This window comes from Homalodisca vitripennis, chromosome 7 (genome assembly GCF_021130785.1).
Source record: "Homalodisca vitripennis isolate AUS2020 chromosome 7, UT_GWSS_2.1, whole genome shotgun sequence".
NCBI classification, from domain to species: domain Eukaryota; kingdom Metazoa; phylum Arthropoda; class Insecta; order Hemiptera; family Cicadellidae; genus Homalodisca; species Homalodisca vitripennis.
In genome coordinates, this window is record NC_060213.1 from 136004962 (window position 1) to 136067675 (window position 62714).

The 62714-nt window shown below is 34.5% G+C and overlaps 3 protein-coding genes across 4 annotated transcripts; all 3 read right to left on the reverse strand.

The window, feature by feature from the left end:
- Window positions 1–18582: 18582 nt before the first annotated feature.
- On the reverse strand, window positions 18583–26612 carry LOC124366381 (glutathione S-transferase-like). Its single transcript, XM_046822896.1, has 4 exons — window positions 26362–26612; window positions 22733–22900; window positions 20694–20836; window positions 18583–19544 (listed from the first exon to the last, which is right to left on the reverse strand). Exons 1-4 carry the CDS (start codon window positions 26495–26497, stop codon window positions 19359–19361), a joined length of 633 nt encoding a protein of 210 aa, XP_046678852.1. The 5' UTR covers window positions 26498–26612; the 3' UTR covers window positions 18583–19358.
- Window positions 26613–29291: 2679 nt separating this feature from the next.
- LOC124366382 (glutathione S-transferase-like) lies at window positions 29292–38161 on the reverse strand. Its single transcript, XM_046822897.1, has 5 exons — window positions 37991–38161; window positions 36083–36261; window positions 35074–35253; window positions 31184–31317; window positions 29292–30278 (listed from the first exon to the last, which is right to left on the reverse strand). The coding sequence occupies exons 2-5, from the start codon at window positions 36240–36242 to the stop codon at window positions 30081–30083; spliced, it is 672 nt and encodes a 223-aa protein (XP_046678853.1). The 5' UTR covers window positions 36243–36261; window positions 37991–38161; the 3' UTR covers window positions 29292–30080.
- Window positions 38162–42518: 4357 nt separating this feature from the next.
- LOC124366383 lies at window positions 42519–49716 on the reverse strand. 2 transcript variants are annotated; one of them, XM_046822899.1, is made up of 2 exons: window positions 48550–49716; window positions 42519–42858 (listed from the first exon to the last, which is right to left on the reverse strand). In XM_046822899.1, exons 1-2 carry the CDS (start codon window positions 48559–48561, stop codon window positions 42622–42624), a joined length of 249 nt encoding a protein of 82 aa, XP_046678855.1. In that variant the 5' UTR covers window positions 48562–49716; the 3' UTR covers window positions 42519–42621. The 2 variants fall into 2 exon arrangements, with proteins under 2 accessions (XP_046678855.1, XP_046678854.1); XM_046822898.1 differs by lacking the exon at window positions 48550–49716 and adding an exon at window positions 47327–47764.
- Window positions 49717–62714: the final 12998 nt, after the last annotated feature.

The window sequence follows — 62714 nt, forward strand, 5'->3', positions numbered from 1 at the left end:
TTTGAATAAAGCTGAATTGTAAGATAAATAAAGCCTATATTTAGGGTTTTCTAAGTTTTATTGCAACCAAACTTAGTAGTTTCATCGTACATTTTTTGCAACATTACTACTCAAATAACACATGAAAGGGCAGACGCCAAATCTACCAACTGCCAATATATACGTTAAAAATATCTTTCATAAAAACTTTTAAAACTGTCCTCGAGCGCTTACGCATCATACTGTTTAAACTTATCTCTTTTTATGTATTACGTAATTTTTACAAATAATAAATATAATTAGATTGGACGCCAAGATGTCAAACTCACAGTGGTTTAAGTGTTTTTTTTCGTTCCAATAATTGATATGTTATAAAAAGTCATTTCGGCCGCCAGTAATATGTACTCGCTTGGAAGATCTCCGTGCAGGCCCTCGATCAGTCAACAGTTGGTGACTTGGCAGATGCAGGGGTTTAAATGTCTGGTGACAACAATGTGTCCAGAAAGTGGCACTGCACAAGTAGTTATGTTTTGTCCCCCATGAATAAAATTAGAATATAGTAATTATTTTTGAATACAGGGCTCAGAAATTTATTTTTTTAATCAATATCTCAAGTTGCGACCCTTATTCTTTTTCCTTCGATCCAAACGTGACTAACTTTGTTTATTCTCCACAACAAATTCCTAACTAATTTTACGTATGATTTCCTTTTGTAATATATATATATATATATATATATATATATATATATATATATATATAAAGATGATCTGACTGACTGACTCATCAACACTTAGCAAAAATGATTAAAGATAGACATTACATTTTCTGCATAGGTTTATTTTGTGCCCTAAAGACTCACTAAGGATGGATTTTTCCCTCCGACCTCAGGCCTCGCCCCACTGGCCTCTAAAGTGTGAACATTCCTGTAAGAAATTCATCGATACAATCACATGTGATGATTAACTGAAAGGACCAGTTAAATGTAAACATTGTATTACGACAAAACTGTCATCACTTTAATTACAATTGTAAATGTGTGTACTCTTATTAAGCCACAGAGTAAGCTTGAAAGTTACAACTCTTCTTATAAATTCAACCTGTACTCGAAATAATAAAATTGAAAGTTGTAGTAAAACTATTTTTAATCGTACATTTTAGCAAACATTAATAGTGTAGCACTTGGTCAGTAGTGTAATGAAGATATAAAAGACAAAGTTACCGTCCAATTTTACTGTAGTTTTTAAGACCAGTATACTTATATTAGTTTGTGTTTTTGACATATTGTTCGTCTAATATGATTCAACTTACTTAAACCGTTGTAGCTTAGAATGACATTTCAGAGCAATATATCCACAATGTCCCAGTGTTTCAGTAGGAAATAGCGTGCTAAGCCACGGGTAACTGCTAGTAAACTATATTTTTTGGAGGGGCAAAAACTGAAAAGGAACGAAAATGTGTGATTGTATATAGTTTTATGTAGTAATTGATTGATAATATCAAGGCTGTTGTTTTGATTCTTTGCAATTGTCATTATTTATATTTAAGTTCAAATTTTATAATCAGAATTTTTAAGTTTATATATTCACTATTTTTTACAAAACTGGTGGTTGCTTATATATTTAGAGAACAACATATAAATTAATTTATACAGTTTGTATTCCGCAGTTATTTCAACTGTCATTGTTGGCTCACCTGGCTTTTCCGCTCTCTTCCATTTTGTTAGATCGTGGGCTTAGAGATGTGCACGTTGTGGTTCTGATTCTCGAAGTTGCATTGTATTAGTAATTGTAATAAGTATTTTGTTTGATTATAGAATTATTTTATAAAGTTTCAACTGTTTAAGAATGTCCAAACGAGGACGTGGTGGTTCTGCGGAGCCAAGTTCCGTATATCTCTTGGTCTCCCTGTCGGTGCAGTCATAAATTGTGCTGATAATACTGGAGCGAAAAATCTATATGTAATCGCTGTTCAGGGAATTAAAGGTCGCCTAAATAGGCTTCCAGCTGCAGGGTCCGGTGATATGATTGTTGCAACTGTCAAGAAGGGAAAGCCTGAGCTCAGGAAAAAGGTAAGTGTCCTATGCTTAACCTAGAAACTATCCTGTGTGTCACATGGTTAAACTTTTGAACATGTGTAGTATTCCAGATTGAAAGGCCAAATTTTGACAATTTAATCTTATTAGCCTAGTTTATAGACTGGATAGATAGCCTTGTGCTTTACTAAATTTATTAATTTGTCTCGCAAGTCCGGTTTTCGGGAAATAGACTATCATATTAGCCATAACCCTTGAACTGGCAGAAACATCATTTGAGTTTCAGGGTGGTTAACAGCCGCAATAGCCAAACAAAATTTCAACCTTATTAATATTCTGCTCACCCTCCTGAATAAATATATATATGGCAGCATGGAGTGGAAATGACAAGTAACTTAGGCCTAGTTTTAATAGGCCATTGAAATATAAATTTGTGGTTACATTTATCTATGTTGTTTGTTATTTACGATTTTTAATATTATCTGCTCCCCATAGCTTATCTGAGTGTTCTGTGGTCGTAACAGTTTAAATTAAGCACCATCTACTCTTCTATGCAGTCTTACCTATTAGGTTAAATCGCATAACTTTCCTAGTACTGTGCTAGTTTCTAAAACGTACTTGACCTTAATTTTCCAAATGGAAAGTGCTTAACAAGTAGGCCTAACTAGTGTAGTTATACTGGTAATTTGGTGTTATCCACGAGGAAGGGGGCACTATTTTTGGAACAGTTTTTTTTTACCATAGACTTCAAAGGGGTAGGGTATGATAAGCGGGCCCGGTTTTTATATCGAAATTGGCAAACGATATTACTTAATCAAACCATCGATATAATCAATCGATACCGATAAATTATTTTGAACAATTAACTTTTAATAATCTCTATCAACAGCTGTAAACACTTTCAAATAATACTCGTAATGTAATATTTCAATTTTATATAAGTAACATTTGATTATTAAAAACGGCAGTCAATTTTAGAAAACTACACGACATTGCTTTGAAAGATGATAATACATTTTTTTGGTACCTTGGGATTATACCGACCACACCCAGACATGAATCGTTATTTGACATTTTGCTTCTACTGATTACTAGATTAGCGTAGAACAATATTTCGTCAATATAAAACAGGAATTGTTTTATCGCAAACCCCTCCCCATCCTCAGACAGAGGTCAAAGTCGAGCGGTCTAGTAGATAACGTGATTGCAGAGTCTCGCCGCCCGTTCAGCTGGTGCGTCGCTTTGTTGTACTACCGTACGTTTTACCCCTACATTTCTTCAAAAACAAACATTACCAAACTAAAACTAAACTCTTTACTGAAAAAAAACACTCAAAACTTGTTTTTATTCTTGATCACACTCTGCCACCCAAAATGCGAGTGCCTCCGGCCATCAGCGTGGGCTTCGGCAGCACCTTTGGTGCTGCGCCGCGCTGATGTCAACGAAAGAAACACATCCCTCGAGATAGTACCTATCAGTAAAATATCAAATTCTAGAGGGTCTGATCAGTAATATAAAATTGAATTGTAATGGAAAGGCAATTATGTACCGTGCAAAAAACTTAAATAATCATGTGATGCCACGGGGCCTGCCGTGATTGGGATTCTCGAGAAAGATAAGATAACAGCAACAACAATACTGATCACAATACCTGGAAATGCTTGTAATTTTGTAATTTATTTAAAGAGTTGTTTTTTTCGTTCTGTCATGTTTGTTTCTATAAATTTATATTATTTTGTTCTTCATACTGGTGTGGTCGGTATAATCCCAAAGTACCCATTTTTTCGTGATTTCAACATGTGGGACTCGTACCGAAAAACCCATTATGTGAAATTTGTGGGAAAGAAACAACTGTAACTGTGAAAGGAGCAAATATGGCCGTCTTCAGTTTTCCTAATTTTGGTTATAATAATTTGTTTGATCACTGTAAATATTAAATTCGTATTTTAATTTAAAATATATGATTGTTATTGAGGACTGAAGATACTTTTATATCGATTGATAGTCTAGGATTTGAGATGCAAATATTAGGTATCAATGATTACATTCTTTGATATAAAAAACCGGGTCCGCTTATCGTACCCTACCCCTTCAAAGAACTACATTACTAGAAATAACAGACTATTTGATTTACTGTGAAAATGACGTCATGATTATCGGTTATTGTTTTCTGCCTCTCGGAAGTAAGCAATGTCGGCAAAAGTACTCTGTTCCTATTTTTTGTTGTTATTACTTAGATAAGTAGGTTTAGATTACGTTACTAGTACACTAATATCATGTGATTGCCTTTACTAGTGCTCACATGATATGAACTTGAATTTTGGTATTTATCTCAAGGGATCTTTTTTTAAGAAACGTGGATGGTACTTTCCCAACCTCAGATCATGCCCAGACGTCTGTACCATCCCACACTTCTGGTGAAAACAGAAAAACATCCTTTGAGATAGTACCTAAATTCATGCTGAAATCATATCAGCACTCGTAAATGTCATCTTGGAACTTTTTAATATTTTATAATATGTATGTATACATAGCCTAATAATTAATAGTAGATAGGGACAGAGTTGCCTACAGGAGGCAGAAAACAAGAACCAGTTGTCAAAATGACTTGTAATTTTCATAATAATTCAGTCTGTTCTTTACAAAGACATTATTAAAATAATAAAGTATTTTTAAGTCTTCAGTAAGAGAAACTGCTCTTAAAATAGTGGCCTCCAGATTTAAAAAAATTACTGTAATACTAATAAAACAAAAGTGAATAAAGGCCTAAAAAGCTAAAAGTATACATTCACCCCTCAAGGGAGAAAAATTCCTCTTTAATAGGCTGGTAAGCTCTCTTGTAGGGCTAATGGCTCTTGAGTAGTGTTTGGCTTTTGGACATAGTTGTAAGGTAAGGTGTTTGATTTTCAAGTAGAGCGGTAGGGTAATAGGCTGTTGGGTAGGACGGTTTACCAAATTTTGTTCACTAAATTTCACACAAGTTGGATTTTTGAAACATCTTGTAGACTATTATGTTTCTGTGCGTATCCTACTAGTCATGTTTGTTTTTTATCCCATTATTTTATAATTAATAATTATATTGATTTCATTATTTAGTAATTAACCCTTTTAAGGCCAATGACCAATTGAGTTGCACTAGTCTCAAAGGCCAGCTCCTGATATTGTACCTATGCCTCAGGTACCTTGAAGGCCAGGCTATTTTAGTTCCTTTTTGCATAGTTTTAGTAAATAAGCTGTAACTTCCACATTGCTTAGTAAAAACTGATAATTCTTTTTTTAATTTGTTTGTAAAATTATAGGCTTAGACAGGAAACTATAAGGTTGGTCATGTAAAATTAAAAATATTTTTTACATACATGTTTGTATGTAAAATTTGGAAGCGTAATTTACTTTTTTTTTGTTTTAACACCTCATAAAAAATACAAAAGATTGTTTTGCACCCAAGGAACATATTTTCTAAAACTACATATTATTTACAACAAACATGCCAATTTTCAAGTGCTTTCCAATAACATAAATGAAGTAGGCACAAATTATTCAAAATCTGCAACTGCGGCTTATTTGTGAAAATTGTAGAAAAGCTAGTCGAGTCTTCAGTTTATATAATTTTTCTTCACAGAACTCTCAGGAATCCATACAAAATAAACACAAAACATTGTTAGTAATTAAAAAGTTTTAAAATTATTATTATTAGGCATATTTACATTTTTTGGTCAATAAATTCCCAAATCCTAAATCTCCAACACCGTCAACAAACTGAACACCTGTACCACTAGCAAGTAAATTGTTTACTAAAGTGTTTTCACTTGTAGGTGATTTGCCTCTCATTCTTTTGTACATATTATTTACACTTAATAGTTCACTGCAAATACTCAGAAATACCTATAACATTGCACATAATTACTGAATTACATCAACAAAATATAACCACAACAACTTTAACCTATGCACTACAACGCCGTTGTAGTAAGACAGACGATTTCATCGAAATGCATAGATGTATAATAATAGAAATTATGTAAGAAACTGCAGTGTTTGTGTTTACTCATGAAGCCCATCTAACCCCAAACAAGAAAATATCATGGTTGGTGGCATTTGGAAAGTTTACTGGGCAGTAAACCGGAAATAATGGACGGCTACCTATTGTAGCCGTCGGCCTTATAAGGGTTAAATAAAATTTGTTTTATGACTAAAAAATAAAATAATTGTATAACAAAAGTTTACGGTATGATTTTATATTGTTTGACTTTTTTCTCTGAGAGACAAATTAGCTGAAGAGCAAGTCCAATTTCAAGAAAATATTATGTATAGAGTTTTAGATTTTTAAGTAAAACACTCCCTAAGTCAATTTGAGCTGAACATTTTAGATAAGAAAAATTTTTTTGTGAACAGTGCAAGTTTTTGTTACTATCAGTTCAAATATAAAAAAATTAAATATATATGTTATGATTAATATAATACAAGGTCCGACAATAAAGTAATGAGAATTATGTGAAAAAAAATTGATTACAGTTTTAATCAAGTTCAGTGTGTTCCCCTTCAAAGTAGTTCCCCTCTGATTGCACACACTTTTTCCAGTGCTTCTGCCACTGATAGTAACATTTCTGGAACTCATCTTCTGTAATATCCTCCAAGACCCTCGTCACATATTTTTGAACATCTTGCGTTGTTTGAAAATGGTGTCCCTTGACCAACGTTTTGACTGTTGGAAACAATAAAACTACTAACCCGTGGCGATCAAGGTACACCATACACCTTGTCACTATGGCTCATTGCGGTCAATGAGTTAATGTTCATCAAAGTTCAATCATTCATCTGAAGATTCTAAACTTTATATTAGCCTAATGTATTCACTTTTACAGGAATATATATTGAAATATAATTCTTTTAACCGAAGAAGCTGATGACTATATGATCTTGGTGTGAACTCAACAGCTGTCATCTTTCAAAACAGCTTTTTTAATTCATTCATTCATCACTATGTCAAGATTCTGGGTTGCAAGGGTAGTTTGATAGGTCTAGTCTACTGTGGGAGATGACTCTTGGAGTTGGTGGTGTTCGTTCTGTAAGTGCAAGATCCTTAGTAAACTGCCACTCCCTGTCTGCTTTGACTGGAGAGACTGGTTCAGAACATGCTCCCCATTCTTCCGCCTTAAGATTAGTGCCATAAATTGTTCCTCATGGATCTCGACAGGAGGCGGCCTGTACCCCCAACTTTAATCCATCCAGAATATTCTGTCACTCGGAAACAACGCAAAGATCCTTAAAGGGCTAGGAGTAATTTTCTAAGTTTCTTGTTCAAACAGAATATAAAATACATTTATAGTAACCTTCAGCATTTCTGGAGGATGGGACTAAAGAGCTCATGATAATTAACTGTTTGGTAACAGAGTTATTGTTATGAGGCTCTAACAATAGGTTTGTAATAATAGATTTTCTTGTAATTGTTAATAATCTCCTTTTTTCGTTATAAATTCTTAACAGCTCCATAAAGACACATATACCATGTGAAAGTACACAACATACAGTATAAATTAATATATACAGTAGAGTCCCGCCGATCCGAACCCCGCCAATCCGAAAATCCGCCTAATCCGAACACGGCTAGGAGAAAATATAAAATTGCTAAAAAGGCAGGAAAATAAATTAAAACCAGTTATTATAGTAAAACGTAAGTTTTATTTCTCAAAGCATTTACTTACTGACATATAGAAACTGAAATTACATTTGAAACGTTAGATGATACATACATTGTACGGAAATTTATACTGTTAATAAATGAAACATAGTACTGTACTGTACTGTATTTTATAATGTACAAACCCCTACGCAAGGCTTAGCAAATAATTTGTACTTTAACTTGGACACAATAAGGGATAAAAACGTAAAACAAAACACTGCAAAAACCCAACACTTTCTTAAGACCTAAAGTCAGTGATCTTCTTTTGACGCAACACACTAAAACGACTGGGACGATGCAATGTTTCGCCAAACGCCGAAATGAACATTACGTCATTGGGAGTAGCAGCGGCATGTTGCTCGACGTAGCGTAGAGCGAGGTCAAAGGCACTTGCAGCTGCGCTGTGTGGAACAATATCTGTAGTTTGGGCGTCTCCCTCATCCTCACTGCTACATGAGTCATCAGCTGGGACTCCTTGCACCTGTGCCACGATGTCTTCGTCTGTGTACTCCTCGAAGCCTTTGTCATCTACAGCCGTCCACTCATCAACACACTCCTTCCTCTACATTTTCGCATCCCGGTATTTTTTTTACAAGAGGAAGAAGTTCGCATTCATTTACCGGTGGAACAACCTCTTCAACAAACTGCAGATCAGGCCAAAGATTTTTCCAAGATTTCTGCAGAGCTCCTACGCTTGTGTTCTCCCAAGCCTCTGCCACCCAGAAAATTACATCTTTGATCGTGATTTTCTTAAGCTTTTGGAGAATTGTGAGGTCTTCATTTTTCTCAAGCAGGCTTCGGAGCAGCTTTTTTCCCGATAATTTTGCTTCAACGCTTGTAGAACTCCTTGGTCCATTGGTTGTATGATCGAAGTAACGTTCGGTGGTAGAAAAATGGCTTTTATATCACCAATAACCAGCTCTAAGTCATCCGGATGGGACGGAGCGTTATCTATGAGTAAACAACGCTCTATCAGGCAGTCCATTTTCCTTCATTGTAGGCTCTCACGTTGGGCACAAATTGTTTCTCAAACCATTCTTGAAACAAAGCACGATCCATCCAAGCTTTCTTTTGGTTTTTATAGTAAACCGGCAGAGCGTTCATATTCATGTTTTTAAAACATCGAGGTTTTTTGGATTTACCGATAACCATCAAAGGTATCTTATTGGTGGCGGAAGCGTTGCTGCATGCTAATACGGTTAGTCGTTGCTTATCCACTTTAAATCCTGGAGCGGACTTTTCTTCTCTTGAAGCTAGGCTCTTTTGTTGGCAACGCTTTGAAATTTAGCCCCGTTTCATCAGCATTGTACACTTGCTGGGGTGAGTAGGAGGATGTAATTTCTTTGAACTCCTGAAGATACTCTGCGGCTGCGTTGCTGTCTGCAGACATCTTTTTGCCAGTTACAGTCAGTTGCCTGATACCGTGCCTTTTTTTTCCACCGATCTAAAAAACCGCAACTAGCCGAAAATGACGGATCGCCTCCCATAAGGATGTTTAGTAGAAGCGCCTTTTCTTTAATAAGAGGGCCGGTAATGGGAATGCCTTTTTGTCTCTCTTGAGAAAACCACAAGTAAAGTGCTTCATCGAGTTTGTCATACGATGACACAGTAGTAGTTTGAACGTTTTTCTAGAGTGTTTTCACTTGTAACAGAGCAAAATTGTTCGATTTTTGCCCGCTTCTTTTTTCCAGTCACTGATCGTCGCTTTAACCGACACCAAATTCAATTGAAAGTTGAGTAGCACTTTCACCATTGTCTAGTCTTTTGAGAACTTCGAGTTTTTCTTTTAACGTACACGAGTTGTGTTTACGTTTACTAGCCATAATGATATCGGATATACGCACAGAGCAGAGCAAAGAAACAAAACTGCAAACCACAAACTACAGAATACACAGTAAGAGCACGTGCTGCGCGTAATGGAAGATTGCACTAAACTGTCGTCTCGCCACTCCGTCACCGGGGTGGGTGGTGGAGGGGATAGGGGTGAGGTAGTGGCAGTCCAATAGTTTTGCGCGCCACACTGTTTTCAAGGTCACCGACCAACTCGCCCCGCCCACCGCAGACAGGTGGCTTCTACTAGATTCATTACGCACAAACAATGGCACTCAGTTTTCGACCCACGCGATGTTTACCGTACAAAGACAGGAAGCTGTAATATTATTATTACGTTTAATACGTACTTACTATTGTTTATTGCATTTGATTATTGTATGCATTTAATTGTTTTAAAACCACGTAAATTGCGACTTGAAAGTTGATAAATGGTACTATTTAACAAAAATCCGCCTAGTCCGAATTTCCCGTCAATCCGAACAAGGTTCGGTCCCAATTAGTTCGGATTGGGACCGCTGAGCTCTTTGTTATGAAGCTCCTTTGAATTAGTCATATCTACAATATGCTTGTAACTGGTACACTTATTTTTGTCAAAGAAACAGAACGGCTCCATAAAGCAATACAAAAAAGTATACACACTACAAAATAATAATGGTTCCCCCCCCCCCACCCCCCCCCCCCCCCACCCCCCCCCCCCCCCACCCCCCCCCCCCCCCACCCCCCCCCCCCCCCACCCCCCCCCCCCCCCACCCCCCCAAACATTATGTTGTAATATGAGAAAGATCGAGGTTGACCCATATATTTGCTTAGAATTACCGTTTTTCTTTCAGCACTGTTCCTGAAAAAGTTTCAATAATAAATTACTAATTTTAAATTTAGATGTTCTCTTTTTTTATTTAACCTCTTCATGCATGAATTTATTAAATAATTAAAAGAAAAATTTTTTTACTTGTTTTTTCTTGTTAAATAGGCTTGCTTGATAACAAAAATAATTTTTTCAGATTTTTTTGCGTCTTAGTTAAAAAATGGCTGACCTGACGTCATATGACACCACCATGCAATAAGGAAACAAAAAATGGAATGTTACCTTTTTTTATAATTTGTTTTATTTTCTGTTACATGTACATGGAACAAGTACTATGTTTAAGTTATAAATGTATAAAAACGTATTTAATCTCTTAACATTAAATATTGTCAAATTTTGTAAAATAAAAAAATATTTATTTTTTCAAATATTAAATTTTAAAACTAAAAATCAATTTATTTTTTTTTAATATCCATATAAGAACATCCTATTTACTATGGAAAGCTTCCATACAGTCTGGGACATACATGTAAACCACATTTTTTACACTGGAATCTGGTTTTTTTTCCTGCAGAGTTCAAAGCGGCATCGCTGCTCCCTGGCGTTTTTCGACTTTCGATGGCCAGTGGTCAACTTTGTCGTATCTCAGTTCCGGTATTATGTTTACTGGTAACTTTTTTTTTCTTAAGAGTTGGAGTGTTGTTAGGAGACATTGAAGAGGGCCTTCCTCTCTTCTTCATGTCACATAACCCTTTTGCAATGAGGGTGTTGGCTACAGATGATTTTGAAAGACAACAAATCTATTTTTCCATCAACTGAATTTCCTGTAGCACAACCAGGCATTCACTAGGGACACATTTAAGAGGTGAAAGAATACTCTAAGATACCACTTCTTAGACTTTATGCCATGAGGGTAATGTGCTATCATTCTGTCCGCCATGTCAACTCCTCCCATGAAGGTGTTATACTCGGATACAGCATGAGGACGAGTGATCGTTATAACTTCTTTGGTTTTCCTGTCCATAACGTTTTGCAGTATCTTCTGGGATTGCTCCAGCATAAGTAGAGGCAATATGAACTTCCTTGTTATCCAACCACCTAACAATAGTTATATTGTCACTTGATGTGGTTATTGATGAATTACCTCGCTTTAGTAATTTGCCTGACACTAAATGTCTTTGCAGCATCCTTGATCCGGTTAAGCCTCACTGTACCCAATACATATATGCCCTTTTCTGTTAACTGTCCTCAGCAGAGGTAGTGTCCACAAAATAATTATCCATAAAAAGTTTATGGTTTTTGTTAGTGATGTCGTGGCACAATCTTACAACCATGTCCTGCAACTGGACCTAAGGCTGTAACAGCATGTTTTCTTTCCTCCGTAGAGCTCCAAAGCAATGAAACATAGCCATTTCTGCTTGCCCTTACCCACATTTTAAATCCCATTTTTTTGGGCTTATTCTTTAATATACTGCTTAGATGTATGGCGACCTTTGAAGGGAATCATCATCTCTCATCTATTGCAACATGTTTCTCCCTCACTTTGTGCTTTGTGAAATGATTCATGTAGACTTTCTACAACTGATTGTAACTTCCAAAATCTGTTACCATCATCTACCCTGGGTTCTTCATTATTTACAAAGTGTAAATATCTTCTAATTTCTTCAAATCTGTTCACTTGTCATGGAATCAGCAACTAATGAAAATCGAAGAGCTGACAACGAGGACCAGTACATTCTCAACCTCGGGTAATGAATGTAAGTCATGGACTATGTTGATTCCCAAAAATATCCTTAGCTCTTTAGTTGTGAGTTTGAAGTGCTCTTTACTATGTTGAAGAGCATATCTATTCGTTTCAAAAGCTATTTTTTCAATAAGCTCATCAGTGAAGAGATGTTGAAAAAACTCATAAGGAGTTGCAACCAGTTTATATTTTACAAACCTGTTGTCCCAGAAAGGAGGGAGCACAATTTTTATCCTCTACCACAAATCGGTTGTCCTTGCCAGCTTCCCAAGTAACATCTGCAAGTGGAATAGGCCCATTGTCATTATTCTCAGTGATCGCATCAGGGGGAGGTAAGCGTAGCATAGGTGCTGCCACTGGCTGAGGTGCTGAAGACGGCTCCGGTTTGATCGTTAAAATTAGCTAGCTCATCATTTTCCGGAAAATTTTGAAAATCTGTGCAAATTTTCAGAAAGGTCTTTCTGGTATTTCAATACCTTCTAAAATATTCTGTGAGGTAGCATCAAGTTCAAATAGTTCGTCACCTGAATAAACTTACACTCGTCATCCTCTGACCCAGATGGAATAAAATTCTCACTAGGTAATTCCAAGTATTCGGCAATATCACTATCATCCAAGACAGAAGTATCCATTTTTTCTTACACCTAAAAAGAAGAAAAAAATAAAATAAGTGGAAACTATACCAATCAGTAATGGGCATCGGGATAGTTTCACTTATCGCATGGTGGCGTCATTTGCCACTCATCAATAATTTGTGGCTAATTTTGATTGTATTAACAATTTCGAAAATATATATTAGTATATATGTTTACTATATAATACCTAAAAACAGAAAATAATTTTTCTTACCTGATAAAATTTCGTCATTAATCCAGGAAAAAAATGATAAAACTTCCAAAATAACCTCTCACTAATACCATCAATGCTGGGACTGAATAAAAATGGAGGGAGAAATGAACTGTTTGCTTTCTCTGTGCTGTAGGGTGGCTTGTACTGCTAACCTATGAGCCCTTGAGTGAACTAGATGAGATAGAGGACAGTTTGGAGTACATCTTATATTTTATATATATTTTATTTATTGAGTGGTGTCAAATGACATCGTCATGCATGAAGAGGTTAAATGATAAAATAAATAACAATTGGCCATTAGATAACAACTTTACAACTTTTTACAATAATCTTGAGCGAATTTCTGAAACTATATTTGGATAATATCTATAAAAAAACCTTTGGGACTTCTACTGGTTTAAGGCTTTTTGTTAAATACAATACAATAAATATTGAATTTAAATCATTAAAACTGTATAAATAGTACTAATATATTACTCACCAAGTAACTGTGAGATGTTGTTCTCTTTCCTACTAATGTACAGTACTGTACTTTGTACTATAAAGAGAAAGTAAACATGCTACAACTGTGTATTAACTGTAAATAAAGAAGAATAGTAGTAGTTACTCACCAACTACTACGTTGTTCACTTAGGAGGCTTTATCAGACAACAAATAAACCTGTTCTCAAGGTCACTTCAATAACATTTAGACTGGAGCATGATGGGAACTGCATTGTCATTCTAGCATTGATAAACACTTTTATTGCTCTGCTAAACTTACAGTAAAACAGTTCCTTTTAATCTTATAAAAAAATGTATTGTTTATTTGAACATTACTACATTATATTTATAAAAATATTTTAAAATCTTATAATATAGTAATTATAACACATTAGTAAGTAAATAAGAGAACTTAATTAGAAAACAAATATGGGACACTGTATTTTTAAATGGCTATGTTTCTTTCGATAATATGACATGTTGGTAAAATTAAATTATATTAATTCAAATAAAACGTGTATTACTCAAGTGAAGTAAAGTCATGTTTAAAATATTTACACATAGTGGGTAAGGTTTTAATGAAAAAAAAATAATTACTCCCTTACTGTAACCACAAATAATTACTTATTTGAACTAACTAAACTTTAGGTAAAAGTAAATTTATTTCTAAACATTTCATACTTTTGTTGTATTAAAATTTAAAATTACCTGTTACAATAAGGGTAATGTAAAAACTAAAAGTGCCCTCCTCCCCTCTATAATAAGACGAAAATCAGTTTTAGATCCCCACTTGATTTTGCAAACGTTAATATTATGCCAAACACTATTTTAGTTAAAGTACAATTAATATTTCATCATAGCATATAAGTTTTACATTATTTTTCTTAACACATTGACAATGGTGCTAAGGGCAACCTTATTCTCCGTAGGACTGACTATGTGGACTTTTTGTTTCAATAATTCTACAGGGTGGGCCGAAAGTCACTTTACACTACTAGTCACTCAGTATCAATAATTCAACTCTAGTTGTAATCTGTCAGCTGTTACAACAAAACAACTTACAGTAATTAGGTTGTATTTGAGTTATTTTGAAGTTAGCATCTTGTTAGAAGTCGTTTTGGTAGATTAAGTTTTCTAAATAAATAATTAAGTTAATCATGAATAATAAGCTCCCAATAAGAGAACGTGTTAATGCTGTTAATTACAATGGCATGTTACATGAGGTAACAGTTGAATTGGAAAATAGTCCTGCATTCAAACAACTACAACCTATTCATGAAAAATTGATTTGGCAGCAAGATGGTGCAACTCCTGTCTACGGAAACAATGTGAGAGATTTCTTGAATGAGACCTTTGCAGAATTGATAGGAAGACGAGGTACAACTGAATGGCCTGCGTGTTCACTCGCTATCACCCCAATGGACTATTCATTTTGGGGAATTGTAATAGACAAAGTTTATTCAGAGAAACCAAGGGATCTGCTACAATTAAGACGACATATTGAATCAGTATTTGATGAATTACCTACCAAAGCCATCACTGATACCATATGCGCTTCTGTGCTCAAAAGATGTTACATTTGTATAGAAAATAATGGAGGAAACTTTGAAAAATTTACTTTAGGTATGTCTCTGTTATTTGGTATGACAATAACAATTATAAACATTTATATTTAACAGATACTTTATAATAAATTAATACTCTTACTATCACAATGCATTTTTGTCAAGTGACTTATGGCCCACCCTGTAGAATGTTATAAATATGAATAATAATTGCAAATTTAAAAAGATGATTAACAATTAAATTTTATGAATATTCATCGTTACAAAACTGAGAAAATAATTTAATTTAAAATTGTTTGTTGCTTAAAAGTTGCATCTTTTGGGTTATAAGCCCAAAGATCTTTCATTGTAATTTACTTTCATATTGTATTTAATAAACACTAAGTTTTATTGAACGATGTGCGATTCAAGTTTATTCTTTGTGTAACGGAATGAATATGAGACAGCCTTTCACTTTATGGCTATTTGCTCTATTCTAGTAACAATTCAAAGAAAGTGGTTTGGGAATAGCATATTAAGCATATTATTATTAAGAAGAATTTTTCATGGAAAGGATTGACTTCAATTTGAAAATATGAGAGATGCGTAGAAAATGCGATGGATCTATGAATTTAATTTCTACAATTAAAAATATAGTCTAAATTTTAAAAAGTTGAGCATAACATTTGTAGGAATCCAAAACTAAACTAAATTCAAACAAATATTATATTACTGAATATAAGTATACAGGGGTGCTGAAAAGTCCCGGGACGGTCTAATAACTTTTGAACTAATTACAATATAAGAACCAAAATTTACATCAAGCTTTTGCTCATATAAAACTATTATTTTATGTATTTCACCATGATATCCTGCTTATGGGGGACGTCCCGCTAGGGGTTGGTGAAGATTCTTAAATAGAAGCATAGGTCGAGTCGTACATCAAATTAAAGCTCTTTTAATTAGAAACATTTTGGCGAAAATCTGGCGTAAAACAGTTGACGCATTACAAAATGGCAGACACTCAAAGATTATAAAATACAGAATTTTTCAAATGCAAACATTCTGGTTGTTAGAGAAAACTGAGACACTTAATCTTTTATTTTACTTCTTTTACTTCAAATCACTTACCAAAACAGTTATAACAAATGTTCAAAGTGTTTGCCTTCAGTTTGCTGACAATATCCCAATCGATTGTAGAACGCTGATATCGCATTGTTTAAAGCTTGGACAGGAACACCCTGAGCTTCTCTTACAATACGGTTTCTCAACTCATCCAAATTTTGAGGTTTTGTTTTAAACACTTTTTCTTTGAGGTAGCCCCAAAAGAATTAGTCTAAAGGGGACAAATCTGGAGAACGGGCAGGCCATTCTATTGTTCCCCTTCTACCAATCCACTTATGTGGAAAGACATTGTCTACAAAATGTCTTACATGTACGCCATAATGTGGAGGGGCTCCATCTTGCTGAAACCAGATATTTTCATTAAACAGATGCCTTAGCTCATCACATGATCTAATACGGTCACCAAACCCGCGCATCATTAATAAAGTTATTCTTTCTCTCTCGGAAAGCGCCATAGCAAAATAAACTAGCACTACTGAAACTACTTGCAAAATTAGGGCTTAAAGACTTCTAAGTGACTGAGTTGATAAAACTACTGTATCTGTCAGCTGGCAATTTCATTGTTGTCTTTTTGGTCTTGTTTGCTGATTACCTTCCAGATAAGGAAGGTAATAACCTTACCTGCTGATAAGGAATTTCCAGATAAACAATGCGATATCAGCGTTCAGCGTTCTACAATCGATTGGGATATTGTCAGCAAACTGAAGGCAAACACTTTGAACATTTGTTATAACTGTTTTGGTAAGTGATTTGAAGTAAAAGAAGTAAAATAAAAGATTAAGTGTCTCAGTTTTCTCTAACAACCAGAATGTTTGCATTTGATAAATTCTGTATTTTATAATCTTTGAGTGTCCGCCATTTTGTAATGCGTCAACTGTTTTACGTCAGATTTTCGCCAAAATGTTTCTAATTAAAAGAGCTTTAATTTGATGTACGACTCGACCTATGCTTCTATTTAAGAATCTTCACCAACCCCTAGCGGGACGTCCCCCATAAGCAGGATATCATGGTGAAATACATAAAATAATAGTTTTATATGAGCAAAAGCTTGATGTAAATTTTGGTTCTTATATTGTAATTAGTTCAAAAGTTATTAGACCTTCCCGGGACTTCTCAGCACCCCTGTATGTGTATAGTGGATGTATGTATGTATTGTATGTGTCTGGGTTTATATGTATTGGCTTTACACAATATTACATTTTCCTTTAATTTCTTATAATTTCAAGTAGTATTTGAATTGCCAAAGTTAAAACTACTATAGTGTTTGTACAAAACTACTTTTTGTATTAACTGAAGTTGTAGAAAGTGTTCAGAAGTGCCAACCAGACAGACGGTTGAAATGACCATTGTATTTAGTGCTTAATGTTTGTTCCATAACTTGGACGAATTAAATACAACTTTACTAGTCTAAAGAGCCAAAAGATCATTTCCTATTAAGTTAGTGAGTGTATTTTGTTTTATTTCCACTACATAAATAAAGCACTTTTTCTTCTTCTTAAAAATTTAATCTTCTGCATCGTAAGTCCATAAAACTTTTATTGTAATTGATTTACATATTTTATTTAATAAATCAACTCTTAAGTTTTATCTAGTGACATGCGATTGTGAGAGATTCCAATTGAAACGTTTCAATTGACACGTTGAATACATTCATTGCATTCGATTGGCCATTATAATGTAATTCAAATGATCAATTTGCATTTGAAATATTGAAATTAATACACATTATTTTGTTATCACGTAATTGGTTCAATGCAATCACTGAATTAATGCATTTACTTGCAAACTAAACACAGTTATTTTATTGTAAAAGTAAAAAATATAATAATTACTACATAAATACTTTTACACAACTGAAAAAAATAAATTTTTTACAGAATATTCATAAAACAAGAACCTTTATTTCTACTAGTAGCTTACAAAGTTATAGTGAAATATTTTAATCTAAAAATTTATAGAAATTGATTGCAATAACATTGCGTTTGAGAAAATATAAACTCATCTTGTAAAAACAAATGTTCAATATGCAAATGATATTTTCTGAAATATATTTTGAAAAATATAATAAATTCTAGGGTGTGTTATAGTTTTAAACAAAACAATGTGTCCTCATTTTCTTTTCTCTAAAACGAGTAATTTTTAACAACAATATTTTCGTTGATTTAATACCTTATTGAAAAAATATTGTATTAAAAATTAATATCCTTAAAGGAAACCACCTGTCAAAATCAGCCATAAATGACACCAAAATTACTGCAGTTAAGATATAATCTACTTGTTTCTTCGCCAGTTTGGTGACAAATAAAAATTACCAGCTAGTGCTAAATTATAAACGGTTGAACAGCTCACACTGGTAAATGTTTAATTTTTAATGTATAATTCCATATTCAGGTAGAAAATAAAATACTTCATGCAGAAGTAAAAATAATCTAGTCTAAATATTTGTATTACTTTTAAAATGAGAATCTTTAAGAGTGGTGATTGGTATAGTAATTGCCTACAAACAAAGTTTTTGGACATTTTTTTATTACATAGGATCCAAGAAACATGCAGTTATTTTTGAACAGTAACACTTTCTATGTCACTGAAATTACTAATAAAATGTGAAGTACTCAGATTCAGATTCTTTATTGTACATATTTATGGAGAACAGAACAAAAGTAAAAAATATGTTTGTTACAGGAAGAGTGTAAAAGTCAATGTTTGTAAATTATACTTTCTCTTTTCTAGTTAGAACCCTCCAGAAAAGTCTTTCTCCGTGGAGAAAGGTCTGTCCTCCAGCCATTACTAAAGGCACAAACAACACAACAAGAACAAGGACAAGGTCTGTCTTGTTTTCTACTAAAGTGCTGTCCATTTACTTTCTTGAGGTGGTCAGGCACATTTTTATAAAGCAAAGCTCCTTTATAGTTAGGTTTTTTTACATAAAAACATAAATGAGTTGGAAACTCAATTTAAGTTGGCATTCAATGAATTTGTGTCAGAAGAAGAGGGATCAATACATTATACTTATATATATATATATAGTAAGTATAATGTGAACAGGAGAGATAGGAATAGTTTATTTGTATAAAAGAAATTTACCTGTGTACTTAAATTTTAGAGTACACATCATCCATACAACTTTCAAAATAAACGTTCAAAATTACGTTTTATATACATTGTATAATATAATACACAATAACAAATAAAATGTAGTATATGGTGTGATAAATACGGATATAAATCAAAAGCCAAACCAGAATTGTCAAACAACAAAACATCAATCCCTTTCAATAGAGTTCAAAGGTTGGGGTAGGTTGGGTAGATGTTAGCGGGTCTTCTATCAATCCACGCTTTGATCGCTGGCAGAGCGTAGATCCTCATCTTCAGATCTTTGACGTTCGGATAGCCGTCCGTAATATCTGAGCGGAACATATAACTCAAGTATTCACTGATGGCGGAGAAGTAAAAGTCTGCCCAAGACAACTGAAAACAAATTTTTGTTATTCAGTAATATGATAAATTTACACTTTCAACACTAACTTCCTTACAAGATTAGGATTTTGGTTAGCCTATTCACAATTTTTTACAAATTGTAATACAGTAGTCCGCTGGTTCTTTGTTCCCAGATTATCCGGACTTCTGGATTATCCCGCTTAATTGGTTCTGGCACGATCGTAACATTATATGAATAAGAACAGAAACTATAAGAGCTAAATAGTGTTATTGGCCAGACTTAATGTTAACTTAACCAAAATTAGGCGTTAGTTTTACCATTAACCAATCACATATTTGTCATTTGATGATGTACTATTACTTCTACAATACCATATTTGTAATGCGTGTTTACATTACAATGATTCAATAAATATGATAATACACTGCTCAATTGAGTTTTATGCGTTTTACTCAACCTTATATCCTTACGAGTTGTTTCACCTATAAACAGTCATTGCACAAGAATTAGATTACATTATTTAAAAATTGAATAAAGATTCCTTATATCCAACGTGTCAACTTAAGCATATACCTGAGGTTCCACTACTAGGGCCAAGAACGTAGCCAGAAAAAATTTACCAATACATTTAAAATACATCAATGCAAGATATAATAGGGAAGAGATATATAAGAGAAGAAAAATGGGAAAGAACATTTAGAATTGTTATTATAATAAATAATACAAGAGTAACTCAGTAACGTACGCATGTGCAAAATAATAGTGGAATTATAGATACATTTTGATTTGGAGAATAATGTCATTTAGTTTAGATGAAAAGTAAAAACTTCTACTTATGCAAGTTGGCTCTGAGGGGCGAAATGGAAATTGCAATAAAAACATGATATGAGGATAAATAACAATAAATTATGTATAAATGAAAACTCAGTTTGAAGATGAAAAAGCACCTTTGTGATAAATTGAAGAATGATTCCTGTGGGCTGAAAATGAGAGATACAAACCGTTTTTTGTGTAAAGAAATTTTATTGTGACCTTTCAACTATAATTCTGAAATGTTTCACATCGGTTCTCGCAAATTTAAAATCGCAAATTTAACACTGTTCGAACAAAACTCAAGACCAATTCAAAACAACCAGATCTTATAGTATAAGAACAAAATACGTTGAATTTAATTTTACCTTTCCGTTAGCCAAAAATCCATTATTTTCTTTAACATGAGCATCCAGTTTCTTCATGTAAAACGGCACAATCTCGTTGACAAGTGGCACTAGTTTACCTGCCTTTCTGACTTCATCCGGATCGTAGTGGAAATTGGCGATTTCTGAAATGGTGAATTGAGAATCTGTTCATTATAGATCACTATGTTACCACTGTTCACTATAAAGTGACAGTACCAATCAATAAACTTATTGTTTTAAGGCTTTTTACAAGTATTAACATCAGTATTGCAGCAAAACGCCAATTCTAGATATACTTGTAACAATAAATTACAAATAAACTATTACATTTCAAATTTATACTTTTTTATAATTTGATAATTTTTGAATGTAAAGGTGCAAAAAGAGTTGTTAAAATAATGCCACCAATTAGTTAAAATAAATTACTTCAATTAAATGACAATTAAAAGATTGAAAACAATGGAATTAATCGACTAAACTAAAATTCAACAATTAATAAAATATTTATAATAATAAACTAACAATAACAACAAATAAATATCAACAAGAGGTCATAGACTAATATAAAATAACAATAAAAAAGTAACTGTAAAGAGTTGAGACCAGCAATGTTAAAGAGTAAACTCCAAAAAACTTGTGAAGGCTGTAAAAAGGATTAACCAGTAACCACCTATAAAGCTTCTTTCTGAAAATTTAGTCAGGATACCAATCAAATACAATCTTTTATCACTATGCAACTTCACTGTATTAACTCTAAGTAGTCAAGAATTATCTGAGCAATCAGCTAATATCATTTGTTTAGTTGTTTCATCTCCAGTTAGTTAAAAACACTATTATATGATATTCACATTGGTTGCATATTCAATTGACAGTTTTTTTTTAAATTCTGTCTAGCTCAATTACTTATTTTCAGTAATTTTTCTATAACAATTTAAGTAGTTTCTTGGTAATCTGGGGTTTTTTCCTAAACTTTTTTTGAATTTTTAACCCTCTTCTAGTCATTTTTAATGGTATAAAAATTAAGTAACGTAACTACCTATTATTATTATTATTAGTTAATTTGTATACTATCTGAGACATTTCCATTAGATACTTGGACAGTGATCTTTTGCTGAATAAAAAATTTAGGGAGTAAGAAAGTTATCATGCTTTAATAAATTAGATGAGTTACTTCTAAACAAAACTGCCATTTAGTGGCATTTATCCATTTGAAGATAAATTGAGACTAAAAATTGACTCATTAACATGTTCATGATGACGTGTACCCCATCGGGTATGCTCGAACTTTTGCAACTGCCACCATGTACCAAATCTGGTACATACCAGGCTTTCGTAAAACGTGTTATGCGCCCAATACCGTTGATATGAATTTCATTATTGTATTTTTATTGTTTGTCTGTTTTTGTGGTTTGTTAAATGTGATCCCATACTTAAATAAGTACCTTAGACTATCGGGTGTATGATTGCTTAATTTTTAGGGAAACTAATTTTTTAGGTACCACTAGGGGTACTCGAAAACACATTGAAAAAAACATACTGAAATAAATTTTTTATGCAAAATTCCGAAGCCTACATACATTTCTTGTTACACTTAGATGTTTAACGTAAAAAAAAACAACTACAGTTTTTCGCCAATTATTATTGAAAACTTCTATGGCAAATAAAAAAAATCTGGAAATAAGCCGTCATCGTGAGCGTGTTAACATAAATAATTGCATTATTATTATGTAATAACATTAAATAATAATAAATTCACATAATTGATGTGATACTTTTCATGTACATCACTAATGTACATATACTTCGTGTAAACAGATCGGATCACTTAAAAGTATCGCAAATTATTAACATCTCAATTGCTCTTTGCAAATTATTAAGGCTGAATAAAAAACTGCAAACTGATTTAACCTCTACTGTCCAACTTTATTCTTGAGTTTTGGTCGCTCTTATTGTTATTTTAATCATATCTATTATTAAAATGTTGTTATTGAAGTAAAAATTGTTGATTTGCGTTTAACCAACAGTGCTTAACTTCTCACCTGCACGCATATCATCAATGACACCAACAATCTCATCGATCCGCATGTCCTCCCAGCTGTCTTTGCCCGCCAGCCCCGCCTCTTTCCCTAGGTAGCGGGTTATTGCGATGGATTGAGTCACCTTTTGCCCGCCTATTTCCAGCACAGGGCTCTTCCCCCAGGGAGTTCCTAGAAAGTTGCCAGTAATAGTGTAAAAAGCAATAAAATAGTATCAAATGTAAGTAAACTCAAAATAATTTATTTTAATATACAAGTCTTTAAAAATATACAATCCTGGAACGGAGAGCCAATTCACATTGCGCAAGTACAGAACAAAGACATTGTAACAGAGAATCAATACAATTAATTACTATAATTCAGATGACAAACATAATAATATTAGTCTATATATTTATTTCTGTTCGTGATTTACAAGATCACATTTTCATTGTAGATCTTATAAGCTTAAATGACCATAAACAACCTGTTACTATGGCCAATTAAACTAAATTTGACTTACAGTCTTCCATAACATACAATTGTTACTAAAATGCAAACAGTAATGACAATAACACAACAGTATAATCAAACAATAATTCAAATAGAAAAAACAAACCTTTTTACTTTTTAAAATTAATTTTAGAAATGATTAAAATTTCTATATACCTGCCCACTAATATAAACCAAATCAAATTGTTATTAACCATTAAGGTAGGTACAAAAGCAATAGTTGCCATCAACACAGTATAATAAACACTGCTAATATAAGATAATGTAAAACAACTTACATAATATTACCTACTTGCATATTTACAGTAATGATTAAAAATATAGTTAATCTTGTCTTTAACTCAGACAGTTGCAGTTCTTTTATATATATTTGGAAACCAGATTGTGATGACATTTATTACCACGATTGGGTTGAAAATTAGCAAGATAAACATTACAAGATTTTAAATACAATTTTCATTCAAGCTTTTTACTACCTATTTATCAAAAAATCTACAATAAAATCAGTAGCAATGATCATCAAATTGCTAAAGCTATCGTTGGTGCTAAAAAATAAAAAAATTAAAATTATATGAATCCCAGGAGTCCTATGTACGAAAATGAACACTAAATTATCCATTTTAAGAGCTGCAGCAATAAGTACAGAAGGAATGCTAAAATGTTGAATATTCACTACCCTAAAACAGAGCAGTATTCCAGCTCCAACACATCCATTCTGTCGACAGTAAATGGAAGTCCACTCCAAACCATCAGGTAGAGCTGTTCTCAGTTTTGGCGGACCCAGAAAAGATATTCGGGCAGGCCCATCATGCCCCACCTGATGCCCCCGTACAAATATGGCGGGGCCCCTGAGGGCCAGGGCCCCGGTAAAATTATCTGAAAAAAACCGGTCTGAATACGGTACATAGCGATTTACTTATTCAGGGGTGAGCCAGTGTTCATTTATAAAAACCACCCAACACTTAAGATCATTAAGTAGTTAAGATAAATCATCCAGTTTATTTCTGGCTGACTGTACATTTATATGCAAAAGTATAAAAGGTACTTCATTAGACTCAGTAAGCCCACTATCAATCGATCGATTATTCATAAGATTAGGCCTAAATCTGTTAAGAGTGTATAAGCTGCGTACTGTTTGGTCTTGTAACTTTTGAAAAACTGGGGCTCCACTTCTTGTCCTTGTTCCAATAAAGAAGGCTTAGAGTTGTCTGATAATGTCTTACGGGGGTATATAGCGGTTTCAAAAAGTAACAACAGGCTAGACGTAGGAATTAAATACAATTTCTAGAGCGACAGGTATTCCAATTTTTAAGCTCTACCTTGGATACTAGTTTAGTAACTATGAGCATAGGTACTGCTTTACAGCTGTACAGTCTACATTCGCTTCTAACCTAGATATGAAAATATAGGTACCTATATTTTTCAATAACTTGTAGGCCTAGCTTGTTATAATTTAACAATGCACGACCGGTAAAGTAAACAGGCTTTTTATTCTTACGCTGAGGGCATGGATCTTTGTCTTTTCTGTGCATTACCTTAATAAACTTTTGTCAGAGCCTTTTCTAGCCGAATTCTCGGAGTTCACTGTTTCAGATTCATTAAACGTTCTTGCAGGCCACTCTACAGAATTGATTTTATTTAAAGTACAAACTTGAGACTCTATAGAAGTGCTTTTTCTTTCAAGGCGTTAAAAGCACAAAAATTAAAAAAAAGAAAGTAAAGAAAACTTTAGGATAAGATAGCGGTAAGTGTGGATGTATAATCAATTTCGTTTTAATTTATTTGATAAGACTCTAGCTGTTTTGATTTCAACAGGTTACAAATCATAATATTTTGGAACTAAATATTAAAAAGGTCTAGAAATGAATAATTTGTTTATTCTCTGTCCAACAAATATTTGTTTGATGTATTGCGAGTGTTGTAAAATAGATTTTTAATCTCTCTATTACCATTTTTTTTAATAGACTAATATAAAAAACAGTTTGAAAATAAAATATATTAAATTGAATGCACACCTTACATGCACCACAACCAATAATTTAATCTATCTATATATATAAAAATGAATGTTTGTATGTTTGTCCTTTATGGAATCGTGAACTATTGGACCGATCATGATGAAAATTTGTACGTATATGTATTTTTCCACGGAGAAGGTTTATAAGCTATGCCCATCCCTTTCCCAATTCAGGATTCCGCCCCACTGGTTACAGAAATACCCATAAGAAATGCATTGCAGCAAACATATGTTAACGTCTTTTCAAATTTTTAATCAGCTGTTCTTTGTAAACATATATTACACTTATAGTTTTAAAGCATAGAGTAAGCTTAAGAGAAACGACAAATTTTGTTTAAACTGTTTTTGCAATCACTGTTAAACATAGACTTTACTATCCAGATAATACAATTCAAATTTGACGTAAAAATTCACCTTTAACTGCAATATTTATTTAATATAAACCATGCTCATGCTTGATCAGAAGAGTAATGCAGATATCATAATTACTATCTTACGTTGGCTACAAATATAAAGAATGTTATAAAATCAACCTTAGTTGTTTTTTTTTGACAGAAGTATGGTTCTCAAAACTCCGTGTGTACATATTCTCTCGATCGAGACAACAAAGCAAGCTCAATCGTGGCATCGGAGATATAACTAATTTAATCTAAAATTTATTATAGTAAAAAAAAAAATTTACTAAGTAATATAAGGACTTCGGTTCTTAAGATTTGCGTGCGAAGCCGTGGGTAACAGCTAGATAGAGGCAGGAATATGGTACATACCTTCATAATACGCCCAAGAGGCTCACGATGGAACGACTATCAATTATCTCAGCAATGTTTAGAATGTGATAGAAAAAGAATAAGTGAATATAGTGTACTGTTTTCAACGGGAAATTGCGTGCGAAGCCGCGGGCAACTTTTGCAAAAAATTATTGAAATGCGCAGCAAAGCGCGCCGGGCCCGCTAGACTGAATGTTGTAAAATAGTTTTTTAATCTCTCTATTACCATTTTTTTTAATAGACTAATATAAAAAACAGTTTGAAAATAAAATATATTAAATTTAATGCACACCTTACATGCACCACAACCAATAATTTAATATTTATTTATATAATAAACTGTGATTCTTACCAACCTTTTTTTATTTCTGGCCAGTCTTTCCTGTCGAATCTGAAGTCTTCATACTCCTTTCCTAAATAAGCTAGCAGAAATCTGATTGGCTCGGCAAGCCCAATGATAGGAAAATAGGTGAGCTTAATTTGTGTGGCCATTGTCAACAGTAAAAATGGTACACTAGCTGCACATACACTGGACTAACTAGATATGTCAGATGATTGACAGTGTTATCAAGGATTATGAAGGCTTTTAAAATACCAGCTGTTATTGAGCACTACAGCTGATTAGATCATCTTTGGAGTCAAGGTCAAATTGGTACTCCTATTACATATTCACTCATTTATTTTATGAGTTGATACATTCATATCCTAAGACTGTATATCTCATTGATCTATGAAATATTAACAGTAGTATAAAATAATTTATAATGTAGACAAGGTAAAATACAAAACTGAATTATTTTTCATGGACTTGCCAAAAACACCAGGGCAAAAATGGCACATAGTGTAGAGCTGAGAAAAAATGCATAGCATTTTCTTGCTTTTTTATTGATGTGAGTTCTTTTTTTATGTATGGTAAATAAGTGTACTATTATTAGATATAATAATTTTTAACAAAAATCTATTTTAAAAAATTGTATATATAAAAAATGTTTAAACAAATATTTTTACGTTTAGACATTTTCATTTCAAAAAGATTTTATTTCACAGTATTGAAAAAATTCACAAGAGACTGGTACAAAACAAAAACATCAAACCATATAAAACCATCAATCATGAAATGTTGACAAACTTAAAAATAAGTAAATAATAATATAATCTTCAAACAAACAAAATGTAAACAGTGAAAAAGATTTGATAGAAAGGTTGAAAAAATAGTTGTTCCTAAAACTGCTCAATTTTATTCAATGCATATTTCTTACGATATTCACAAAATTTGAAGAACTTATTTTTACGAATACAGAAAGCACAACCAATTCAATGAAATGTTGTGTAAGCACTTTTTAACATACTTTCTCAAATGTTTATCACTAAAACCACATTCTGCATACTTTCGTGAATTTATAAGAATTACACTATAAATAATTAATTCTGAAATTTATTATATTTCTAAAAAAGGTAATATTACCATTTTACATAAACAATGAGACTTACTCTTACAATCCTTCTATTTAAATTCATATTTTCACTCACTGGAGATTTTTCCCTACAATGTTGACTCGTATTTGACTAATAATGACATTATTCAACAAGGATAAACAACAGGTTTCAATCACGCAAACTCAACAATTGATCAACAGTCAATAATGATTGATGTTGATATCATCTGACGTGATATTGGGCTAAAAGGGTACATGTATACTTGTAAATGAAAAATCTATCTTTGTCACCAGCTTGTTGAAATTTATCTCCACAATAATACGTGTTTTCTATCAAAGTTGATTTTATATTATTTTTTAAAGTAAATTAGACCATTAGTAAGTTTTAAGTATAAAGCGAGTTAATTGTAATAATACACTCCAGAAAGTATCAGTTGGTACCTGTGAGTCTAGAGAAATTACCGTGCCCAATGAAAAATCTGTAAAAATATCAAATTACTCTCATATTTCATGATACGTTTTACATACCATAATGGTCATAAAATAAAATAGGTTTCATCATATTTGATTAGATCTATGCTGTAAGTCTAACTGTTCTTTTCTGTTCCAGGAATGCAAGAGGAAATCCATGATTCTGTAAGACGTTACAGATTAGAAATATCCATGGTAAACCATTATCAGAGCCTTTTTGTCCAGTAATGGACACAAACTGCGGAGTGCAAAACTAATACAACTTTGTGAATGTTGAGTTTACCTCCAGTTCACCTTCCTCTTAGTGCAACGACTGGAATCTTATGCTGTCTCAGACTTGTGGAATCTGGAGTCATGTTCGTCTGAAGAGATCAAAAGAAATCCGTGACGAAGAAGCTCAAAATGAAGTCTTTACATCGTTTTGACATCAGAACCTTTGACTGCGGAAGATTCTAGATGCTGCACTAAGAGGAAGGTGGACTGGAGCTAAACTCAACATTCACATTGAATCAACCCTTCCCACTGTAGCTACATTATGTATAATACAACTTTAATTCACACAAAGCCCTGAAGAAAATTCTATGGTGGGCTACTGTCAAGAGTCGGTTCCAAAAACTAATTAAAAAAATTAATTAAGAATCTCAGTGATTAGAGTCAACAACTTTAATTAAAAATTGGAGAAATAAAAATACTCCTAAGTTCAATAATTTCATTTCTTTTTTAATTTCCAAAATATATCGCTTTAAAAACAAGACATTCTATTTCACTTTGTTCACACCACAGAGGCGTAACTAAGGGGAGAAGATGAGGGAATAAAACCACCCCAAAAAAGATTTAAAAATATATGTATAATGGCAATCCAACTTGTTTGAAATACACTAGTCAAAAGTTTCACTTTCAATTATGTTTACTAAATTTATTAAAATTTAGATTTATTCAGGTTTATTCCGTACCCCGTTTCCCCCCCTCTCCCCAAATCACAGGTGTGGTGTGTTTTTCAATCGAATTCGTCCCCCCAAAAGCAAGTCCTAGTTGCACCACTGACGCACCAGTTTTGTTTCCAGTTTAATCACTGTTATTTAAATAAATGTATCATCACGGTAAGGTCTCATTTTCCGGGATATTGATACACTTTCAATTACTGTATACAAAGTAACAATTAAATATTGTTAAAATAAAATATTTTGTAGCTGTGAGTAATCCCATTTTAAACTATTTATTTTACTATTAATGGTGACAAATTAATCGAAATTACCTAATTATTTTTAAAATGTTGGTTTCAAGTCAAAACTCCTGTTTTCTTGGAAAAAATCATTTAACAAGTATAAAAAAATCAACAATTTTGAATTGTAATTGTGTAATTGAAAAAAAAAACAGGGTTATTACATGAAATGATTTAGTTATTCACAATGAGATTTACAAACACAATTTCATTAAAATCAGATAATTCAAATACAAACTGCTGGATTGCATCATGTTTCAATAAAAAATCAATAAATTCAATGTCATAAATTTAGCAAAAACATTTTACAGACATGAAGTACATATTATTTTGTAGGTACTATAACATTTTTACACTATGGAAAATGATTTAAGTTATTTAAGAATCCGTGCTCAAATTCAGTCTGTTCACATTGGCTTAGAGAATCTCTGAACTGACATTCCCACTTAAAACCTAAATTTCATATTTTAGCCATAACAATATTTTCTTTACATGTACATATAATAAACCTAAAACAAAATTCAAAACAATGTATGAAAAAAGTTATATTTTATACTACAGCATTAAAAAAAGCAATTGGTCTGCAATTCATGACATACAAAACATCATTTTCTGACATTGTTCTAACAATATTACACTTTACTATAATATAAGAATATAAAAATATAACTACACACATAACTGATGATATAAATTAATATATTTATGATTAAAACAGTCAAAACTATTAAAAACTAATACAATATAAACATTTTAAATCTTACGGTATAACATTTACAAGTATAGTTTTATTTGAAATGTCAAAGTTATCTCTATTATCACCCCAAATACTAAAATTACGTAAACTTATTTTAAAAGTTGTTTTTCAAAACCATACAATTTTAAAAGTTTAATACTTAAAATGTGTGGTTCTCAAACATTCTAAATTGAAATAGCAGAAAACATTTTAATATATTGCAGCAGACGTTAGGGCACTGTGACGATGATGATTCTTAATAAAGTACTCTTTGATGGAAGGAAGATTGTGTACATTTTTAAATATGGTTGTAAATGGTTGATTCCACTGGGAATGGACAATGTCCTTTCCCAACATCTCATTCAGGAGGGGGTAGAGCCCATAGAAGAATATGTCAGCCCAAGACAGCTAGAACAAAACGCAGTTTTAAGAGCTCTTGGATAAACAGCAATAAAACAAGACTCTCACTGATAATTAATTTATTAATTAATAAAATAGAACTTATATATTCTTATTGACCAATCTGGAGCTGGTTTAAAAATATTATTTACCGCATGCGCCATCTCCTAATATAAATGGCAGGACATTTTGTAATTTAAAATTTTAATGTTTATGGAATCTTTTTGTTTGTTTTAGTTAGTTGCTTACTTTCAAGGTCAAACTAAAAAATTAATTACAATACATTTTTTATATACTTTGGTAAAAAACCTGATCTTGAGAACATGTAAACACATAAATACATACATTTATACGATTAAGATCATGGTATAAGACATACAATATTACTGACTATAAGGATTAGATACTTCCAGATGTGTTACAGATCTCAAATCTGTTACACTATTTCATTTGCAGGTATTTCATCTTGAAATATCAGATTGAAGTGACGATGATCACTCAACAGTTTTGAGGGTCTTCGTTGTTCACTCAATGCATTGCTCATTGCACTTAATCCTAAGAGGACTTTTGCGCTTGCTTCCAGAATGAAAGGATTTCAGGATGGATAAGGGTGTAGAGGATGCCTACTGTTGAAAATTCATGAGTAGGGATAACGGACTCTATATCTCAGTCATGTTACTTTGGAAGAGACTTAAGGGAGACTAGCTTTGTTCCATCTTCCTCCAGTCACAGAGGGTAGATGAAGTACTCTCTTGTGTTTAGCGTTTAAAACAATGGGAGCTCTACCCATTCCAACAGTCAGTTACTGTCTTGACACTTGTAAGTATACAGATGGTAACCATAATAATACATAAAAGCATGTAAAAAAATGAAACAAAATATTTATAAAAATAAATTTTTTACAACTTATTTACCTTATCAATCAAGAAACTTTTGGCTCCTGCCATGTCACTTAGCTTATTGATGTAGTAGTAAAAGTTCTTGTAGACAAAATCTCTCAGCCCTTCTTTTACGCCAGGAAGTGGTTCATAATAATACATTGCCAGATCTGAAAGAACATCAGTTTTACATTTTATTACAGTAACATCATGAAACTTATGGAAAAGACAAGTGATGTAATAATAATATAGATTATAAAATGATTTTCAGAAGTTCTGATTTGTTAATTATAGAACTAGGGGTTCCCCAAGGTTGTGCGCTTCGACCCAATTTGTTTATAGATTTTTTAAATTATTTAGCTCTACTACATGAGTTCTTTAAGCTGATGATGGTACAGTGGGTTAAGTTGGAAACTTATTCCAATGTTTGTGACTGACCTTAATAAAGATTACAGATATCTAGCGGATATCTTAAGACAGCCCTGTTGAAGGTCTGATACAGCGAGAATGGATGGAGTGTGGAATTTCTCTCACTAATTACCCTTGAAGGTTTCATAATCAAGGCTATTACTGACCTAGGTAAGCCTTAAGATATCACACTCTCTATGTAAAGTCTATGTAATTTACTTGCTGTAATGATTACACCTCTATCCCAAGAGCTTCCTAGTCTGTTGTTGCAAGAAAAGATTGAGCTGTAACTATCCAATGATAAGAGGGGTCTTCCCAAATCTGACTTTAAAATATCATGCCATCCCAGTGAACTAAATAAAGTGCATCAGTATTTTACACACTTTATCGCACCTGTGGTACTCATATGGTAAAACTTGTTTCTGTATTGATCACTTTGTAAAATACAAGATTTTATGTTCTCTATTACCAACTTGGAGGTAATAAGATCGCCTAAATCAGTTCACAGAGCTATTGGAGGTAGAAACTTGTTTGACCTGAAAGGGTTGCTATTTAACACAAAATGGGAAAAAGTGTACACCTCTTTGGACTCGGAAGAAGCTTACAAGAACTTCAAAAACATAGTAACAGTTGCCCTAGATACTGCGTGCCCTCTCATATCTGCCCGAAGCAAAAAGAGAAAACCAAAACACCTTGCTGATGCAGAAGCACTAATGCTCAAGAATGAATTCCTAGCTTATCTTAACGAGTACGAAACTACAGGAAATCTTGATGACAGAAACAAAACGATGGATTTGAAAAAACCTATGACCAAAAACTGAAAACTCTAAGAAGCCAAGCTATTGCTAAGAAAATTTCCAGAAAACAAATCTAAAACAATTTGAGAAACAATTAATACTGTCCGATCAAAAAAAAATAGACACCTCACCTGAATTAAAACTAACCATCGATGGAAGACCTGTTGAGGTTGCATATTTGGTTGCTGAACATTTCAATAACTACTTCACCAACATAGCAAAAAACACCATTAATCTCAAAAAGAACACTTCAAGAAAACCAGTTGAACTTTTCGTGGGAACTCACATTAATGAACTCAGCTCACTAAGACCCACAACTCAAGAGTAATTAAGATCAATTCTAAAGAGCTTTAAATAAATAAACTCAGCTGGAATTGATGACATATCCACAAAAATACTAAAACTCTGTGCAGAAGAACTTATCCGCCCCCTTACTGACATAGGTATTCAATAAATCTTTCAACAAAGGTCTCGTTCCCTCAGCACTAAAAATATCAAAAATCTATCCTAAATTTAAGGCTGGGAGCAAAGCAGAATTAAGTAACTACAGACCCATCTCATTACTACCAATAGTTTCAAAACTTTGTGAAAAAATATTTCTCATCAGGCTATTAGAACATTGTAATGTGAACAACCTGATAAGTAGTTCTCAGCATGGTTTCATCAAAGGCAAGTCTACTATAACAGCAATGACTGACTTAGTGGAATCAGTGACTGATAGCATAGAAAATGGAAACCTGACTACAGCTGTCTTTCTGGACTTAAGTAAAGCCTTCAACTGTCTGGGACATGACTTCATAGAGAAGAAACTAAAAGAATTGAGTGTAACAGCAACAGCCTTGAAATGGTTTGAAAGCTACCTCAAAGACCGAAGTCAAGTAGTTGAACTAAAATCAAATGAAAAAGAACTAACCAAAGCAATCCAATCTCAACCTCAGCCTATACAAAGAGGTGTGCCACAGGGATCTGTGCTGGGCCCAGTGCTGTTCATTCTCTTTACTAATGACCTTCCAGAATACTTACATGAATCTCTAAAACTTTGATGTATGCTGACGATACAACTTTTACTTGACAACAATACACCATTGCTGTCAACATGGCATATCAATATTGTGATGGCAATGACTTAATGGTTAACCCCTCTAAAACTAACCAACTAGGGTTTGGGAGAAGAGCAGGAAAAATTAACTGTCTACCAGATGTCAACTTGGTTGAACAAACCAAATTCCTCGGAATCATAATTGACTCAAGCTTATCCTGGACTCCTCACATTGACCAGCTCTGTAATAGGCTAAACTCAAGCCTATATGCACTCAAGCAGGTTAAAACCATCGGTGACTTGACGACAGCATGTACTGCCTATTTTGCTCTGTTTGAGATACGGTTTAGCTGTTTGGGGAGGGACATCAAATGCTAATATGATCAGAAATCTGATACTCCAAAAAAAAGCAGTTAGAATTCTTGCAAATCTCCATTCCCGGGAGAGCTGCAGAGAGGCCTTTGCAACATTAAAGATCTTGACCGTGACAGCTCTCTACATCCAAGAAGTTGTCCTGTACGTTGATAGAGAAAACCTATCAAGACTCGAAGACCTACACTACTACAATACCCACAACTCAACGATGTATCCACTTCCCACTCATCACTTAGCACAGTACGAGAAAAAAACCATCCTACATAGGAAGAAAGCTGAGCAACTGTCTGCCAACACAAATAAGAACGAAGAGTGGGAAACAGCTCAAGTTCGAACTCCGAAAACTGCTCTCACGCCAGGCCATCTACACGCTCGAAGAGTTCTACCAACTGACCAATCATGGACTTTAATGCTCTATGCAAAACGTTACAAGTTACCAATTAATTTAACTGCCTTTTGACACTATCTCTGTACTTAATGTATATGAATAAAGAAAATGTTGACTTTGACTTCTCTTAGGACAAGAAGCTTATAAATTACACTTAGTCCTATAAGAACCTTAGCACTGATTCCGGAGTGACAGGATATTCAGGGTGGGTAAGGTTAGGGGGTAGGGGCCGCCTCCTATCGAGATCCATGAGGAAGAATTAGTGCACTAATCTCAAAGTCATGTTCCCCCGGAAGAAGGGGATGCCATCTCTGAACCAGTCTCTCCAGTCAAAGCACGCAGGGGTAGCACACTCTTGTTGAGGTTATCAAGAACCTCTGATACTTAGGGAACAAACTCCAACAGTCATCTCCCGCAGTAGACTAGACCTATCAAATTACCCTTGCACATCAGAATCTCAACATTTGCGGTAAGTGATGTGCCACTACTGGACATCCATAAGGTTGCCCAGATTTATGTGACACATTAGTTTTTGCTGTGCCCAGTGTAGGTTCAACTGGAAGGTATAAACCAGCCAAAAGTGATCCCTGCTGGGTAAAAATACAAGTTACATGGACCCCAAAATCGTACTTCACAATACCTAATAACATAGTAAGCATGACATGCTTAAATTCAACTAAACAATATAAGGCTCCTTAAATGTAATTTTCTTTTTCCAACACCAGTTTCATTTAGATTCTTCCTAACATGATACAAGCTTATTCGGTATCATGTTAAAAAAAGCTAAGTCAAAAATTTTGTCTGTATTACGGAACAGTATTCTGTTCCCTATTTTCTTCCCATTAACAGGCATGACATTTTGATTTAAGAAATGCCGGTAAGGAATATTGGTGTTTCAGAATTGACCCCAGCAACTCACCTTGTCTCATGTCCTCAATTGTATCAACAATGATGTCTATCTGAAGATTCTCATGACTGTTCTTGCCCCAGAGTTCATCAGCGCCCCACACACAAGCAAGGTAACGGCAGATGTTCTTGATTCGTACAATTTTCTTGCCGTCCTGCTCCACCAGCACAGGGCTCATTCCGAAAGGGGTTACTGAATCATACAACCACAGAGTTTCTTGTAAATATTAAACTTTATTTAAACTCGTCGTCCAGCTATTTAAACATAACATAGATGTGAATGTGAGATTAGCTCCACTTCACCTTCCGCTTACTGCAGTGTCTGGAATCTGACACTGTCACAGAATTGACTCTTGGAATCTGGAGTCATGTTGGTTTGAAAAGATCCAATAAAATTGGTGACAAAGAAGCTCAAAATTAACTCTTTACATTGTTTTGGCATCAGAGACACCTAGACTACAACATGTAGTTTAATCTAGGTGAATGGATATTCGCATTGTATAATCAGGTGCAGAATTGAGAATTATAACACCTATTCACCAAGATTAGACTATATTTTCATATTTTGTTGTGTAGGTGATGTCAAAACGATGTAAAGAGTTCATTTTGAGCTTCTTCGTCATTAACTTTTTTCGGATCTCCAAGAGATTCCAAGAGATTCTCCAGATTCTGTGACAGACTCAGATTTCAGACGCTGCACTGGAAATAAACTCAATGTTCATATTAAATCAAAACTTCCCACCACAGTTACGTTATAACTTGAGCACTCTGTTTTTTTTTTGTCTTTGGAATTCAGACTGCACTGACTTAAGGCAACAGATAAGTATAGTAAGAAGAATAAATTAAATCTAAGAATCTAGAGCTGACTGAGGAAATCCTGGAGTGGAAATCAGTAGGAAAATACCTAGGGATGGTTCTTGATACAAAAACTCACATGGAAAAAATGTTGATGATATTATTAGTATTAATACTGGTTCACCCAACAACTAGAGTCACAATTGAGTCAAACTGATATCACTCACCTGCTTTGTGTTTCGTGTTCCATTCTGTTTCAGTACAGAATTCCACTGTGTACGATAAATTCAGATACTCCATTAAAAGAATGACAGGTTCAACAAGCATTTCTTGATTCTTGAGTGCGATTAACTGGTATTGGAACTGTGTCTCGTTAGATAAGTCCATTTTTTAAGATGAATTATATCTAACAAAGAAATTATATAAAAGAGACAATACATGTTGAAAATAGGCAAATAAGAATATAATAATCAGGATGCTTTTGTTTTCAAAATCACTTTCAGTTATTGAGTGGGAATCACTGATTTTTACACAAATGTTAAGTTAAATGTAGTGGATTTAGTTTTAAATTATTCAACACTGTACAATAGTAATCTTTATAAAACATAATTAATTTTTCTGTTAAAAACAGATTCAAATTTTAAATTATTGACGGCCAAATTAATAATTTAATAACTACTGAAGAGTTAAAGAATATTACACATTTTCATAATACAGAATATTATTTAAAGAATTATAATTTAATAATAATAATAATGAACATGTTCACTCAAAAACTGAAAAAAATCACGTTGCAAGTTTATGAGGAAATGTGGCACACTGTTACAATGTGTAAAATGTGTTGCAATAGAGTCCAAAACAATGTCTATCTCATTATTAGCATGTGGAAATAAGGATAGGCTACAATGCTGACCAATTTTGAAAATATTAGCTCTTATTTCGTCTTTGAAATTTTCCAGCACCTGAATAGCATTGAATTCCCTACATAGAGACACATTTTTAAAATTATGTGGTGAGTTTTCTTTAATCAGACACCTCTGCAATTAATTTTGAAAATTACAGAATTTTTAAATCCTTTTAAAACATGCTCTTTATTATAAACTTTAAAATAATAACCAATTTATATTTTTACTCCAAATTAGCCACAAGAGGGGCAGAAAACCAACACATAATAAAGGATGAGGTGCAAACTTGGAAACCCCACTTAGTAAAATAGTTCAGAAAGATATACAAGTATTTTTAACACTTAAAATATGTTAAATAATAAAATCATACCATTTTTTTTTTATTCATAGAATTCTAAGTTCTTAGAATTCTGATCAATGTATTCTATTTTAAACACCCTCACTCTATGTCTAGTTGTTTATGTGATTTTCCAATCTCTCCTAGATAAATTGGATGATGAAACATATTGTGCTTTATTCAGAATAAAAAATATATGGCATAGGACAATATAAATATTAAATAGCAAAAAATAGTGTCATTGGCTATGAGACTCCTCCCAAAGGAAGCTAATAGAATTTATAAGATCACCATCAAACATAAAAAATTTTTCTATGTTATGATTAAAATAGGAATACTGTATTGTAAGTAATTTCATACTCTCACCCATGGCATGCAGTTTTGGTGGGGGTTTCAATCCCCCCTCCTAAAATTTAGGAGGAATATGTCTTTGATACACATACCTAAAATTTAGGAGGAATATGTCTTTGATACACATACAAACACTTTATAAACATTTTTTTATTTTACCATTTAAACAATGCAGGCTTGTGGAACACTCCCCCAAAATATGTTTGCAAAGGACACATAACATTATGCATTGGAAGACACAAACACAATTTTAACAAAATAAACCATAAGAGTTGGGTTTAATCACAGAGCCAGGAGATCACTCTTCATTCCTTTCGATTCCAAATTAATGTTAATCTCAATTTTTTTCTCAAATGTATACAAATAATTTAATATTAGTAATTAAAATACCTTCAACGTCACTTTTAAACTTAATTAACCTCCAGTTCTCAAAAAAACTCGTTATTTATTTTGAAACATATCTAGGATAAAGAAAGTTATCACTCCTTAACCTAAAAGAAAACATTTCAGAAACAATTAAAACTAATTTATTTAACTCTTACCAAAGAATGTTAAAAACTGCAAATATATTTTAAGAGAAGCAGACAAACACACGAGCAAATGATTTAGAATTTCAGTTCTGTTACTGGCTGATAAGATTAATTTTTGCCTCTTCAATAGATGAACTTCCAACCAAACAAACTTGAAATTCGAAATGATAGCAGTATGTGAACTTTGAAATCACGTCATAACAAGTTCAGTTAGGAAAAGTTCCAATATTTCAGGAAGGAAATGAGTTATCTGGTTGTGGTATTTAATCTATTGATATCGCGAAGGCGAATTTACCATCAGTAGCAGACACTCTCTTAGTCATTGTGGCGTACCCATCTATCTACAAACAAACATGATAACATATCTACACTTGGGTACTTAAGCGGAAACGAATTAAAGGAAGTTCTTTTCTAATGTTAATGAGATAATTCAGTACATAATTCAGTCAAACAGAGCGCTCATTACATAAATTACAAACGTAAAGTATATAAATAACATAGCGGCCTTTTATAGTTATAGAGAATTAAATTGAGGTTAGTTTTGAAATTAATGATATTGATAGTTATTAATAATATAAAGTGACTACTAAAACTAAAGTGCTTTATCAATAAAATAGAAAATAAATATCAATAAATATATTTGGTGCACGCACTATCTTAATGTAGTGAGGAATAAGTTTTTACTTCTATGAACAACTTGGTTATATAATAAAATTGTAAATTGTGTTTGTTTTTAAAATAATGGTAGTTAAAAAGGTTTTATAAAATATGACACCGTTCTCATCGTACAACGTACAATTTTGTGAATAAACAGTATTTTTATTTATTTTCATTACAATGTGCTGTTGCAACAGTGTTGATAAATCCATAGTGAATTGATTGGAATGCGACACAATAGATCGCGTTTATGTTAGGTCGTCCCGTACCTACCTGAATCCGGGAGTTACTGCTTATCAGTAATTTCTGAAACAGATAAGCTTCTGTAGCATTCTGTCGATAAATAGAAAATGCATCGTCGGCAAACAGGGTACCATATCCTGACCCAATATTTCTGCACAAGCTAGACGAAAATGGCAGTACCTTCAAATTACAGACATCATTTAGATGATTGAGGTTATGTATAACAAACTACTCCAAGTTATGTTTACTTGTGAATTATAACTTGTACAAGACAATGTAATAATTATAATAAAAGGAATCCATGTTTAGTTATCAACTGAAGGCGTTGATGTAAAACTAAGGACCGGTAACATCTCACACAGTTGCAATCAGCCAATTTAAAACATTAAATTATCAGTAATATATTTTATTTTTATTCAACACAACATTAAATTATTTAATTGTAATAATTATGAACAATAAATATAATGCAGTCGATTGTATTAGGTTAAGCAATGCACGTGAAGATTTATCATTAAGTATACACATGAATTGTAAGTCCAGCTCTGTCACCAGCAAGCCTGAAAACTTACCATACAGTACGTAGAGCAGTTGCGTTGTTAATTTGCAGAGAACATGCAGGAATGTGCTGATTCTGCTGATGCAGCGTCTGAGATAACGCCACTCTGGGTGGGAAGTCCGTTGTTCTTAGGGCAGTACCTACTGCCAGGGTTTTAAACGCGTTAAGCTTGTGTGATATGGCTCTCTCCCGTTCTAAATTTGAAAGGTTTGAATTGAATTGAAATTAATTTCAAATTGTTCAACAAAGCAAGTATATTGTTTTATTCTATCGACCAAGGGAGAGGTTTTATTACAAATACCTAATTAACCTGGGCTTGAGTCCATCATTGCGTCTGAAATCGAACCCGGGAACATTCGAAATAAATTAAGTGTGGCCAACACGACACAGTCAGATCGTTTCCAAAAATTGGTTCCCTAGATCAAGCCTACATCTGACAAACCTGAGTTTGTATTAGACCATACTCAATGGAGAAAGCATTGCAGGGAATTTTTGTTATGAGGTTTGGCTACAGTCTACTGAAACTGAGATCTGTAGGTTATCCAGCTCTCTTTAGTTGGCCAGGTAAATTCATGGCGTTTTTGAGTTCATGGAGTTAGTTTCCTTGATTAAGGATCCAACGAATTCTTAGCATTATGCTGCCTATAAAAGGCTTTTAACTGTATAGATTAATATTCTTCTCCAGAAATTGCTTTTCTATAGCATCCGAGGAATGGAAAGGGGTGGATGGCACTGTATCTCTTAAAAGCAACTTTAATTACTCATCATTACCCACTCGTTATTCAGACTCGCTCATCAATGACAGGGTGTTCCTCAGGTGACTGTTTTGGATCCTGTAATTTTCTTGCTGTAAATTTATACAATCTCCTACATGCTGCCTCTGACACTTTAGTTTGTCTCTGCCAAAGCCATTCACTCTTTCAAGCGATAAGTGAGGCGGTTATGTCGTTCGGTTAAAATAGATTGACGTTGAATCAGTCAAAAAACAGTTGATTAACTTTCCTTAATACAAAGTAATCCAACCAGTTTAAAACATTCTCTGCATGTTTTGCTCTGAGAATAATTTACAGTATCTTGTAATAAGTTAAAAACAATTAAAGTTGTTTACTATGCATGTTTTTATGTACTGTGCATATACAAACACACTGATTTTATTGCATAGTTATATATTCACTATTCACACCAAAAGTATGAAGCAATGTTTTGGAAAGATTCTGAGTTTACTAAAATATTAATAAAAGAAATTGGGAGATATATTTGAGCTAGACTGCAACATTCATGAACAGCTCTTGTGAAAAATTGTATATAAATAATATATCCCTTCAATTTATGATTTTGAGCTATTTTCTTTATAAAGAAAATGCTGACAGGTTTAAAAAAGTAAAATAATCATCAGTGCCAACTGAAACATGAATCTTGTACTATCCTATTCACTGATTGGCCCATTATGAGAAGGTATCGTACTACTCTGCTTTGAGAATAATAATGTTCAGAAATTACCTACAATGCCATCTGATGGATCAGGTCTACTGCACAAAAACAGGTGATAGTTGTGCTCATATAAAAGTGCTTTAACCCTCCAAACTAGGTATCCAGTCATGGACCACTCTTGTTCATTTGTGGACCCTCTTTCACCAAGGGCTTATTTTATTGTTTAGTATTTGTTAACCTTTATATTCACTAGTCTACAGAGGAAGACAAAGTACTTGACTTATTTGAACAAAGTTTGCTGCATCTGTTAAGTTCCATGTCCAATTCAGGATTAATCTCAACGTCCTTTAAGTTCATAATCCCCAAAATTTCAACCACCAAAACAGATTTGTTGGGGCAGATGTTGCAGTATTGTCAATTCAATTGAACCATATTTGTTTATTTAGTAACATATGTTACAATATACATGTTGAATCAGACCACCTGAGCTACTACAACCTGTACCAAGCGAATTGAAATAGAATGTTTGTTTCCATTTTCAACCCCAAAAACTCCAGGGAAATCATGTTCACATCTCTTGCATAACCCAAAATGACCAATGTGAGGAACTTGGGGTCAGTTTTGAAAAACTTTCAATTGTAAATATAAATTTGGGAGTGCCGATGCCTTGCGGTCTAAGACATCCAACTGTGGATCTAAGTTAGAGATTCTGTAGGTTCAAATTCTGTTTGTGGTTGTAGCAATTTTTATAAGTACCAACAAACTTATACTGTATCGCCTCTCCCCTTTATTCTGTTGGATAAGATCCTCGCACAGGCCAGTAACCCATGAAGACAGCCAGATTAAGATTTAAAAGGGGATCAGCCTCTCCTTAAAAACATTATGTTACTCCTCATTATAATATCTCCAAACCCTGATTATTTTAGAACAAACATTTTTTTATTAAAGTCAGTGGTATCTACATGGTACAATAAAAAAGTACATTAAAGCGAAAAAAATGTTTTTATAGAAGTCCTAATGAGATTCTCTTTCATGAAATCATAATGTACTGCACTTTTCTTCCTATTTTCCAAATCAAACATCTTTTTTAAAACATTAGAAATTAAAAACTAATAGAACATTTTAACATAGTAACTTATGAAATAATATTTTATCAACAGCGTCTTACGTACAAAAATACCTTTTGCTCAGCAATCAAGAATATGTTTTTCAATGCCATGCTATCAAACACATCATTTTTAAAAAGATGCAAACCCTAAGAGTATGCCTTCCAAGAAGGACTGGGGAGTAAACAAGGATGTAATAGGATGTTTACTCTGAATAGCTACCAAACACTCTCGAAGAACATTTTTTTACTTACCCGGGATGGATGAAAACCAAACAGCATCCCACGGGGACTTGTACAACGAGATTAATATTTAATAATGACTGTCCCTGAATTAATCCAGTTTCATACTGTTCAAAATCCGCATTTTTACAGACTTGCTACTATAAGAAATAATCTGCTCAGATCTTCTTGTCTGAAACACCAAACCTTAAAATAATGGTGTTTTCCTAATAAACTAGTTAGTCGCTTATACATCATTATATGTTTAGTGATAACTTAGCTGAGCTCTGGTTGACAAAAGGAGAGGTAATAAATTTTCTGTGGACTGCAAGAAAACATATAATATCAACAAAACACATAATAAAAATAAAAAACAATTCAACACAAAAATAATGGTGGGAGAAATGGACGAAGGTGCTCCTGCTGTTATCTGAGGATGAACTCTGGTTCACGCGTGGTGTGACCGGAGTGCAGCCAACGACGCAGGGACTCAGAGTTGAGTCCGAACATGTCCTGCAGCAGACGATTGTGGATGTCCTGAGGCGTTTGCAGCTGATGACTGTCGATCACCAACATGAGGACAAGGACACAGGTGGCCATCAGCAGGATAGTGAGGCTGTGAGCATTCAACGTCCTGCTCAGTCGAAGCAGGATCGACTCTTTCTGCAACAACAGCTCACCATTAGATAATTCAACTTGGATATAGTTAAGTAACAGGCCATAGGACAAAAGGATATTTTGAGACACGTTTTACTTTATTAATTAGGATGATAATGTAACTAACTGCTAATAATGCAGCTATTGTTGGAAGGATCAACTCAATACCCCTACAACTCCCTCGTTCTCCAGCTGCTCGAGTAAGGATCAGCGGTTTGGTCTCTATATCAATTGGGCCTCATTGACAGACTGCAGTCCGCTCAAAGAAGATTCCTTGGATATTTGGATCGAAGTGTCTACATAAGCATTGAGGTTGAACACAAGAAAGACCAAATTCAATCAAATGTAGCTTTTGGGTGTAACACCCATTTTTCATTGTCTGAAAATTTTAATATTTAGTTGACTTATTACAAAAACAAGTGCCTGATTTCTATAACTAGTGGCATACACGTAACCTTCCAAAGTCTGTGTATATGGAATACCTAAAAGAAGAAAATGGTCTGAATTTCTGAATTGAATATATAAACATTTTGGATATTTGAGCTCTTTTAAAAATACATTTTTATTAATTCGTGAGGTGTAAGGGAATGTTTTTGTGCAGCCAAAAGTGTTTATTTTTGCATAGACAGGACCAGACCATTATTCCCATATATTCCGCCTCAAATTGATTATTAATAAAAACTATGATTTGGTCAGAAATTGAAAATTATTCTATTAACCGTAACCGTTGTCTCATTATTTTGATTTTATACTTAATATTTGTTAAATACTTAACAAATAATAGCATAGACTCAAAATCATTAAAAACTATATTTCAAAAGCTATAAATCGTGACATTTTAAATGCAACTATTAAAACTGTACAGGTAGAGATTGTGCAAACATCTGATTTTGTAGAAATTTGACACGTACACCCAATTTATGAACACTTTTGTATTTGAATATTGTTTGATTTTTATATGAACTAAAACATAAAATTATGTTGCCAGCTTGATAAGCAAGTTTAAAAAATCAAAGATTTATTAGTAGATTCTGGAGTTTTTTTTATTTAATATCCTTTTTTTTAAATAGAATTGTTTTAGGAAAATTTTGTATACGAAATTAGTGTATTGCAATCAACTATAGTAGTACTTACCAAATATCTGCATAATTTTCCCAAATATGATCCCCAGAGCCCAAAACCACCTACATTCATATATATATATATATATATATATATATATATATATATATATATATATATATATATATATATATATATATATGATATATGTTATATTTATTTACATTTTATAAATATATATATATTATTATACATATTATAATAAATAACTTTTTGGTATCTTGAATGGTTTTCAAGATATTGATTATATGTAAATCACCTAAGAATTTGTCTAATATGAAATAATTTTTTAACTAAAAAGTAAAAAGCAATGTTTTAATTATCCTTTTCAAAATATTAGGAGATAGTTTCTACAAATAGAAGTCATGAAAGGTATTTATGATGTTTCTGACAAGTTTTGCACTCAAGTCCTCTTGCTAACAGTTGTTATTACACAGTTCTTAACATTGTATATGTTTTCAAATCAAAATCTGTACGATTTTTCACAACACATAATCTATAATCAATTTTCAAGGCATATCTATGGGAAATAAGGAGACCAATTTCCTCTCCTGGAATTCTGTTTTAATTTATGAATATTTTCAATAAGGTTAAAATATTCTGTATACTTTATTCTTAAAATTGTTATTCTTAATAATATAGGTAAGCTTCAAACTCCCAAAAAATTGTTTTTCCCTCAAAATAAATGTGTCGGTACACCCCCGCTAAATTAAACAAACATGCATTTGGATTTTAAAATGTATATGACATACATACAGGTATTTTTAAGAAATATTGTAAATTGAACTCTATCCTTAATTTATATCTTTACTTTATTTTTATTGTATTTTATACGCACAAAAACAAATAATTAGCTACAAATATACAAGTAAAACTAGACATAGAAATCAACCTTAAATTTATTAAAAACAACTAGTCGAATACACACAATTTAACCTAGGAAATAAGGTTTTTAGTTATTTATCTCAAACTTAACAAAATGTATTATTCCACTAATCTTTAAATAAAGTAAAATCCTACATTAACTCTAATCTGGATTCAAAGTTTGAAAACTATTTTTATTACAAACTGCTGTTTAGTTTGCAATATGATTCAACTGCTGTTGTACATTTTGTAATAGTCAGTAGTATTAAATTGAAGTGCAAATAAATCATATACCTCCATACAAAACACATGTGTGTCCATTGATAATGTAACCTAACACTGATTAAAGTTGTTTCATAGTAAAAAATTCACATACATCTTTGCAACAAAACGTTACTAAGAAGTTGCAGTTTGAGATCTAAAAGCAACAAACATACAACGCCTGCTTGACAGTTTTACAAACTCTGTTGCTCTTTTCTGCTACAGAAGCAATTAGGAAGACTGTGATAAATACCCAACTGTACTCGGGCTATTGAACTCTGCTAAAACAAGTTTTGTTAGTAAACAATAAAAAATTTATTTAATTAATTTTAAATAATTGGGTATAGAGGGTACTTAGAGGGTTAAGTACTGATATAGCAAAAGCATGTTTTGCTACAATTATCCCTACAAAAATAATCTTCAATAATATAAAATTATATAATCTATATATATAAAAATGAATGTTTGTCCTTTATGGAATCGTGAACTATTGGACCGATCATGATGAAAATTTGTACGTATATGTATTTTTCCACGGAGAAGGTTTATAAGCTATGCCCATCCCTTTCCCGATTCAGGATTCCGCCCCACTGGTTACAGAAATACCCATAAGAAATGCATTGCAGCAAACATATGTTAACGTCTTTTCAAATTTTTAATCAGCTGTTCTTTGTAAACATATATTACACTTATAGTTTTTAAAGCATAGAGTAAAGCTTAAGAGAAACGACAAATTTTGTTTAAACTGTTTTTTGCAATCACTGTTAAACATAGACTTTACTATCCAGATAATACAATTCAAATTTGACGTAAAAATTCACCTTTAACTGCAATATTTATTTAATATAAACCATGCTCATGCTTGATCAGAAGAGTAATGCAGATATCATAATTACTATCTTACGTTGGCTACAAATATAAAGAATGTTATAAAATCAACCTTAGTTGTTTTTTTTGACAGAAGTATGGTTCTCAAAACTCCGTGTGTACATATTCTCTCGATCGAGACAACAAAGCAAGCTCAATCGTGGCATCGGAGATATAACTAATTTAATCTAAAATTTATTATAGTAAAAAAAAAAATTTACTAAGTAATATAAGGACTTCGGTTCTTAAGATTTGCGTGCGAAGTCGTGGGTAACAGCTAGATAGAGGCAGGAATATGGTACATACCTTCATAATACGCCCAAGAGGCTCACGATGGAACGACTATCAATTATCTCAGCAATGTTTAGAATGTGATAGAAAAAGAATAAGTGAATATAGTGTACTGTTTTCAACGGGAAATTGCGTGCGAAGCCGCGGGCAACTTTTGCAAAAAATTATTGAAATGCGCAGCAAAGCGCGCCGGGCCCGCTAGTAGGAAATAAATAATTATTTTAACGGAATTTAACTTTTCGAATAGTACACAACCTGTGTCACATATACAGTTTGAATATTTAGGTCTAATTATGTTTATTGTATTCTACTTTAAATAAATTTAAATATTTATCTACACAACATTGTTGCATATAATTATATATTTTAATAAATTATCTTTAATAGCATCTGATCATTATAAAATCACATATATATATATATATATATATATATATATATATATAAAATATATATAAAATATAATAATATATATATTAATTTATATAATATTATATAATTTATATATTAATTAATATATATATATATAATATATATATATATTATATATAATAATACATATATGTGATTTTATAATGATCAGATGCTATTAAAGATAATTTATTAAAATATATAATTAATTATATGCAACAATGTTGTGTAGATAAATATTTAAATTTATTTAAAGTAGAATACAATAAACATAATTAGACCTAAATATATATATATATATATATATTCAAATATATATATATATATATATATATATATATATATATATATATATAGGTGTATAAAATATTCAAACTAAATATGTTGATTACAACACAGATAGTATTTGTTAGATTAAAAACCACAATAAATATCCTCTTTGTGTTCTTTATTATTTAGATAAGCAAGTTAACATAGATAATGTTATCAGACAAAATGGTGTACTATGATAAAACACTGTAGGAATTGAAAGGATAAATACTCTACAATTTTATCAGTGGAATTTTATTTGGTCCAATAAACATGTCACTTATGCGTTGTACAAATGAAATATGGGGTTTAAAGTTATGTTTAGTATCGAGTGTAATTCAAGACTTACATTTACCCAGCGCATGGAAGAAAAGCAGTTAACAGTTGACTGATCTAGGCACCACAGAACAGCTGATTTGCTCTCCCAGACCCACATCACACATCAGGCTGATTAATGTTAACTAGCCACATTTGTTGCTTTTATTAGCAGTGCTATGTGGGCGCCTATTCTGGTAATTTAATGTCAAATTAAATTCATCATGTCTCATTTATTCATTGAATTTAAGTATTTACTGGTCATTTTGATAGAATAATGATTAATTAGGTCAAGAGTATTCATTTTATCTATTATTTTACATTAATCGGCTAATTTTGTTCTATATTTAGGCAGAAATTAAAAGCCGAAACAGCAAACAATACATAATGATGCTTTATTCTTCTCATAGAACAACAAACAAAATAGATAGGTCATTGAAGGAGGAGCTCATCTTGTTGGAAAAACTATTTTTTTCTATCTATAAAAGAAAAATCACAGATGTCCAATAATTTTTAATTTTCACACAAGGCCTTTCGACATCTAAGATGCCATCGTCAGGTGTGAAAATTAAAAGTATTGTACAATTGTGAGTTTTCTTTTATAGAAAATAGATATGGTCACTTTGATGGAATAATGATTACTTCGGTCAAAAGTATTAATTTGATCTAACCAAAACAGTAAATAATACATAACTTTACTCTGTTTATAGATTAAAAAAATGGGTTTGGTTGAATATGGTGTATTTACACAACAAAACTAGTTTTATGAGACATAAAACATCAAAGGTTTAGTGCAGTATTGAATTATTTTAATGCATTCTTATTTATTTTATCTATAAAGATAGTAAAAGTGTGATATTTTGTTTTAGAAATGTAGTTTTTTGTAATAAAAAAATATGTTTACTTTCAATGTACCTACTATAAATGAATTACTTTACAAATACATTACATTTCTAAACCCATAAATAAAATAAAAAACATCAGTTTATTAAATATTTAAACAGAAATTAGCAATATTGCGCTTTATTATTCTTGTTTCTTTTTTTTAACTGAACAATCTGGTCAAATTCAAGTAAAAAAAAAAAGAATAAAGGACTGAACTCACAATTATGTGTTGCAAAGTTTTAATCTAATCCTTACCTTATCCATATTTACAAGTACCTTATTCATGATCTTATAACAAGTAATACTATTAAATAACAGATTGTCTAACAAGATAGTTCTAGTAAATCTGGTCTGTTTGTGTACAGTACTCACAGAGACAACCATGAGGTAGGTGGGTCACAGGTGTTCTGGTACAGCTACTGTAACCAAGACATGCTCCACCACAATCTGCCTCAACCACACTGATAAGCTTGTAGCTCCACTGATAACAGCTCATGCCTTGCCTCTCCTAATGCTAATCTGTGACCTCACATGCTCAATTTGTATTCGGGCCCAGCTGTGTTTGTGTTTGGAGGAATTTACACAGACATTGTTGAGGTGTTTAGTGAGACAACTTATTAACATTTTCTGTGTAACGTGATTATCAGAAATGTAAAACAAAAATTCAATTCAAGAAAGAAACTTTTACAAACATTCTGTTCGGTGATACACAATAACAATAACGTTACGTTTCAAGGTCTGCAATCTGATCTCTTCCTCAGGTGGATAATTAATCAAACACAAATACAAACAAACAAATCATACCAGAGCGTACTACACAGTCGGGAATCAATACAAACATGTTTGTCCAACTCCATACACACTGTCTTGCAGTTAATTAAACACTAATTGTTATAAACTGAACTAAAGGATGCCTTTATTTGCAAAATATAATCAATGATAACTATCGATTGGGCCAATAGTAACTGGCAATCATCACACCAGGAGCAAGAAGGTGATAAATCTCGTCAGTCATCATTTTTCACCGGTCAGATTTTGAAACGTAGAGTTATTGATTTTTAGGTATCACTAAATGATGAATAATGTCCGAAAATAACCTAATAAAGAACCCAAAAACAATGTTTAGGTGCAGAAAATTTAATAAATAATACTTTACTAAACAACAAAACAAACAATGAACTATTTCAGTATTAAATATACAATGTACCGTTAAATATAACTATTGTCAAATACCCACATTAAAAAAAAAACAGATTATAAAACACAAACCACTATGACATACTACACCAAAACAAAGATCTTTACTTACTAATTATTAACAATTTTTAATCTTTAAATTGGGTCTGGTTTGGAGTCAAGGCAAAGCCTTGAATATATTTGAATCCTATGTATCAAGTAGATTCCTAATATAATTTCAAAGAACAATATCAGACGTTATTTACTTTTACTTAGAACCTTCACTATCTATAGAGATATATAGTATAAGCAACTATACGAGGGGGTACCCAAAAGTAACCGGAATTGTATTGCTGGCAGCCGGCAGCGTGTAGTACACATTCCTGCCGCTAGGCGTGTGTCGCGCAACCCATTGCGAGCTCAGTGACCCCAGTTCCGTTGTCCTAGTGCATTCTGTTCGTTCGTAGTGACTGTTTTCGCTAACCCTGTTTTGTTCTTGTTTCGTTTTTTGTCATGGCAAGTTTAAGTGAACAACGTGCAGCTGTGAAATTTTGTTTTTTACTTGGTAAAAATGCTGCAGAAACTATTTTAATGTTGAATACAGCTTACAAAGATGATGCTATGGGGAAAACTCAGGTCTACGAGTGGTTTGCTCGATTTAAAAATGGCGACATGTCGATTGAAGACAAACCTCGTTCTGGACGTCCATCAACCTCTCGAACGGACGAAAATGTTGAGAAAATTCGTGAACTTGTGCTCACCGACCGTCGACAGACAATTGAGGAACTATCAGAGAGTAGTGGGTTAACTTGGAGCTCGGTTCAGCGAATTTTAACAGGAGATTTAGGACTGAAAAGGGTTGCTGCCAAATTTGTTCCTCGACTTCTGACTGACCATCAAAAGGCACATCGAGTTGAAACTTGCCACCTTCTGAAAGAACATCTCGAAAATGATCCCGATTTTCTGGAAAAGGTAATTACTGGTGATGAGTCATGGTGCTATGGTTATGACCCAGAAACGAAGCAACAGTCAAGCCAATGGAAGTCGCCATTTTCACCTCGTCCAAAAAAATTTCGGCAAGTCAAATCAAACATCAAAACCATGTTGATTTGCTTTTTTGATGCTAAAGGCATTGTTCATTCTGAGTTTGTTCCTCCAGGTCAGACTGTCAACCAAACATTTTATTTGGAGATTTTAAGAAGATTGCGCAACAGTGTTCGCCAGAAAAGACCCGATTTGTGGCAGACTGGAGACTGGTTCTTCCACCACGACAACGCACCGATCTCAGTTAGGCAGTTTTTAGCCAAAAACGGCATGGTTCTGCTGCCCCACGCACCTTACTCACCTGATCTCGCTCCATGCGACTTTTTTTTATTTCCACACATGAAAAGAGGCTTGAAAGGTCAACGATTTGACAGCGTTGAAGAGGTTAAGAAAAAAAAGAAGCTCGAGCTTGCAGCCATTTCTAAAGATGACTACAAAAAATGTTTTGATCAATGGAAATACCGTTGGGACAAGTGTATTAGTTGTAATGGAGATTATTTTGAAGGAGATAAGGTCGTATTGTAAAAAAATTTGATAATATATAATTTTTATAAAATAATTCCGGTTTTTTTTTGGGTACCCCCCCCTCGTAGATGAAAATTTTCTGTTTATTCTGACAGTAAACTCCTTAACAGTTGTAGGGCAATAATATTTGAGAAAATTGTATACAGTTTTTTTTAATTTTCCTACGTGGATATATATTTTACTTTTTCTCTATTAATTTCTAATACTCTTTATCATCCTTGTTGTGTGCAAAAATAGGTATGACACTTCTAATATTAGCTTACTAAATCAGTTTGTTGATGTAGAACAAAGAAGCTAACTAAAAATACCTATTTTTCTCTGAAATTATGAAAATTTCATTCATCTTTGGATTTATAGTGATGAATCATTGTGACATATGGAAAACATAAACAAAATACGACTTCTTAGCTGAAAGAAAACAGCTTTTAGACTACGTCCGTTTTATGCATAGAGAATAATTTAAAATTCGACAATTGGTTTTTAAGATTGTTGGAACTACCATAAAAATATGTTTCCTAACTCATTCCTCTTTCCTGAATATTTTTTTCGAAAGCCCACTGGTTAATTCTACTCTTTACTGACTGAGGATTTAGAAAAAAAAAACAATTTAATCTACAATGAACAATTTGGTTTCAGGAAAAATAAAAGTAAAGCATTGGTTCTCACTTAATTTGTTGATTGGGTCATGACGACCTTGGATAGATCACAGTTGACAGCTGGGGTCTTCTGTGATCTGTCCAAGGCTTCTGACTATATTAACCACAAACTCCTGTTACAGAAGCTGAATATTTTAGGAATAAAGGCAAAGCCTTGAATATATTTGAATCCTACGTATCAAGTAGATTCCTAATATAATTTCAAAGAACACTTATAACTGAAAATTCTCTTAAGTTTTAATCAAAATGGCAAAAGGTTTTATATGGTGTTCCACAGGGCTCCATTCTAGGTCCTACCATTGTTCTTATTTATATAAATGATCTTCCAAACGAAATTAAGAGGGACTTCACCTTATTTGCAGATGTCACTAACATTTTTATAACAGAAATTCCTTAACAAATCTAATATTATCTATTAATAACATGACAGAAGAGGTTACAAATTGGTTTAAAAATAATGGACTTGTTCTGAACAAAGAAAAAAATAGTATACTGTAATACATTTTATGGCTAGGACAAATGCTGGTACTAATTTACATCAGAAGAAGTGTGGGGTAGCTAACACTCATAAATTCTTAGGACCGAGTCTGTATATTGATATGTTATATGGGACAATTATTCAATACGCAGATGACACGACTCTGTTTCCGGGCTGATTCTCTGACTTCTTTGGGAGATTCAAACCTTCATTGATCTTAATTCCTACATTCAAAATGTTTTGATAAATAATCTCAAAACTAATCATGAAAAGACAAATTATATAAACTTCTGTTTACATGGGTTGAATACTTGAAGGTTGAATTATTTCAAATTCTTCAAGTCTTACATTATTTTTAGCCGTCTTCCTTACACATATTTGTTCATTTAAAGACTTTTGAACTTTGATGTAGACATATTGGTAAATTGAAATATGTACAACTAATTATGCTTCTAAAACATTTTATTTGCTTTTTTCATGCTTTGGCTAAGCATTAGCGAAGGGTCTACAAAAAATGTATTCGTGTCTGTCTGTCCGCACGATATCTTGAAAACAAACAGACTTGAAATTGTACAAGCTTCATTTCTATATGAAGAACACTGAGTTCGATGATAGGACGTGTCACTGCATGTAATTTGTCTTTGTCTGAGCATTAGAGAATACTTTGGTCTTACAGGCAATCATCATGGCAACGAGAAAATAGTAGAATAAATAAATTTCTAAACAAACTCAGAACATTTATAAAATATTAACACATGTAGCCTAACTATCTCAGATTTACGTATACAACTAAACCTGGATGCCATGCAAATAGCTGTTTCCAGTTGTTTTTAACAATTTCATGTTTTTTATGCGTTTTTTTTCATTTTATGTCAATTGATATTTTTTCTCACTTTTATTTTGTTTAGGTCGTCTTATTTATTTATCTTTATTAATATGTAAGTAAAAGTAAACTACCGAAATGAGATCATTTCCCTTTGACCTTATATAATTTATAATGTAAGTTGAACATGATTTAACCATGAAATATAATATAACCAAGTTTACATATAATTTGAAGAACTATACACACACACACACACACACACACACACACACACACACACACACATATATATATATATATATATATATATATATATATAGTAATATTTACAATAAAAGTAACTGTAACGGGGCAGAAGTTAAAAATTAATAATCGGAGGACCAATTATGAAAATAAAAATAAAACAATGTGCAGAAATGGCGGGAAAGTGGGCAGGTAAACAAGAGGTGAGAGGAGAATACAACACAAGTGATGGAGTTTTAACAGTACCTTGGAAACTCGCTGTGTGTAGAGATCCACAGGGGGAAGCAGCAACGACAGGAGTGCTTAGGCGCGACGTAATTGGCGCGTAGCGAACGGGCGTCCACCGCTGGCGGCCGCGGGGTAGAACGACGAATAATCCGCACTGGACACTGTCTTCTCCACTAATACCCTGAAATTACCTCCAAAGGAGTGTGGGAGGAGGATGGTAATGCACATTAAAGAAAAACACTTGAAAACAAAGTCAATACGAAAGGGTCGAGCACAAAGAGTGACCCACGAACTGTAGAGCTACATGGTCTCCGGCCGATGATTCCACTCAGAATGCCGGGAAGCGGCTCGCTCCAGGGGGACGCTATCGCCCTGGTTGGTTAGAGGGGTATCTGCTATTCGCCGAACGGGCAGCAGTCGCAAAGCGGAAGAGCGCCCAGAATACTTCAAGGACAGGACCCTTTAAGATATCAGGGGGTGTGGCGCTGATTGGAACAGCGGACGACTGATTTGGGACCACGCTCCCTCTCTCTCTTATACCTAAATGCGTCTGGGGCTAGATTATGCTTATCTATATTAAATTAAATATTGAACATACCGGCGGCTTTGAATCATCAGGATTCAACAAATCAAAGTGGCATGATCGAGAAAGAACATGAGAAATAAAGCTAAAGACTAACATCTTAAACTAGGTCTTAACTATCTATCCTAAAGTGTTGAGATAGACTTAAGCTATTGGTGACAAGAACGGCAGCAGGAACACTTTGACTGCCGGGCGTGTGAAGGTACCTTGGGGGGGTCTTGAGTTCTACCACACGCACTACACTGTCACGTCCAGGGAAAAGCTTAGTTATTCTAGCGAGGGGCCAACACAGCGAGGGAGAGTCTTGTTGGACCAATACTAGATCGCCAACTTGTAAATTTCGGGAGGGCCGCTCCCACTTAAGTCTTTGCTGGAGGGAATGGAGGTACTCCCTGCTCCAGCGTTTCCACACTCGCTGGGAGAAAGCCTGCACTAGCTGCCAATGAGCCAGCCTGTTATCCGGCAAATCTGCAAGGGTTGCGTTCGGGCACAGCCACTAGCGGCGCTCCAATCAGGAAGTGCCCCGGAGTGAGAGGTTGTAAATCGTTGGGGTCACTGGAGAGCGCAGTAAGCGGGCGGGAATTCAACATTGCTTCCACCTGGCAAGTGAGGGTGGTAAATTGGGCAAGAGTGGGAACATAGGTGCCCAGAACTCTTTTCAAGTGAAATTTGGCGCTCTTAATGGCGCTTTCCCAGAGGCCGCCATGGTGGGGAGCTGCAGGGGGTTAAAATGAAAGTTAATTTTCTGGCCGAGGGAAAAATTGGTGAATTTGGAGCTTGCCAGAGGAAGTGATTAGTTGCTGTAAAGAGTTTCTCGCACCAACAAAGTTTGTACCACAGTCACTATAGATGTCGGTACATAGGCCTCTACGTGAAACAAAACGTGTGAGTGCGGCTATAAATGCGTCCGTGGACAGATCAGTGGCGACTTCTATATGTACAGACTTAGTCACTAGGCACACAAAGAGACAGATGTAAGCTTTAGTGTGTCGGATAGAGCGGAGGTTGTGAATCTTGACGTTGAAGGGACCACCATAGTCAATGCCTGTCGACAAGAAAGGTCGAGCGGGAATTATGCGGGCTTTTGGGTAGATCACCCATGAGAGGGAACAAAGGCTTGGGTCTTTGTTTAAAGCAAGGGAGGCATTGAAAAAATGCGCGAGCGCACCACACTACGAGCAGAGAGAATCCAGACATGCTGGGCTAAAAAGGGACATGGTTAATTGAACCCCCTGAATGTAAGTTTTGTAGGTGAGTGTGGTCTATTAGTAAGTTAACAACATGGTGAGATTTAGGCAAAATACAGGGGTGGCGCACTTCTTCCGTCAAGTCAGCAAGCTTTAGTCGACCACCAACACGGAGGAGTCCTTCAGCATCAATGAAGGGAGCAAGGCGCTGTAGCTTGATGGAGCAGTTTCTTGTTGTCTCGAAGGGCTGCCAGGTCATCAGGAAAAGATTCTCGTTGAACTAATTGGAAGAGGCGAAGTTGAGCAGCTCGCACCTCGACGACAGAAAGAGGACCCACATGATGTTCTTGCCGGCGGCTATGAGAGACGAACCGGAGGAGATACGCCAACACATGGAGCAGCTTGGTCCAGGAGGAGAAACGAGTGAGTAGATCCCAAGGAGGCTGGGAGGCTGCAACGAAGACGGACAGCGGAACGGGCTTCAACTCGTCCAAGGAAGAATCATCGAGCGGAGAAAAACTGGAAGTGGGCCAATCTGGAGGAGGTAGTTGCAGCCACAAGGGTCCGTGCCACCAAAAGAGTGTGATGAACAAGTTCCGAAGGGAGGATCCCACGAGAAGCACAGTCTGCAGGGTTGTCAGCACTAGACACATGACGCCAAGAAGAGGGAGGAATGAGCTCTTGGATTTGAGCTACACGATTCGCTACATACGTTTTGAGGCGGTAAGGGAGAGTATGTATCCAGGACAGAGTCACAGTCGAATCACACCACAAAGTTGTAGAGTCAATACTTAATACACTGGAATACTGAGACTGTACATAATGAACTAAATTAGCCAGGAGGTGAGCCGCGCACAACTCTAATCGCGGCAAAGTTACTCGTTTTAGCGGGGCAGCACGAGTTTTTGAAATTATTTGGGTCACACTCACTTCACTATCAGTGTTTATGCACCTTATATACACAACAGCGGCGTAACCGGTCTCGGATGCGTCCGAGAAACCATGTAGTTCACATGAGCTAGAGGGGTGGGCCATTATCGGCCGAGGGATCGACACTTCAACAATGTTTTTTAAGTCGATCACAAAGTCTCGCCATTTTTAGCGCGAGGTCCGGAGACAAGGGTTCATCCCAAGATACACCGGAAGTCCACAACACTTGCATGAAGCGCTTTGCTATCATTATGCAAGGGGACAAAAAACCGCACGGGTCGTAAATCCGAGCGATCAGACTTAGCACTTTCCGCTTAGTCGGGGCATCACATGTGAAGTTGAGGTTATATTTAAAACAGTCTGTCATAGGTGGACCAATGGATACCTAAGATAGGAGAACAGAGGGTCCGACGAAGGTTGAAGAAACACAGGGGATTCTTGATGAGAGGCAGGCAATGGTTGAAGTAATTTTGGGCAATTAGAAACCCATTTCCTCAGTTCAAAGCCGCCTAAGCGGAGAAGCTCGATCAGCTGATGTTGAAGTTGGAGAGCTTCGTCTTCAGTGGACGCTCCGGCTATCAAATCGTCCACATAGCTATGGTGTGTTTCAGAATGTGAGCTGCCTGAGGGAAATTGGAACCTTCATCTTGTGTCAATTGTCGGAGAGTTTTTATGGCGAGGTAGGGTGAACAGTTCATACCATACGTCACCGTGGTCAGCTGGTAAGTAGAGAGCGGAAGGGAGGGGTTTTCACGCCAAAGGATGAGCTGAAACCTTTGGTCGTCCTGGATGAATCTTAATTTGGCGGTACATCTGCCGGATGTCGCACGAAAAAACAAAATTTTTTTTTCAGCCGGAAGTGGAGAAGGGATATCACAAAATATTATTTTGTAACTTTGGACCGGTGAGAAGTACGTCGTTGAGGGATAGGCCTGAGCCGGTCTTGGCACTGGCGTCAAAAACAACACGAAGCTTGGTAGTGCTACTATACTCTTTCACTACCCCATGATGTGGGAGAAAATAATGCGGAGCAGATAAATCAGGATGGGGAAGACATTTCATGTGTCCGAGCGCCTCGTACTCGGTCATGAACTCGATATAGAGCGCCTTCAGGGGGGAGTTATTTCTGGCGTGGATCCGCCTCTCCATAGACTCCAGGCGATGAGCGGCGGTTGACCTTGACGTTCCCAATTTAGTGTGGGCGAGGTTGTCAACAAAGGGAAGCTTGACTACATAGCGACCTTCCGAGTCACGTGTTATGCGATGTCTCAAAACAGTTTATCACACGCGATTTCTTCTTCCGATTTTTTACTACAGATCGGAAGTTCTTCCTGTGTCCAAAATCGGTTGAAGGGAGGAGTGGAGGTCAGTATCTGTGGTCGAGAGGAGAGAGATGGCGAGATTAGAGGTTTCTTTGCGCGGTAGAGAGACACGGCGCACTTCCAACAATCACATATCCAAAAATAGTGCCAAGAGCAGAAGGCATATTCGCCCCCGAGAGAGTGTCGCTCATTGGTAAGCAGTTGAGGGAAGAAGAGTTGCCGATGAGGACATCGATTGGACCAGGCTTGCCAAAGGTCGGGTCCGCGAGAACAAAAGATTTTGTTCGCATGAGTACTTCCGGGTTAACTTCTACCCGCGGAAGTTCGAGAGAGATTTTTTCCAGTACATGGAAGGAATGGTTTTGGGCAATTAAGTGTCCCGATAATGTTTCAAGATTGAGATCTAGTGACCCTCTGGTGTTAGTCATGTTTTGGGCTAACCCAATGACAGTGAGGTTAGAAGGCTGGCGACGTGAGCCTAACAGCTGAGCAGCACGCTCAGAAACAAAGTCGGACATACTGCCAGAATCCAATAAGGCCGCGGAAAATATATGACTGGCCATTGTGGGCAGTGAGTTTGACCAGTGCTGTACAGAGCAGCACGGTGCTTGTTTCAGTGAGAGAGGTGGAGCGCGCGGCACAAGTCAGTGTTGTGTTGACAGCTAGCGGGGGGGGGGGGGTAGAGGCGCAGTGGCGGAAGGAGCTAGGCCTATCGGCGCTATGTTATTAAAGTGCAGAAGCGAATGGTGTTTCCTGTGGCAAGTCGAACATGTGTTCTTGGATCTGGCACTCTTTAATTCGGATGATTTCCCAAGCATGAAATGCCACCGCTGGTTACCTTTAACGAGGTTGTACCGCTCATTAGGCGACTTGTCCTTAAACAGAGGACATTGGTAAATTTTGTGCCCAGATTTCCGGCAACAAAAACAAAGAGCTTCGTAGTTTGAATTAATTTTAGCGTCAGTAGCTAACAAATTCATTTGCTTGGGGGAGGCGAACTGAACACGCTTTTCAACCCTCGGTCTGGAAGAGGTAGACAGTATTTTTCGTCTCAGAGTGGGTGTGAAGGCTAGCGTCTTCAATCTGGGGAGCATTCCAGATTTAAAAATGTTATAATCTCCGTGACCTTGGGGAGGGAATGCGGAGCGGCGCCAGGCTCTCTTTGGGACTCACGATACTGTTCCAATTTCTGGACAGTTTTGCTGTCAAGTTTGCGCAACAAGTGAGCTGACAATAGAGGATTATCAGAGGCGATATCACAGTCCAGGGCTTTCAAGGACTCTGAATGTTCATAAAAATGTTGTTATGAACGCTCTAAGTTGTTTAGCATTGTTGCTAGCGACTGCGGGCATGTCAAGTATATAATTTAGATGGAGAGTGGTGAGGCGGCGTATGTTATGATATCTGTCCCGCAACAACTGATAAGCAATGAGGTAATTGGCGGGGGTGAGATTGAGCGACTTCACTAAGTTCAGAGGTTCGCCTTCCAATATGCTCAGTAAATACTGGAACTTAGCGACGTTTGAGAGTGAAGCACTGCGGTGTACTGTAGTGTCAAACAGGTTGATAAATGAAATCCATTTCATAAGGAGAACCATCAAACGTCTGTAAGTTTAATTTAGGCAATTTGACTCCAGTTTACCGTCGTGGGGAACAACGCGGGATGATCAGAATGTGATGAGGACGCGGGAGTTGTGGGTTCAGTGACAAGATGAACCTCGATCAAGCTAGAAAATAGCGACATATAGGTCGTTAACCTCATCCCTGATCTTTGGAAAGAGTATCTTGATCCCGCTGCTTCACTGTCACCTTCGATGACACGTTGAAGGTTAAGTTCAAAGTCCGCGCGTTTCTTCTTTAGTTCCGCGAACACTGTGTTTAATTGTCTGATTTGAACTGGTGTCAAAGGTGGAGCGCTGGTAGTGATTTTCGTGACGGTTTCGTTAAGAGAAGCAAAACGAGATTTTGATAAGATCTGTTGATTTACGATAAGTTTCGTATTTGAATTCCTTGGGAGCCATTGTGATATCGAAAGGGGCAAAGCAGTTTTACAAATGAGAATTACCAAAGGTTTCCCGATAGTGCCACAAAACAATAAAATGAGACAATTAACAAAGATAATTTAAAAAACAATGGAGGGATACCGGTAATGTAAACAAATCAATGTAAGCGAAAGGGGGGAACAAGTTAAGTTGAGATAAGACAAAATTAGATTACATTAAGTGCCGGTATGTCCACCTAAGCTACCTTAATAGCTAATCTAAGTACCAATGTTATGTAACCCTAAGGCGAGAAAATATTTTAAATGGAGCAATTATTAGTAAAAATAATATAAGAGAGACAGTGATAATTGTTATTAAACCAATTAAGTAACCCGTGAGAGATTATCCTAAGTTAATCAGGTTGATAAAGAGACACAATGTAGAGAACGGTGAATGAACCTTTTAAAATAAAATTGACAAAATACAATGGAAGTGTAGAGAAATAAGTAGCTAATATGTAGCGTTAGAGATAAGAAATGTTGCTTTCAATAATTTGGCAAGAGTACACCATAGAATTGACCTACAATCACCAATACTATCGATCAGAGAGTTAATCTAACACTTCCTTAACATAATTTACGCTAGAACATGAAACAACAATGATATAATTGAAATGAAAAGGAGAGCAAATCAGTTCAAGTTAAATCTTAAATTGACATGAGAACTTAGAATGGCAATTAATTGGTTGCTTATTTAACAAGTAAATTACAATGGAACAAAGCGAAATGTTATTTCAATAGCAAATTGAATAGTGAGCAATATATTGCTTTAGAAACAATTACAAGGAACAATTAAATTTCCACTAGCACAAAGTTACATTAATGGAATGGAGAATTATTGTGAGTTAATTAATGCTATCAAAGAAAGAGTGGTCAATTAAACTAAACCAGATATTGCCCTGTTGTTAACTAAATACATACTAAGTATATTACTAATGTGAGAGAGAGTATGGGTGGACTCGTGTCCGAGTCTCTATTCAGAGATATAAACAGAGTTCCGTTACGGCGAGAGAAATGCAGTATCAAAAACCGGTACAGCTGACTGCAGCGGAGGCCGTGCATTCAAGTATCGATCGGGCCATCAGCTGTTGAGGGGCGGTCGTAAAATTAGACTGCCTACGGACAATTACGTAATAGTTGTTGACGTCATAGATCCAGTTGCGCGAGAGAAGAAACAATGTTACCAGTACAAACACGTTCGCAGCGCCACCATACAAGCCGGTAGCGTCGGTACGGCAGATTCAAAAATGGCGTAACGACGCCTGTTACAATTAGTTTAATTACAACACAAATTACTGTAATCTACAGGACTGATTCACAATAATCCGGCCCGGAGGACCAAAAATGTACGGGGCAGAAGTTAAAAATTAATAATCGGAGGACCAATTATGAAAATAAAAATAAAACAATGTGCAGAATGGCGGGAAAGTGGGCAGGTAACAAGAGGTGAGAGGAGAATACAACACAAGTGATGGAGTTTTTAACAGTACCTTGGAAAACTCGCTGTGTGTAGAGATCCACAGGGGGAAGCAGCAACGACAGGAGTGCTTAGGCGCGACGTAATTGGCGCGTAGCGAACGGGCGTCACCGCTGGCGGCCCGCGGTAGAACGACGAATAATCCGCACTGGACACTGTCTTCTCCACTAATACCCTGAAATTACCTCCAAAGGAGTGTGGGAGGAGGATGGTAATGCACATTTAAAGAAAAACACTTGAAAACAAAGTCAATACGAAAAGGGTCGGAGCACAAAGAGTGACCCACGAACTGTAGAGCTACATGGTCTCCGGCCGATGATTCCACTCAGAATGCCGGGAAGCGGCTCGCTCCAGGGGACGCTATCCGCCCTGGTTGGTTAGAGGGGTATCTGCTATTCGCCGAACGGGCAGCAGTCGCAAAGCGGAAGAGCGCCCAGAATACTTCAAGGACAGGACCCTTTAAGATATCAGGGGGTGTGGCGCTGATTGGAACAGCGGACGACTGATTTGGGACCACGCTCCCTCCCTCTCTCTCTTATACCTAAATGCGTCTGGGCTAGATTATGCTTATCTATATTAAATTAAATATTGAACAGTAACTTTGAACTAATAAAAAACATTTTTTTGTTTTTAAAGTAACCTGTTTTATAATATTAGTTTGAAATGATTTAACCATAAAATACAATATAATCAAAACATTACGATTAAAACACACATTATTGTCTATTAAAAAACAACCCAAGTTGTAGTATTTCGGTAACCTACAGTAATATAAACCTTCAAATGGGCCTTAAATCCTAATTGTGTAACGGTTGTAAAAATAAATCATAGTGGATATGACATCAATGGGAAGATAAAATAAACTCTGAAGGAGGGTCCACCATGGCCTGTGATGCAGGCCAGAGGAATGTGCAATAGGTTAAGAATGCAAAAGTTATCAAGTTTGGATTTAATTGAGTCTTCTTTCTGTTCTATTGGCATTGAACATTGTATGAAAAATCACTGGTCTGTTCTAAGATAATTATTGAATATAATAAAAATATAAAGTGACTTTTCAAAGATTGATTTCCTCAATATAAAATTTAAAATAACAGAAGGATTAGAGAAGATAATCAAACTTGTGAAAAAGCAACAGCAAGTTTACTCTCCCTCATCCATCTACAGTTTTTTGTAATCGCCAAATGTATAAAAAGTCATCATTTATATCGCCAAGCTAAGGAATACAAAAAATTTTAACAGTTTAAAACAAGGAATAATTCTAAAAATTAATTTTTTCACAGAATGCCAAAAATTGCATTAAGAAAGGAGATTTTTCTGCAAACCTGGCTCAGTCACTTAGAAGCAAGTTATTTTTTAAGTACCGGTAATCATAAAATTACTAACCTATCCGACCAACAAAAACCTTAGCGCAAGACTATCAGCGGGCGAAGTTGTTTACAGTGCCCCGCCACAGCGTGTACACATATTACTTACGCTAATTTTATCCGCACTATTTTAACACATTATATATTTTTATGTAATGCTATATGCATTTATTTATTTAGATAAGTACTGAACTAAAATAAACCTAAACTAATGAATAGTATACTAAAATATTTTACTTACGTTCGTAGGTTGACATTCTGAAGTAAAATTATCCAAAGGTAAATGAAAAAAAAGTAAAGTAAAATTAAAACAAGAACAAGTTCTGAAGAACACAGGTTATGCCTCATTTTAAATAACAATCGTGACAGACGGCCATTTATTTCAAACAAACTGAAAGTGAAGATCATATTAGTAACAGCAGATACCATGCAGCTGATATTATTTGTACTACTGCGA

Coding starts and splice junctions, on each gene's coding strand:
- LOC124366381 (XM_046822896.1), bottom strand. CDS start 26,497: ATGGCCACACAAATTAAGCTCACCTATTTTCCTATCATTGGGCTTGCC. Junction 22,901..26,361: donor CTGGCCAGAAATAAAAAAAG/GTTGGTAAGAAT, acceptor GCAACTTTCTAG/GAACTCCCTGGGGGAAGAGC. Junction 19,545..20,693: donor GATTTTTGGCTAACGGAAAG/GTAAAATTAAAT, acceptor ATTTGTTTTCAG/TTGTCTTGGGCAGACTTTTA.
- LOC124366382 (XM_046822897.1), bottom strand. CDS start 36,242: ATGGACTTATCTAACGAGACACAGTTCCAATACCAGTTAATCGCACTC. Junction 31,318..35,073: donor AATTGAGGACATGAGACAAG/GTGAGTTGCTGG, acceptor ATGTTCTTTCAG/ATCTGGCAATGTATTATTAT. Junction 30,279..31,183: donor AAAGTTTCTTGATTGATAAG/GTAAATAAGTTG, acceptor GTTTTGTTCTAG/CTGTCTTGGGCTGACATATT.
- LOC124366383 (XM_046822898.1), bottom strand. CDS start 47,413: ATGTGGGTCTGGGAGAGCAAATCAGCTGTTCTGTGGTGCCTAGATCAG. Junction 42,859..47,326: donor CTTCCATGCGCTGGGTAAAT/GTAAGTCTTGAA, acceptor CTGTTGTTGCAG/AAAGAGTCGATCCTGCTTCG.